Raw genomic sequence first — 72,089 nt, forward strand, 5'->3', positions numbered from 1 at the left:
TGGACTTTTAAGATCTACTCTCTTAGCAACTTTCAAGTATACAGTACAGTTTTGTTGACTATAGTCACGGTGCCGTATTAGATCCGTACAAACTTCCACTTATAAGCTCTTTTTCTTTAAAGATAGTACCATGTTGAATGCCTTCAATTCTATAAACTTCAAGCCACTTCTTTAGAAATGATCGTCTTTCTGGCAGATGCCTCTTGCAGGACCCTTAAGCTCTGAACACATAAATCAGTTCAATCTCTGACCTGCCTACTTCTAATCAAGACGTCATTTTTCTCTTCTCCCTCCTCCTCTTCTCCTTCTCCAACTTTTCCTCCTCCTCCTCTTCTGCTTCCTCCTCCTTCTTCTTGCAAATTGCATTTCTCTTTTCTAATGAAGCGTCCCTCCTGATACTAGCTGGTTTGAGCCCAAGAACACAACATTTGGAATGAAGTTCCATGAATACATGCTGGGACATTTGGGCCCAATATCAAGAATGATCGCCTCCAGCAGTCTAGACTGTTGACTGGAGCTCCAAGGGGAAGTAGTGGTAGCAGTGCTGCCTGAGTCATTAAACATTCGGGCCAGGACCCAGGCATGGGGCGAGCAGCCTGTGTCTTCTCAGGAGAGCTCTCTGGCTGGCAGGGCCAGGCACTGCTGGATGATTTTAAGGGAGGCAGGCTCTGTCTCACATTTCTTTGAATCTTCCGCCTGTGTGACACTGCAGCTAGCTGTGGGATTTTCTGTGTAGTTCCCCCAGAAGATTAGACAAAAGGGAGAAGCCATTCTTTGATAGGTTCTTTATGTCTCCTGCTCAGTCTTTAAGTTCTAAGTTTACGTAGAAACTGAGGAAAGGGGATCACACAGCTCCACCCTCCTGTGAGAAGTCTGATATCTGGCATAGTTCACAGAACCATCTTAGCTCTATTGTGTGTCTTGGGGGAGAAAGCCTGTATAATTTCCTTTCAATGTGGTAGCAAAAGGTCAGGAAGACAGGTTTAATTGCAGTGTCTGCCACCTTAGGCTGGAGACCAGACTTCCCTGAGCCTGTTTTCTCAGCTGCAGAAAATACATAATAATGTTGCATTTAATTGAAACCAAGCTGCCATCATTTTATGCATTTTTAAGAAAGAAAGAAAAAAAAAAACTGCTGCCAATTATACTGACACACTATTGACAATAAAATACATCCTGAAATCAGAGATGTTAGAGTGCTAAAAAGGAAAAAAAAAAAAGCATGTTAGAACAAATTAAATGTGGCACCTATCTCAGAGGGGCTCCTATGAAGATTAATCAAGATCATGCATCTGAAAGTGTTTTGAAAACTGTCAAGTACTACAGATATGCCGTTACGTGTAATACAGATAGCAACACTGCCATAGAAAAGCATGGGTTTTGCGATTGGCCAACCTGGGTTCACATTCCAGCAATGTCACATCCTAGCTGGGTGATCTTGGGCAATGTCTTTTACCCTGGTAGACCTCAGTTTTCTGCTCTGTAGAATGGAACTAGTGATCTCTGCTCTGCTTCTGTCATAAGTGTGAAATCACAAGTAGATGTAGGACATCCTTTTCCCAAAAATTTACTATCTGAAATTCAAATTTAACTGAGGATCCTATATTTTTATTTCTAAACCTGACAGCCCTGTATTAACCACAGGGATCAAAAAAAAAAAAAAGTGTGAGGTATCAGAGTGTTCTGGGTCAGAGGAGGGACACTTGGGAATTTTTAAAGGGCAGAATTGAAGATGAATTGATGATAATGGAGGTGAGGAATTCTTATAAGCCTTCTGGGGAGGGTGAGAGAGGGGGTAAGGGGGCAGTTCTGAAAGTCAGCGTGGGGTGGTGGGGAGCCTGAGAGACAAGTAGGCAAGTAGACACCACCTCTGAAGGCTGAAAGCTTGGGTGGTAGGAGAATGCAGGCGGTGCTCAGCTGGTGTCGTAGGAAAAGCCAGGAGCAACGGACTCCAAATAAATGTCTTTAACAAAAAAAAAAAAAAAAGAAAAGAAAAGAAGAAGAAGAAGAAGAAGAAGACGATGACTAAGTGAGTACTAGCTGCAAGAGGAGAACTCAAGAATTGCATTAAGAACATGTTCCAATGTTTTTCAATAAATGAAGGAAAAGCTGTAAATTATTCATTTGTTATTTTTGTAAGATTTTCAAATCTATGATTTCTTTTTCCTATTTCATCTCCAGTTTTTATATCCACAAAAAGGTTTCTCCTCCTCCCTGGTAAGTAACTTCTTTTTTGCAAATGAGGTCTCAAACCACAGCAAAATTGCAAATGTAAAGCTCATTTCTCCTTTTCAGTTCCCACTGGATAGAATCCTAGGTCAGCTGCGGGCTTAATACTACTACCTTGTTCCCCGGAGAAGGTAGAGTTTGTGTGGCGCTGGGTTTGTTTTGACTTTAGGAGTTGCTAAATTCGGGTCTTTGATATTTGACCATGTTGCTGAGCTATTGAAATAGACTTGGATTTCAGTCAATTAGAAATGAATGGCATTTATATTTTCTCAGAACACCCTCATACCTGTGAATTGGGTAACCTGGGGTCACAGTTCCTGACATGCCAGTGGGACACTGAGTCCCAGGGCCATAAAGTGTTAGCCCACGCTCCCAAAGTGGGTTGGTGAGAGCTGGATCCCGGCCCTGGGTCCCCTCCTTCCCCACTAGCTGTCTTGGCACTTCAGTTAAACCATCTGGGCCTCATTGCTTCATCTAGGAAACACAATGAATACTGCCGATGTGCAGGGTTATTTGTGCAGATCCTGTGAGATAATATGTATGGGATGGTATTATAAACTGCAAAATGGCATATCAATATTAGCAATTCTTATATACTTAGTTTATGGGCAGAGTTGGGAGAAGAATCTCCATAGTTTAGATGAAGCCTTTATTCCCTACTTTCAACACGCACACATCCTCCTGTAGGTAGAAGAACCAACTTTCCAAGATTAAGGCTTATTGCTATGTTGAGATTTCTATCCTTTTCTTTGGAGGCAAGGAAAGTTAACCATGACTTCTAGATGCCTTCAGACAAGTGGGGTGGTATGGGATAAGCCTCTTTGGTGACTGACAGATCCATGTACATATCATAAGGAGAAGCTTATAGAGAAAAAAAGATCTTTAAGGGCACTTTGAATCTTTCATTATATTTGTATATTGAGGAAGAAAGCTATCCGTAAAGAGGAAACTATTGAGAGCGATAGACATTCAAAATCTTTTTCAGCACAATGTAAGTTTTGTTAAGAAAAACAGAAAAAAAAAGAATATGTTGGAAATATGAGAGCTTACTGCCAATGAACAAGACCAACTTCCAAAAACCACATGTGGAAAACAATATTTTCACTTAACCAAACAGGCATCGTTCTTCTAGAATTTGTATTACAAAAAATATGATCTAGATATGAACGTTTAAAACCAAAATAAGTCTTACTAATCATGCAAACCAAGGCTTGTATTTTTCAGATTTTGAAAATACAGTCCAACCATAAAGAGGTTTTGACAGTCCCTCATAGCAAAGAAGGGCAGAGCCAGAAATCTAGATTGCTTGGCTCTCAGGATCATTATTTTTCACATATATCAAGCCCTTTCTGCCTTTATGTGGAATTTGTGTGCATTCTCCTATGTGGAAAATTGAGAAGTTGCTTCTTCTTTGCATTCCTCATCCAAGGAATGACAATGCAGTAATAATGCACCAGCATTATACCGTGGGTATCAAAATTATCTGAAGGTGACTCCTGTGTAGCAACTTTCTCAATGAAACTGTTCTCATTAACAATGAGTTCTTATGGTCCCCATAGTCCTACTGAGACAGCAGGAAAACAGTTCCCTCTGAGGAGAGCATGGTTGTGGTCAGCCGTTCCTGTGGAGCTGGAAACTTCTAGAGTGATCAGTTGGCCCTCAGCATCATTACCTTCTTCAACATTCTCCAGCTCTCAGTAGCCTGGCAGGCTCATTTGATACATGTTTTTAATAGTTTTTTTAAAGAATTGTATATTTATTTTAGAGAGAGAGAGTGTGCACGCATGAGTCGGGGTGGGGAGGGACAGAGGGAGAGACAGAGGGAGAATCTCCATGGGGCTCGATCTCATGACCCATGAGATCATGATGTGAGACAAAACCAAGAGTTGGAGGCTTAACTGAGTGAGCCACCCAGGCACCCCTGAATCATGTCTTTAAAAGATCCTGGCTCTGTGTACTTTTCACAAAGTTTAAGTAAAGAACCATCCACGGTTGTAGAGATTGGCAAGAAAGATTATCTTCTGGTAAAACAAACAAACCTACACAAATTACACAAATGTCTCCTAGACAAAAGTGTCTGGGACAAACTAAACTCAGATCTCAGTGTAAGAAAAAAGTTGGTTACATCTTGGCAACTAGATTCTAGTATTAGACTAGAGTGAAACTCATGCACCCAATCTTTTCCTCCTCTTCCCCCTTTTTTTCCTTCTTTTCCTTCTCCTCTTTCTCCTTCTTGGGTCTTCTTCTAGCTACATGATCTAGGAATAGTGTAATGGTCATTCCATTTTGCCTTTATCTTGAAATCAAGGATTTGGGTCCTAGCTTTGCTATGCTCTAGTTTGAACTGCCTGGAATCATCTGTAGAGTTAGTTAATATTAAAAAAAAAATAAGTAGAATAAGGTGATAGGTTATCAAGTAATACTATATCAACTTAGAAAAAAAGTCATGTAATAGACTGTGATACCACAGCTTTGGTCTTCCCACTTGCACATTCTCAACTTTCTTTTTTTCTATAAAATTATTCTTCCATTTTTTTTTTGTAATGTTGGTGAGACTGTCCATCATGGTGCCCAGTCCCCTCCACTGGGGTTGCCACTTCAGCAATGGTTGGCTACTAAGAGTGTCCCTCTGTCTTTGGCTCTACTGATTCATTTAGAGATAAGCAAGGGACCCAAGAAGAAAGAATAATATTCTTCCCTGGCATGGCTATATGCATATAGGGAGAGAAGATATTTCTTTCTTCTGGAAGTTATAAATTTTGGGCTGTTAACAGTCATATCATCACTATTGGAGGCCAATTAGGACTAATTAAGCCAAGCAGAGATAAGCAGAATGGAGAAATAAAGAGGGAAAAAAGAAGGGAAAGCAAATCCTGATATTCTTGGTTAAATTCTCAGACCTAGACTTATTTGAAGCCAAACAGGAGGTGACAGCCCTGCCAGTTTGAGCTCATTGACCTGCCTGAGCCTAAACCTTGATGCATCCAAAAATTTCCAATAAATCATATTGTTCCTGTTATCAAAGTAATTTGAGTAGAGTTTTTGCACTTGCGGATGAAGATTTTCTGAATAATAGAAGCAGCTTGGATCAACTTAGTGGGTTAATCAAAGGAATCTTGTCTTCAAGTGAAATTTTACATGAAGTCCTACTATCAAGAGACAAAATAGCACCTCCAAAGGTGACATGGTAATGAGTGGAGGGAGAGATGTGGAGCCCAGCTTGATCTCCTTTGCAGCCTCATAGTAGACCTTGAGGCATTTCTGTGGAACCCAAGTGCTTGAAGTAGCCAAGTTTAAAACCATATATGTGGTGTAGACTCTAGAGCTCACTAGATTATAAATTTAGTGAGGGCATTGACCATATCTGTCTTGTTCTCTCCCATATCCCAGTGCTTAGCACTGTGGCTGGGAGTAAACACACAAATAATTTTTATGTAGAATGAATGATTGAGTCACTTCCTATTTTTATCTCCTTCACTAAGTGCCATATTTCCTTTCTTAAATATGAATTTCTTCCATAGCTGCTGAGAGGTTTTGCTGAAACATCATGTGCATAGAATCTAGCATGGTTCCCTTTTCACCTAGTCCTTCCAGAACTCTGTGGATGTTTGTTGCATTTAATCGATTACACATGGGACTTGCAATCAGGAAACCTGCTTCTCAGGCCCAGGTCCAGGATGGTGTGATTTTATGCACCTTCCTCTCTTCTTTGGGCCTTCATTTCCCCATCAGCAAAATGAAGGAGCTGAGTTGGATGAGCCCTGAGATTCCTTCCAAATCTACCATTCCATGGCTTAGTATAGAGCAGGATATTGATGACTCACTTAGCAGGATAAACAAGTTCTCCTAATGTGCAGTCTGCTAAAGTAATGAGCAATGAGCGGAACTCTTTCTAAACAGAAAAAAATTTTCACACCAGACAGAGTCCAAAACCTCTGAGGGTTAAATGAGGGGAACTATAATACTAAGCAGATGAATTCTCTAAAATAACATTGCAACACCTCCTGGCATTCCCATTCTTGTTTCCATAGGATCTCTCCTGAGCAGTTGAACTGCTATGCATGGGGACACCTGAGGTCACCTCCAGTCCTGGCCCTGCCCCTGGTCAGCCCAGAACCCTTTGCACTGTGCAATGTGCCCTATTGGGCACACGGAGCATCTAGAGACTTCCTAGGGAAACCATGGATTCATCTACTGCCAATTGGTAGTCATGCTTCCTTTCTCTCTCCTCTTAGCACATGTTTGTTTCCAGAGATTCCAAGGGTTCATAAGAAGCAAATTAAGATAGAGAGACTGAAACTGCCTATCTAAAAATCACAGGAAGCCATAATTGCATGCCTTGAATGATTTATCCTATGTAAATATCACAATAGACAAATGAGGTAGGTAATATCATCACTAAATTACAAATGAAGGAACTGAAAACACAGAGAAGTAAAGCAACTTAGCATCTTTCTGCTTCAAAGAAGAAGAGCCAAAATTCAGACCAATGGCATCTTACTCCCTTCTTATGTTCTCAACTCCATTATGTCTATAGGCATGGGAAGCTATGTTCTTTTCTAGTAAATGTGAGAAAATAAGCTCTCTGAAAAACAGAATGAATCTATTTTTTTTTCCAACTGATATAAGACTGGCACTATAAACTATGAGTTTTGGTGTAAGCAGATCAGTGTGTTAGACTTGGGATCCAGAAGGAAAAATGGCCCAAAAGGATAAGATCTTGCCTTGAGCAATGCTATGTGAGAGGGTGATGTAGGATGGAATTTGCTCTAAACATTCCTGCACTGATCTTTCCCAATCTGGCCTGTCCCTTGTGATGTTCTACAATGTGAGCATCCTGAAACTACAGGGTGAGGCCCAGCTCTCAGCAAACCCAGTAACAAGAATTACATAATATCTTCTGGCAGAAATTTTAATCCTAGCAAATCAAGAGAGGCTCAGACTTAGAGACATCTTTCCAGAGTGTCTTTCTAGACAACCTCAGTCCCCAGGGAATTGTCTCTCTTCATTACGCTCCTATATTCTCTGGCAGGTTGTGCCACCATGTCAATGCCAAGCACACACTCGTTGGGACTTTGAAGGGACTGTGAGATGTAATCAGATAAAATCTGTGTCTATGCCTGTGACAAAATTGATCCTGAAAACATTGCTTATTGTATTACTGTATGCTCTTTATAACACCTGAGGAAAAAAAATTGTCAGAGTTTGATGACAGGAAAAGTGTGTTTTTCATGATTAATTCATGAATTTTATTTACTCAGACACAGTGCATTTCATAACCAATTGTTTCAGCTTTGGGCAGCAGTAGTGGAGAGCATACCGGTCTTCAACGGATAGGCCTTCTGTCACTCTATCTAAAAATACTTATCAACTTTCTTGCCTTAAAAATTGTTACTCATCCTTCAGGACATGTGGTCTGGCCATTTTTTTTTTCCAGTGAGTCCTTCTTTACCTCCCCCTAGGCTAGATCAAGAGGCCCCAATAATGTCTCCAGCTTATCTATGTTACAGTAATTCTCAAGAAGCATTGTGACCATCTAGTTTCTTGTCAGCTTCCCCAGCATACCTTGAGTTCCTTCTGTGCAGGAATGATGTGTTCTTCATGTATGCATTTTCTGAACAATGCATGATGCAGAAGAAGTCATCAGGGATATTTGCAGATTTAATCTCCAACTGAATGAATATACAAAGGAAGGTAGAAAGGGAGGAAATGAAGAGAGTGGGAGGTCAGAATTAAATTTATGTTCAATTCTAAAAACGATTACCCTAGAGTTTTAAGCTATTTACTTTTTCTTCCGCTATCCCTTTATTCTTTGGTTTCTTTTTCTTAATGTTGTATAAAATATTTTATTAAGAAAGGGTAGAGGCATGCCTGAGTGGCTCAGTTGGTTAAGCATCTGACTCTTGATTTCAGCTCAGGTTGTAATCTCACGGTCCTCAGATCCAGCTCCACGTTGGGCTCTGTACTTAGTGGAGAGTATGCTTGAGATTCTCTCTGTCTCCCTCTCCATCTGCCCCTCCCACCCTGAGGGCTCTCTTTTTCTAAAAGAGAGAAAAAAGTAGAGTGATAAAAGTAAATTTATAAGTATGTGTAAAATCTATCTTTGTAAGTATAGTGATTTAGCTATAATAATACCGATATAATTGACAATTCTACTAAACTCAGGACTCACTATAGCCTAGAATCACAGAGATACAAATTGTCGGGACATCTGTGTCCTGGAAGGTGAATGGACCACAGGGAAAATGAGTCAATAATGTTTATGGATCAGAACTGCAAAACTGTACATTGTATCAAAGAGGCAACTACAACTTCCAAGCAAGCCCATCTCCCTGCTTCCCTGCTGGTAGGGCGAGGGGGAGGAGGGTAGTAGTTGATGCCATGGAGACTGTCCCTCAGGACATCTACAACTAAGCAGTTCTACAACCAAGAGGGGAGGCAAGCGCACTTGTCAGCCTGGCCCTCTCCCTAGTCTTGTCTGCAATCCCCACCCCACCCCCATCCCTTCCAGTCTAACTCAATTCATAGAGTGTTTTAGGAATCAGCAAAACAGTTGTCAATACTCCAATTTTATAAATTACACTTGGGCCTGGAGAGTCTAAGTGATTTAGCCAAATTCACATATTGAAAGAGTTGCAGCACTGGAATTTGAGCCATGACTTTCTCATCTCTCATTCATTGTACTGCTTCTGAACTGCCAAGGGCCGCTGAAATTTCTGTGGGACTCTGTGATACGGGTTATTGAGTCCATGGTTCTACTCTTGTGATTGGATGGTTTAAGACTTAGAGAGGCATTTCCCACGGGGGAAGGTCAGAATGTCATTTGAGGAGGATGATACATGTGTGGCTTAAAAAAGTGTGTTTAATAACATAGCAAACTTATATTTAGAGAGACATGCATTCTAGAAATACATTAGTTTAATGCAGTTGAACACAAGTGTCCTTCTTAAAATAAAGTTAACAAAAGTCTCCTTACCATGAAAATAGCTGAAAACAAACTCGTGGGGAAAATACCAGAAAATCCAGCTTGATGGATGGGGTGCAAAGATTGCCAGGCTTTATCCAAAGAAGTACTGTCCTTCGAGAAGTTTATCTACCAGAAACGGCCTCATATTTATACTGCACTGAACATCCCCAGGCCATTACTCTACGTACCTCAATAGATTTCAACTGACACTGGTGAACATCCTGAAAATCATTTAAGAGTCTTAGTCACATTGAGTCGACTTCAAGATTACATCTTGGCAAAAGGTATCCAGCTGCTTCAGCTTTGTGATGATCAATAGTATGTTAAACCCAGCATTCGTTCTCTTTGCAAATGTTGGTTGATGACCACTTACCAGATTCCGTGAAAGTTTAAGGATGTGACATGATGCCTGCTTAAGATGCTCATAATGCCTAGATTTCAGTCCCTTAAATGGTATGAAGAATTCAGACATTCAATGAGATCGTGGCTGCGCTTTAGTATTTACAACTGTGTACACCACCCCAACTGCCAGCTGGATTCAATATGGTAAAACTACAAAGCTGCCTATGTCATAAAGAAAACTGTTGGTAATTTTTAGAAAGGATACTTTCTTCTACTCACTCGTTCCTTGCTGTCCTTCCTCCAACTGCCCTCCCCACAACTGTCCTTCCTCCCTACCTTGGCATTATCATCTCAGCTGTGAGATTTGGATGGGGCTCCTGTGCTCCAAATAACTGTGTTAGACATATTTCTCTGCCTTGACTCTGAGGTTGTTTCTGATCAACCTTCAGTCACTCAGCACTCATTTGATGGATACTGACTCTGTGCTAAGACCCATGGGGCCACTGGGGACAGACACAGTTTAGGCTTAACCTTGCTCTCCAGGAGACCACTGTCCAGAGGTAGAGCAGAGCCCTTAGGTGGGTGGTAGCTTTTTCCTTCCTTGACTTTCAGCTCCTCAGCCATGCAAAAAGGGGGCCAAACTACATGATTCTTAGGTTTCTTTGCCATTCAAGTAGCAAATATTTAAAGATAGTAATTATACAGCATAAGACATATGGGTGATTTCAGATATATGCTCATTTTTTATCACTAATAAAAATCTTATAAGGGACTCTTAATAATAAGAAACAAACTGAGGGCCACTGGAGGGGAAGAGGGATGGGGTAACTGGGTGACAGGTATTAAGGAGGGCACATGATGTGATGAGCACTGGGTGTTATAGATGGATGAATCACTGAACTCTACTTCTGAAACCAATAATACAGTATATGATAATTGAATTTAAGTAAAACTAAAATAATAAAATAATAAAATTCCTTTTCATGCCCTAAGTGTGGTTCAGTTAGATACTCATTATACTAGAAGTCAAAAGACCTGGCCACCAGCCCTGGCGCGGTGTCTTCCTGGGAAAGGATCTAATCAGTGTGGAGAGCTTGTCTCACAGGACAAATCTCTTCATCTCCTACTCCACTTTCCAGGCTCCTGTGGGAACAGCAGTGCTGGCAGCAAAAGGTGATGATCAGCAGTACTCATGTGGTGGTGGGGGGAAGGGGTGTCTCATCCTCAGAACATTAGTTTAATGCAGTTGAACAAAAGTGTCCTTGTTCCAGGCGCATGACCAGGAAGTCTACCCAGACCACCTCTCCAGATTCCTCTGGGGCCCCAAGCCTCTGCCGCCACAGCTAGGGGGAGGGAAAATCTGGAGCTTCAGACTCCTGCCAGGCCTCAGAGATGTCACTTCCTTCCCAGAAGAGGAAAAGCTGGCCCAAGGATGTGACCCATTGTTTCTCCTTGCTATGGGCAGGGTTGTTCCAGGGAGGATGTGTACTTCCCTTTGAAGTTGGAATTTATTACTTTTTAATGAGGAACAATCAAAGAACTGGGAATCCATAGGCTCTGAAAGTGTAATGCCTTAAACTTGTGCCTGTCCAGCAAGCTTATGAGCTCTCACAGTAAGAGCCATGTCTCATGCCAGTCTTACAAAAGTTGTGATCGGGGCATATTTAAATGGAGAAGCCAAATCTTCAGAGTAGAAATCACATTTCCCTAAGAGTTACCCATTTCATCTACCGTACAAATGGTGGACAGAGGTGAGGGACCCAGGAAGGCTCCCGCTTGGATCCCCTTTTCAGAGTAAGATTCTTTGGGTGTGACTGGTGTGGGGGGGACCTACAGCTTTTAACAATCCTGGTTCCTTCTTAGGGTGGCCAAACTGAGGACTAAGCAGGACGGTGGCACAAGGGCCTAGCATCCAACAGTAATAATCGCTGTGGGTGGGCTGCCCAACTTTGCTACCTTCAGGTTCCTTCCACAGGAATTTCACCCCAGGAGATGTCCTGCATGTGTGATTCTGACTTTGCTTCTGCTTTGAGCAGTCCCAGTTGGCACAGTGATACCAGGGGTAAGGGGTCCGAGAAAGCAGATGTTAAGATGGAGTTTAGAGATTGGATCACTCATCACCCCGCTGCATTGAAGACTCCATACCAGGTGGTACATGGAACACAGAGAGTGCCTAGTACAGAGTAGTGGCCAACTACTAAAATTTCCATGAGTGGTAACTCTCAAAGAATGTGGGGTGAAGAGGCATGCCCTGGCCAGAGTGCTGATTCAGGCATTTGGAAAGTAGGGGAAAACAGGGGAGAGTGGGATTGCATGGCAGCACAGAGGATGGTGACAAGTCAAGGGACAACTGGCAACAGTGTGAAGATCAGAGAACAGTGTGGAAGCTCATATCTGAGTTAGTGAGAGCACACAAAATGCTGAAGTTTGGACTCAGGATGTCATACTTAGCAGACAATTGAATATGCAGTTAAGGTAGGCCCATGTTACTGAAGTCAGAGCCCTGGCTGGGAAACTCTGGGTCACTGAACATCTTGGTGGGTTTCCCCAAAGATTTCGGTTCTCCCGAATCCTGACATCTCACAGTCTCAAGAAGCGGCCCTTCTCTCCCATTAGGAAGTAGCCTTCCTCCTGCATAGGGAGACACCTCAAGACAACCCAGCTTCCTTCAAACTGTCTTCTTTTGGAATTACCATGTCAATAAATTATTGACCCAGCTAAGGATGTACTGTCATGATCTCCTAGACATTTCAAGGACCTTTGGTCACATAGTAGGATTGATAAAGTTAGCCAGAAACCCAAAGTGTCATTGTGGCTCCATATGGCACCTGATAAGGGGAGACTGGGACTATACCCCAAAATAGTTATACCTACTGGCTAGCATGTATTGGGGAACCAGTGGGTATTTATGGTCCCAGAGTTAATGATTCTCAATCAGAGGGACTAGAACACAAAACTAGATAAGGGAGAGTCTATTAACTTGGGGGTATTCTCCTTGGGTATAAAGCTGACTACCTGCAGGAGGCAGAAGAGTGATCCATCCAAGTCCTAATCCCTGGAACCTCTGAATATGTCAGTTTACCTGCAAGTAGGGTTGCAGATGGAATTAACGCTTAATTAGGTAGATTCTTAAGAGAAGAGGAGGAAGGCAAATGAAGATCAGAGAAAGAGACGTGATAATGAAAGCAGGGTCAGAAGGATGATGTGTTGCTGGAGGAGGAGGGGAGCTACAGGCTAAGAAATGTGAGAGGCCTCTGGAAGCTGGAAAAGGCAAGAATGGATTGTCTCCCAGAGCCTCCATAAAAGAAGGCATCCCTGACCAAGTGAGTCCTATGTGTTTGATGAACCTATAGAGCTGTAATATAATGGGGTGACTGGTTGGCTCAGTCAGAAGAGCATGCAGCTTTTCATCTCAGGGTCACAAGGTCAAGCCCCACATGACATGTAGAGATTACTAAAAATAATAAATGAACCTTAAAAAAAAGAACTATAGCATAATAGATTTGTGTTTGTGTTATTTTAGGTCATTGAGTTTGTGACACTTTGTTGCAGCAGAAATAGAAAGATCCCACACCATCCCAGAGAGGGTCCTGGGGACGATGCAAACATGCAATTAGGGCAAGTATTCCTAGAATGCTGGAGAAAGCAAAGGCCAACAATGAGTCAAGATGCCCAGATTACTAAAGCAAACAGTAGAGACAGGGATTAAAACTACAGGGAAGAGAACATTCCAGAATGCAGGTGTTATGTGAGGCCAAGAGATCCACCAGAAGACTTTATTTCATGGTGGCTTATAAATAAAAACAGCAGTTTGCGCTGACATGGAAGGGACAGCCATATATATTCACCAGTTTGCTCAGGGCTGTGTTAATGCTGTTTTTTTTTTTTTTTCCACAGCATTGTCTGGAGAGACCTGGGCCCTTTGGGCAACCGCAGAGTATCGCCTTCAGACTTTACATTGGTAACACTTTGTAATCAGGAAGGAGGAGGAAGTGCTGGTTAGCCTTAGTAGGATCCCTATAACTAAAGGATGGGAGATAAATCTCATGAAGATTCTATGGCCTGTCCCTTCACCAACATTTTTAAACATCCAATGGTCTGGGATAACATCTTCAAAGTATATAAATGGCCTGATCTTTCATCTGCTACTTAGAAGAAAGTACAGGTCTCTCAAGAATGCAGGTATAGGGCACCTGGGTGACTCAATGGTTGAGTGTCTGCCTTCAGCTCAGGTCATGATCCTGGAATCCTGGGATCAAGTTCTGCATCAGGCTCCACGTGGAGAGCCTGCATCTCCCTCTTCCTGTGTCTCTGCCTCTCTCTCTGTGTCTCTCATGAATGAACGAACAAATGAATGAATGAATGAATGAATAAATACATAAATAAATAAATAAATAAATAAATAAATAAATAAATAGTCTAAAACAACAACAACAACAACAAGAATCCCGGTAGAGAGGGGCACCTGGGTGGCTCAGTTGGTTAAGCATCTGCTTTCAACTCAAATTATGATCTCAGAGCCCTGGGATCGAGCCCCACATCAGGCTACCAGCTCCACGGGGAGGCTGCTTCTCCCTGCCTCTGGCTCCTCTCTCTCTCTCTCTCTGTCTTTCATGAATACATAAAATATTTCAAAAAAAAAAAAAAAGAATCCACGTAGAGGTAAGGGGTTGAGAACTGGGATAAATGAAGAAGGGTTGGGAGGTTCTTCTAAGCATGTTCTGGGCTAAGGATCTGTGAGGTTAAGGTCAGAAACAATATAGTTGGGGAGGCTCAGCCTGATGACCCAAGCTCCTTTCTTTGGAAAGAAGAAATGGGCAATAGGCCCATTTCTGCTTAATCACAGCAGAAATTTGGGGGCCCTCCCTGAATCTCTATCTATGTTTCAGCCTCAGTGCAGTCTCAGAGCCTGGGCTCCTAGACGAGGAGCTCGGGAGATGTTGGAGGAGCAGCCTCATGGGAGTGGCCTCTGTACCTTGGGAAGGGGAGCCTGGGACTGTCCCCCACAGCTGCTTCCTCACCTGGCCGAGTCCTATTTGGCCTTCCCTCTTGCATCCGGCTTAGAATTTTAATTTTAGTACCTCAAAGATGTAACATGGCTCAGGCCATCTGTCCCTGTAAAAGCACGTGTAGACTACTTTACAGTTTACATAGCATGTAAAATTACAAGAAATTAGTTACCCTCATAATAACGCTTTGTTCCCATTTCACACACGAAACAGCCGAGACTCAACAATGGAGGCGACTTGCCACAGATGGCGCGGGAAGCGGGCATGAGAGCCAAGACCATCTCATTCCAAACCCTGCTGTCATTTCATTACAACTACATGCCCATGCTTTAAAAGCTTCAGCAGTCTGGAGGAAGAGAAGCTTCTCTCTGGGGAAGGAAAAGAAATTCAGGTGTGCAAATGCTGCTGTCCAAATCCGGTTGAATTGTGATTCGGTTCAGGGGAAGGCGAAACCTTCCTTTAGCCTCAGTATGATACCCTCAGCTCATCTCCAGTCCTGAGCCTCTGGGAGCTGCAGAAAACACTCTCTGCAGGGCTTCGGAATGCGGGGAGGGCTGGTCTCAGCTTCTCCAGTTTCAGTATTTAGGTCTCTGTGTTGAGATGCAGCAGTGGTTCCTTCTGGAAGCATGGCATGGCTTTACAGACTGTAAAACCAGGGTTCAAGCACAAGACTCAACATTAACTACCTGGCTGGCATCCTTCAATTAATTTAATCTCCTGGAGGCTCACTACTCATTTGTAAGACTTGCCCCCACCTTGAAAGGCTTATCAATGGATTTGTCGAGTTCTATTTCCAACTTCCCTTCTTTTTTTCTTTTTTTTTTCAGTCAGGTCTTTGTTTCAAAGTTGGGTTTCTTGCAGTGGCAGCAAATATATATATATATATATATATATATATATATATATATATATATATATATATATATATATATTACCCAGGGCTGGCGGGGGGCACCTATGGGTTTGACAAGGGACTCCATCTCCAAAATTGAACTATCTGGCTCTTGTGTGTTGTTGCAACAATGAGCAACTGCCAGACTTGTATAAATGGGAACATCTAAAAGGCACAGATGATGAGTAAGAACACTTTGGGTTTAGACATTGGATATATCAGCATGTAACACACAATTACTGCAGATTGTCATCTGACACCCATTAAAGACCTAAAGGTCAGTCATGAGCTAGTCACTGAAGACAATGGGATGGGTCAAGGACAAGGGCCACTATAGAAAAAGACCTACGATGACAGTGAGAGAAGTCAGGTGAGTAGCAACCCCCCCCCCCCCCCCGACCTTTATTTGGGTCAGCCACCTGCAAAGCTCTTTCTCACCTTGGTCCTCCAGTTCAAAGTCATACTTTCTGGATGCCTCTAGTGACATCTTTGATTTTTCTGGACGTTGGATGCTTTATCAAAGCTCCTTTGTCCACTTTTTATCAATAGTTGGGCTTGTTCAATTGCTTTCAAACCCATCTAGCCGCAGAAACCTTATCTCCCTGCCTAGAAGTTCACATCGGAACTACCCATGGGAGTGTAGCTGCTTTGCCTGTCGCATGGGAGGAGTCTCAGTGGGTCCCTGTCACCTCTTCTTGATAGCCTTGGGAAAGGTTGGTAAATCCTCAACTCCAGGAGCATTCCCCAGTCAAAAGAACTCCACCTCTTCATGCCGCTGGCTGGGAATAGTAACAGCCTCACTTCCAGCCAAGCACAAGACACTCCCTGGATACGCCCTAAATCAGATTCATCTTCACAACACCCTTGGTCCTTGTAAAAGTTAAGTGATGTTCTCAGTCACAGCTAATAGAGGGTAAAGCTTCAGAGCCCTGGCCTAACTACTCCCCCAACCCCTGCCCTCACTCCCAGGGGTGGCCCAGGCCCCCTTGCCCTGCCCCAGGTCCAGATTAAGTGGCAAGGTGATGAAGTACCAATGCCCAAAGGGATTAAAAAAATAAATAAAAGATTTCTGCTGGCAAAGCCTTGAGACCTGGAGGGGGAGGGCGCTTGCTGATTCTGGGTGCCCAAGATGGAAGCTCAATATATAAAGGCTGGGAGTGTGTGTGCCAACATCCTCCTTCTCCCAGCAGCCACACATGCGAAGGTTTGACAGAAAACAATTCAGACAGGCACCCATTAGGCAACAGGCCCATTTCTGCTTAATCACAGGCAGTGAAAGAGCAAAGAAATTGGATCAGATTATCTGTGCCCCAGCAAAAGCCATCAGTGGGCTTCAATACTTGCAAAGGCTGTTGTCTAAGGATGTGCCTCTTAGAAACCTGAGGCTTGGGGTTGGGAGGAAATTCAGCAGCATATTTAGAGTCCGCACACAAATTATCCCCCACTTCAAGGCTGTCTACTGTATACCTCCCGTGTGCCAGGCACTGGGTCAGGAGCTGCTAGGGAAAGGCACAGGAGTGACATTGCAGGACGAGAAACACTTCACAAATTTCAAAGATGGGTCCAACTGGCTGGAAAGCCTCCCCTCATCCATGTCCTCCCAATGCCACCAACCCCAGGCTCCACAAGACTTTGATGAGATTTAGCCACAGCTTGGCACTAGGAGTGACACTGGTGAGCACTAGTGAGCTTGGCACTAGTGAGCTTGGTGCTCACTTGGGCTGGTCTCTAGAAAATTCTCCACATACAGTTTCTTCTGCTCAGTGCTACTGCTTCCATCAGTGCCCAAAGCCACTTCTTGCTGGACTCTGACTCAGCTGCCACTGCTTCCAGGCCACTTCCTGACAGGCTTAGACTTACGGGCTTCCATGAATGTGTGTTGACCCGCCACTCCATTCTGCCCGCCGCCTTTGTCCGCTGCTCTCATGTCTGTCCCCCAGTCTGCACTCCAATGACAGAGGAGGCATGCACTAGATGTTCCAGGATGGAATTGACCCTCTGGGCTGTAGTTACTCCTAGTAAATGAGGTGCAAGAGAGATGGGATCGCCCATGGAGCCCACTACTTTGACCATCTGTGGATCTGACCGGAAGAAGGGCTGCTCGGTAGACATTAGTGCCTGGGAGGTCGGTGGTGTCCTCCTTGGAGGTTTCCAATGGGATCTGCGGCAGATGCTGCTCTTCCTAGGGAATCGTGTGGGAGCCTGGATGATTGGAGTCCAGGAGAGCCTGGCTATTCCAGAGCTACTAGTACACCTGCCCTGAAAGCCCCTGGGCTCTAACATCATAGAAAGCATAACAAGAGCTTCAGGATTTAACGGAGGACGGGTTCCATGACTGACTCCATCACTTACAGGTGGTTTAACCCCAGGCGAGTTATGCATCTTTCTGGGTTTATTTTCTGATCTGTGATAGGGACATAATTCACACCTCCGAAGGTGGTCGTGAAGATTGATTCAGTGATATTACTTCGAAATTGGCCAGCATATGCCCAACATGACGGAAGCTAGTTTTTGCTTTGTATCAACGGCTGCAGTGGCCTCACCCTAGAAGAGTGAACCCCCCAAAGGACATATGAGGTCCTGGCTGGTGCACGGTGGCCACAGATCACAGATGGCAGAGAATCAGCAACTGGCGGGACCTCAGAATTTTAGTTAAATACGCACAATTTTATTGATTGAAGAGATTAGGACAAAAACATTAAACCAAATACAGGACAAAGCACCAGAGGCCATAGATTCCCACCATGCACATCATCGATCTTTCCTCCTACGGGGTTCTGAAAAAGTAGGGGATGGGGGAGAGAAACAGGTCCTTCTCGACACAGCACCATCTTCAGAATGTAAAACAAAACGAAAACGAAAACAAAAAAACAAACCACTCCCCCCCCCCCCCCAAACCAAAAACCTCTCTCCTTCGTATCTTCTATTATCAAAATAGAATCAAGGGCAAATCCATGGCCGCCTTGTCTCCCGACTATGAACGGTTAGCCGCCCTCCTGGGAATGTGAAGGCCGGGCTCCTGCTAAGCAGGCATAAAGCATCCAAGATCTGCACACACATGCCACATACTATAATGAAGCACAGATTCAAGTAACATTTACATACTAGAGTCCACGTGTTACCTACCCAAAAACATGACCATTTCACAAAACGTATACAGGCAGTAAAATCCAATCAACTGAGGTACTGGAAACACAAATATTTATGCCAAAAGAGTTCTGTATCATACAGCAAATAGAAAAGCCGTAATAAAAAAACATTTGCCACTCGAAATCAAATAAAGCTATCTAGAAAAGCCAAACGAAAGGTTATTTCAGGGACAGAAATACTCAAACAAGGAAAAAAAAATATATAGATAAATGTTAACTACAGCATGTAACATGTCATCCCAAGTCAACCCGTAATTGAAGTACTGGCTTAATACATCACAATGTGACATTTTCCTTAATAAATAGAAGAATTCTTGAAAATACAAAGGTGCGTATTGGGATAGAGAGCTGTTTTTATTTATATCATCCTAGCTTCCGGCTGATTTTTTTTCTTCCCACTTGTCTCTAACCGAGGGCTTTTGTCCAAACCAGAGGGCCTTCCAAGCCAAAAGGATCATTCTTCCTAAAGAAAAGGAAATAGCTGCCCTGTATTTCATACATGTGGGACAACCTGCTTGGTTTCACTAGTTTCCAATAAAACAAGGACAAAATGTGTAGCTGAGACCAGAGTGTCGCAAAACCTTCAGATTCCAAGCACTTCCCGTGATCTCGCCCCTGTTGCCCCCAGCCCAGCAGAAAGGACCACCTACGAGGCAGCCCTCATCGTTCGAAGGAAAAAAAAAAATTCAGGAGTGAATTTCTCTTTTCCTTTCCCTTCCTTTTCTTTTTTTCTTTCTTTAAACTCTGATAGCAGTAATGCATCTGGACGTTTGACTTCTAATAGCTTCCTGCCACAAACCCATGGACACAGAACAGAATAGCTTGTTAAAGGACAGATTTTTTTTTTTTTTTCCCCTTCAGGGAGCAAAGCATCAACATGTCATTTCCTGACCAGGATATTAAATAGTTTATTTAAAAGAAATGACTTGAAAAGAGCAATTAAGAGACACAAAACTGGACTTCTATTCTCTTTTAGCTTAGCACCCAGGTTTCTGGTCAGTCTGTGTGCACCGAATTTTTTTTTTAAATGAACCCCATTAATTATCAGATAGGTGGTTATCTTGTTTAAAAAGAAAAAAAAATCCTTGGCCAATTGTACCTTCCCTGAATCGTGACAAGAAGTTAAAAGCTAACAGTGCGATGCCAAGATGTGTGTCTGAGGCAGAGAGTTTTGATTCTGTCGGGATCTGCAACTATTTTGGAACAAATGAAAAGTGGGGTAGGCGGAAGCAGCCCAACTGACAGGGGTGGTCTCCGGGGGGCTACGTCAGGGAAGAGGAGCTCCAGGGGCACTGACCCGACCCCAGACCCCCACCCCACATCTCTCGCCCCCCCTGCTACATGTTCAGCTAGCTCCTTGAAGGTTCTCTTTCTTTGAACCGAGAAACTTGAGTGTCAGTGTCTTTCTTGCTACCAAGCCAGGCGATGCATGTCCCCTGGAAGGACTTTCCACTGCCCTCTCTCGCTCCTGGTACCTGCTAAGTCTCTGTGGGGCATGAGCTCAGTTAAAGAAAGGGTCCAAGTTCTCTTCCATGTTGACATCCGGCACCAGCTGATCAGACACTTCCTTAGCACCATATCCTGAATTCGAGACGCTAAAATCTGTAGAAAACCAAGGATGGTCCAGAATTTCCTGCGAGGTCAGCCTCTCTGAGGGCTCCCGCCGCAGGATGCTTCGGATGAGGCACTTGGCCTTGGGTGACAGAGTCTCTGGAATGTTGAACTGGCCACGCCGGATCTTGCTGAAGAGGGAACTGGGCTCAATGTCATGGAAAGGGTACCGCCCCACCAACATGGTGTAGAGCATCACGCCCAGGCTCCACACGTCGGCTGCTTTGCCCGAGTAGCTGCCACTGGTGTTCAAGATCTCCGGGCTTACGTAAGCGGGGCAGCCGTGCTTGTCGGAGAGGGAGTCGTCATCCCCCCGCAGGATGTAGGCATCTTCCAGGCTTTCCAGCTTGACCCGAGTCCTGCAAGAGAGAGGACAGCGTGAGCTCCTACGGGTACACCGACGCACATGGATCTCATCACAGCATCATTGCTTCTGCTCTAATGTTTCTGAGATCATCCATTCATTCATTCAACCTGGTTGGCCAAACACAACTTACTGAGGGAACTTCTAGGTGCCAGACCCTGTTTCATGGTGGGGGGGTGGGCAGGAGTGAATAAGTGACAGGGAATTTGCATGAAGCTTAAGAGCTATTGGGGGACCCACACCTCCAGCAAGTATACAGACCATAGGTGACATGATTATGGCCCCATCTCAGTGATGAGGAACTAGGAGGTTCCTACTATTCTCAGATACATCTAGGGGGTGATGGGGATTCACAGGATTTGAGCTCAGATCCAACCAACTGGGAAGCTCCCAGTAGCTCTTTCCATAGACCTGGCCAGCTTCTGGGTGACATGGTACATTCTAAAATGACCTTTCACTCAATGGCATTTTGTCTTTATAACAGTCCTTTTGTTAGATATCTGAGATTTTAGGATTCCAGTTTACAGGTAAGAACATCAAGGCTCATGGAGTTTAAGTAATTTGTCCAATGCCTTTTGACTGGGAAATAGAGAAGACTTGGCCCCACACCTTCCTTAGTCAACCTGTTGCTCCTTCGCCACTACCAAGCTGCCTCTCTGTAGGACACAGGCAAAGCTGGGGAAAGTTCGTACAGGAATGCATTACTATTAACTAAGCCCTGCCAAGGCTGACATCTTCATCGCAAGCCCCTCTTCTTCTTCTTTTTTTTTTTTTTTAAAGATTTTATTTATGAGAGGCACAGAGAGAGAGAAGAAGAGACATAGGCAGAGGGAGAAGCAGGCTCCACGCAGGAAGCCCGACATAGGACTTGATCCCGGCACTTCGAGATCACGCCATGAGCCGAAGGCTCAACCGAGGACCCGCCCAGGGCATCCTCAAGCCCCTCTTCTTTCCAAGATTTTCTGTTGAACCTGCCTCCTGTCTGGCCCATCACACTCCCAGGGGTTGGTCCTTGTCCTGATAACGATCTGCCTTAGATTTACCTGTAACCTCGACCTCTAGGTGTCAAGACGTAGGTGACTGGTTTCTCTTATGTGTGTGCAGGGGTATGTGTGTCAATCTTCCCAGTGCCACTGAAGGACGACTGGGCTGACAGGCTCCAGGGCTCTCCCGGAGGCACGCATGAACAGAGGCAGAGAAACTCCACACCGACTTCTGAGACTCTGGGGTCCAGCACTCATCCTCACCCAGCAGGGCTTGATATGACCATTGGGCACAAAAATAAGTGCTCAGTAAATACGTAGGGACATAAGTTAAACTCTTAAAATGAACTATACTAACTTACAAATGAACGAAGCTGAGGACTAGGACACAACGTGACTTGCTCAAGACTGAAGACTATCCCCCACCCGGCGCCAGAAGCTCCGAGACCAGCATTTCTCCTAGGCTCAGGGGCCTCCCAAAAATTCCCGTTTCCCTGGTCTGCCGTCCCCTGCATGGAAAGCTAAGTATTGCGACCCTCCAGTGCTTAAAATGGAAATTGTCCTGTTCTCCTGGCCGGAAGCCTCCAACAGCAGCGTCTAGGAGACGTTAAACCCCAGAGGCTCAGTCCCATTCCTTCACATCATGAAGGCTTGCCACGAAGATGACATGGGGCAGGGATGAGGGGGCTGGAGTCAGGGTAGTAGCCCAGAGAGTAGCAGGCCCTATAAGGGCCTACGAGGTCACCGTCATTCAGACCAGTTGATTCCATCATCTCAAAAGCGCACATCATAGCCTCTACCCTACTGTCCCAAGGTGTCACAGGGCTCCAATGGGCAGAGAATAGGAAAAGTGCTCGGAGAAACCACAATGGGGCTAAATCAGAGCTTGAGGCTCAGGTCCACCAGGTGGTCTCCCTCCTCCTCCCTCAGGCTGCAGGTCTGAGCCTTGCAGGGCCGTCACCACGGCTACTAAGTGGGCCACAGAAGGAAGGCGAGGCTCCAGTTCATCAGGTTAGCTGCCTAAAGGAAACAAAGGGATGAAATCCCGAGTTGACTCTAAGTTGAGATCTTAGAGGACCTTTGGATTTCACAAGTTTCAAAGACTAAGGAGTGAAGACTTCCCTGTACTCATCTCTGCCAATGAGCAATAAATGGCTGTGGTCTCTGGAGAAGGTGCTGGGCTGGGAGCGAGGGGAGAGATTCCAGGCCAGACTACATCTCTCATCTGTTGTGTGGCTGTGGGTCGGAGGTGACTCAACCTCTCTAGTTTCTCAAACTTAAAGGGGAGTGTTGGACAGTCTTCTTTTTAATTTTATTTTTTTTAATTGTGGTACAATGTATATAAAATTTACCAATTTAGCCATTTTTAACTGTACAGTTCGGGAGCATTAAGTACATGCACAGTGTTGTGCGTCCATCTGGACAAGAGAGTCTGAAAGCCTCTGCCAGTTTTCACATTCTGGGATTGTGTAATATATAGCAACACGTCTTCTTTACGTGCTCACCCATGTCCTACTATAACTTGCAGCACACACGTTCTTCCCCCTGAAGCTACCGACCTACAGATGCAGGAAAGGTCTAGACGTGCTAACCTGGAACTGGATGGACTGAAAGCCAGTCTCATTCTTCCGGTTGCTCTTTCTAATCCAAGACGGTGGGTGAGGTGGACCCACACCTGCCTCACTGGATGGTCCAAGATTGGAGGGGAGTTGGGGAAACCCAGGGGGCAGAGGGGAGAGGACACAAACAGGGCCCAGGTGGGCTCTCCCAATAGCTTCCTTTGCCCGACCCTCACTGGCCACTGCTCCCCGCCCCCCAGTTCAGAAGCTGGCCAGACTCCTGGCCTCCAAGGTCACAGTCATTGCAGCAGAAACATTACGGGAATAACTAGAGCTCTGGTAATGACAGCTGTGGGACAAGGGACGGTCCAGTGGGAGGAGCACCAGATGCAGATCCAGGTCTGGAGCTGGGTTAACTCACCTCCAGCCCTCCAGCTCAGGCAGGTGCATCTGACCTCTTCCCCGAGCTGTGGGGTGAGCCTAGGGCCTCTCGACTGCATCCCCTGCCTCGCTTCCTCTTTGTTCCTGCCTCTTCACTGCTCCTCAAACACACCGATCACCCACCACAGTCTTCCCTGGGGTCTCTGCACCTGTTCTCCCCCAGTCCCTGCCTGGAATGTGCTTCCCCCAGACACGTGGATGTCTCACACTCCCACTCACTTCTTTCGGGTCTCTGCGCAAATGAGCTTCACTACAGAGCCCTTGCTGGCCGTCCCATGGACAGCAGCACCCGGGCCCCAGTACTCTCCTGCCCCTCGCTGCCACCAGGAATGCCACCCATTTACACTTGTCTGGGCACACATTTATACTCTATTCCATTCTCCTGGTCACTGCAGGGTGATCACCTCGGTCCCACCTCCACAAGCTCAGGAGCAGGTGGCTGAGGTCGTTTTGTATGTAGGGAACATCACCTCTCTTTGCTGCTCTTTCTCCGCACCAAGAGCATAGCAGACACTCAATCTGGGAGTGAAAGGGACAGTCACACCATCAACCCCTCGGAGCTCCCGTGCGCTCGTCTTTATGGGAGCAGCCCCCCTCTGCCCACCTAGCCAGGATTAAGTGGATGTCAGGTGAAACACCCCTGGGGCACAGGCTGTAAATTCCAATACCTCAGTCCCTGGAGGGGTGAGGGCGGGTGCAGATGTGCCTCCAGAGACCTGAGCTGCTGCTAGCTCGGCCTTTGCAGGAGACAGACGTCACCACCCCAAGCTCCTTATGCTAAACCACATCTGAAGCCCTTTTCCATTCTTATCCTCTTCCAAGCCATAACCCAAGACTGTGATTCTCAGCTTCACCCTGTGACCCATCCCCTCCACCAGGCGGCAGGGACCCTACCTCCATCCTGATCCTTCTTCTAGAATCCTTCTCCAGATTAAAGAAAAACACCTTCAGAAATGGCTAAGGGTTCAATCTTGTCCATGAATGCCCTTCCCCGGCTTTCGTCTCTCTCCTCTCCCACCTCCAGGAGGTGTGCAAATACCCAGTCAACCCGAGAGTGCAGTAGAAAGTGCGTCCCAAGTGCTGCTGATGCTCAGCTGCCCCTGGGCTGATGCACCTGCCACTTTGGCCTCCTCCCTTTCAGGAGCCAGGCTTTAGGTGGGGAGAGTCCGGATCTGTTGTCACGTTCGGCTCAGTGTCCACTGCGCCACAACAGCCCCCTATATACCAGGTCAGCTCTCAGTCTTGAAGTCAGAGAGACCTGGGTCCAAATTCAGGCTTTGAAAATTATTAGGTGCCAGATACCAAACACCATCTATGTACCTAGACAGGTGTTGGGTAGCTACATATATTTCCTCTCCAAAGTTGATAAAATCAATTCCAAGGCCAGAATTATTACCACTTTCAGTGCAGGAGCCTAATGCTCAGAAAGGGTGAGGAAGCCCATCTGGTGAGGGCAGCTTTTTAGGGGCTTGGGTGCTCCTCCCTCCCTGGGCTCCGAGCAGCCAGCCCCAAGTCTGGCCCACCCACCTGAGCAGCTGGCGCAGGAAACCAGAACTGGGCTGTCCCAGTCAATCAGGCCTCCTCAAAGTTGGCAGCACACATGCAACCGGGGTCAGGGAGAGCCGGCCTGGGGGGCACAGACATCCCAAGACAATTCCAAGGAGGTGAGAAGAAAAAGAGAAGCCCAGAGAAAGATGGGGAGGACGTACTCGCAAGCGTACTTCTGACCTCGCCTCCTGCTCGGAACACTGTGACCTTGTTTACATCACTCCCAGGCAGGGGTCAAGGCAAGTGGTCTGGATTATGTCTTTAGACAAGGGCCTTGCGGGGTGTGCACAGGTCAGGAACCCGAGGCCGCGCTGCAGTTCCAGCATCAGTCCCCAGGGACTCGCTGTCCTATTGCAGGGACCCTCAGAAGGTCTCTGGGGCTTGGGTGTGCCTCCCTGGGGAGCAGGGCTGCCGCTGTCTCCTCCGGAGAGCACGTGTGGGGTGAGGGCCAGGAGGGGCACCTGCAGCACGTGTCAGCCTGGGACGGTATGAATGCACAGTCTTACAGCTTCTCCTGTCTCCTGTGGGAATTATGTACTCCCGGGCAAAGGGCATCGGTGGTCCTAGAAATTCAAACGTCCCACTAATCATGAGGGCACTGACGCTAGGCACTGGGGACAGGACAGGACTCGTAACCCCCCTCCTCTCTCTCTGCTTTTTTGAGACAATGCGACAGTGTGAAGACAGCATCTGCTGAGAAGCCCAGCACGGGGAACGTGCAGAAACCAGAGGCAACGCTAACTGAATTTGGTGGTAAGATAAAGCCCCACCTTGAAGCCCAGGGCCTAGAGGAGAAGACAGACGAACAAGCCCCTGGCAGATCCCAGTGGATGTGACTTCCGTGCCCAAGTTCCTTCCTGGGCCTTTCGGACTTGTTTCTCCCCCTGCCTGGAATGTTCTTTCCCCACCCCCCAAAATGTGTCCAGCTCATTCTGCTCACTTCATTCAGTCCCGACGAGGGCGGTCGGCCTGGGCTTTGTGGAGGCGGTGGGAATGAGGATGGTACATGGAGAATTTTTGTGACCAAAGAGCTGTGAATGACGGTGCTTATCTCCTGCAGCTTCTTGGAGGAAAGAGCCATCAGCCTGGGGGCAGGACTGACTTGGCCAAGAAGCTGCATCCCCGCATGCATTTTGCAACCTGTCCCTGGCATGGGCAGGAACCAGCCTGCTTTGCTTTAACTTCTGAATGAAAAAGGCTTCCACGGGGCAGCCTGTGGACTTGGCACCAGGCCCGGTGCCATTGGATCCCCAGCCAGGTGAGGAAGCCAGAACCAGCAGGACGTGCTTCTACTCCCGCCTCCGTGGAGCAGCAGGCACAGGCCTTGAAAGTCCCGATGCCCCGGCCACTCCCAGCAGAGGCCTGGGTGCTTCCCTCTGGGCCTCTATGTCGCAGGAACAGGACACCTGTCGCGAGGACCACGGGTTCCTTCGGCCTCAGTTTCTCTTCTGCAAAATGAGAACACAGCCTCATGGCCTGGGAAGGGCTCCCCTAGCTTCAAAATTCCTGATTTTTCAGTTTCCTTTTATTTTAAACTACAGGAACCGTGCAGCACTTCCTAGATGACACCCCGGTCCTAACGATCATAGCAGCCATGAGTTCGACCCCTACTGCGTGCTGGGACACGCTCAGTCAACATCTCTGTTTCTCATAACAAAACTGAAGACAAATGTTACCATGCACGCAAGCGTCTTAGCAAATAAGGAAACCGAGGCACAGAGAATTGAAGGCCCCAGGCCACCTGTGGGGTACCTGAGAACACCGAGCTCTGAGTCCACATCAGGGGGACCATCACGCTGGGTGGCCTCTCCGAAACACATCCTGGCACCAGCCTCACAGGATTTACTTAGCGTCAAAGACAGAACCCGTGAAAGAAGATTCTGGGTTTCTGGAGACAAACACGGCCCCGGGTTTATTCAGCTCTAGGCCCCATACAGAACTCTTGCACCCATGACCTAACTCCTGGAGCTCCTGAGCTGGGTAGAGGTGGCCGGACCTGCCCATTTACTAGAAGAAGAAACCGAGCTACGGAAAGCAGATGCGACTCGTCCAAGGCCACCTCGCAAGCGAGTGGCAGAGGCGGGATTCCAAATTAGCATGCCGTCCCAAACGGCAAAAACGGCCTACCCCAGCCGCCCCGCTCTGCTTTTAGACCTTTAAACACCGCCCTGGGCTCCCGCAGCAGGAAGGCAGCAGGACAGGGTGGGCCAGGGTGGGGCCGGGCTGGAAGGGCAGCGAGATCAAGTGGGCCTGCCCGGGCCGGGAAGTCCGGTGGCCTGAGGTCAGTGGAACTCAGAGAAGTCACTGAAGGCCACTCCACGGGGTGGGGCCGAGCAGGCCAAGGGTCAAGCCAGCAAGGTCAGCTGCAGCCAGACCTCGCCTTGCTCTGCCCGTGGCTGCAAAGCCACCCTTGGCTGTCGATTCGGTTGCAGGAGCAAGGGGCCCACTGGGGGGCTACGCCGCGATGCTATTTCTGCTGCCAGAGAAATCGTCACCGTAATTCTGTTTCCTATGTGCACAGAATTTTTTTTTTTTCCCAGTAGTGGCCTCTGAGGACCACCGAGGCGCCAGGTGGTGTAGACTCAGTGAACAGGCCGGACAGTCAGGTCAAGCAGCTTCCACATCAGCAGGTAACCCCGGGGAAACCCTCTAGCTCAGGATGAGCGAAGTCTACAGGCCGGGGCCGGCTGGTTCTATCCCGTGGTACATATGCTCACGACCTGACGTAGTTGGGGGTTCCAGAAAATCGCAGCTTAGCGAGATGATGCGACTTGCTGGGGAGGAGCACAGTTGGGATGAGAAGCCAGATCCAACTCAAGCACCCAGATGTTTCCGCAGCACGGCGGCCCCGTCACAATAGAGAGGCCTGTGTCGTCTGCGCCCTGACTCATCCCGGCCACGGGACAGCGGGGAGGCCACCCCACCTCCCACCCCCGAGGCCTTCCCAGTGCAGGAAGGCAGCGCTCCTGGAGCACGGCCTGCACCTCCCCGGGACCGGGGGGCGGGGGGAAGGAAGGCAGTGCAGCTCCCACTCCCTCATCACTGCTCTGTTGGCCTCTTGCTCCTCTGCATGGAGACTGGATCCCCAAGGACCCCCTGACCCCAAGTGGATGGATCCAGCTTCTCAGCAAAGCTGCAGGCAGGCGAGAGCTCAGTGCTCGGCAGGCCCCCCCCAGCCTGGGGTCTTCCAGGAAGAGCGAGCCACGCACACTTCGAGGTCCTGCTCCGGCCTTGGGCCTAGGCAGATCCGGGGTCCAGATCGTTCCTATCCGTGCACCACTGGCAAGGCAGGAGCAGGCTCAGCCAGGCCCTGTGACCCCACCGACCCAGGGAGCCCCGCAAGCCGCAGTCCAGCGCTGGCGTCACACAGGGATTTCCACTTGGCAGAGTGCTACCCCGGGGCTCACCCAGATGGCCCAGGCACAGAAAATGATTTTCCGGGAGCCAGAAAATCTGGGCTCTGCTTTGGGTCACACCACTAACACGTTCTAGAACTGTGGAGGGACATTCCCTCCCCATTTCCCTATCCGTGAGGATCAAAGGGCCGGGTTCCATTCTGCCTCTTAACCATCCCTCCTTGATCCCACGGCTTGGGTCCTGGTTCAGGCTCAGACTCCTGAAGTCGATACCCATCCCCAGGCCATCCTGCACGTCTTCCAGAATCCCAATTGGACCCTGTGCCATCCTGTCTAGGAAAAAAAAATAATAACCCTATAATGGCTCCTTGTGGATTTCAGGTCAAGTTCAAGGTCATGAGCATGCACCCTGGGCCTACACCTTGCTTCCCTCTCTGACGCCCCACGGTGCTCTCCACCAGCACGCCCCTCCCAGGGCTCATTCGTGCCTCTTGGCCTTTACTCATCCTTTGTGGACACCCTTCTACTTCACTCCACCCAACCGGAGAAGGAGCCCATCTCCTCCTGACACCCTTTCTCTGCACCCCACTCTGCCATTAGGATACTTTCTTCTGGATCCTGGAGACCCCTCTAGTGCACACTCATTCTCTGTAACGTGGTATGAAAAGTAACTATTACACTATGTCTTCCTTTAGGCGAGGGCTCTCCGGACGGGATTCTCATTCGTACCCTCAATACCTAGCGCCGCATGTAGCACATAATAGATGCTTAATAAACGTTTGCAAAATAGTGTGACTCCCATGTCGAGGATGCTCCCATCTGCAACATGCTGTCTCGAGTTCAGGGTATGTAGGCATGATTCTACTTAAGAACCGCACTCTCTAAGGTCCAAAGAATTTCAAATAGGCTTGACTCTATTTCATGCTTTAGAGAGACTCCCGAGAGTGCTGGAAAAAGGACATTTAAAACGTGTTTCCATCCATTGCCTTCTGCCATCAATACGTCTAGGGGATTTTTCTTATAATATTTATGCCTCCAGGGCATAAGGGGCTATTCACACACCCATTTAGTCAATTGCCAGACGTTCAGGAAGCATTTACAAGGCTAGTCCCGGGCCAGGTAGGGAAGACAGAGAAGATAAACGGACCCCACTTTACAGTTCTGTAGAGAAAATAAAACCCACTCCATAAAATGGAACGCAGGACATCACAGGGCTGCCTGTGGGGTTGGTTAACGGGTGGCCTGTGACCGCTCAGAGAAAAGCAAGTACTGAACTTCGAGACTCAGGGCTGGTCAGGTCCTCCTGGTGTTCACCTGGGGCCTAACTGTGTGAGACAATTCTTTCTATGGATAGGACAACAAGGGGTGCTATTTTACCTGGTGTCTATTTCCCAGAGCCAGGGTGGTATTTGAGGACCTACGCATGGGACCCCAGGGTCCTGGGTGCAGACCCCAGGTCTGCCAACGATTAGCTGTGAGATCCTGAGCCTCAATTTTCTCATCCGTAAAATGGTGATAATACCACCAGTTTGTTTTAAACTGGTTAATGAAAATCCAGTAGTTGAACAGGATTAAATTAGTTCTTTTAAGTGTCGTAGTTAGAACAGGGCCTGGTCCACGGTGGATGCTAGATAATATTTTGCTGAAATGGAAGTCCCATGAGGGAAGGGTCCAGTCTCGTTGGGCACTGTAGGAGCAGTGCCTGGTACATGACAGACGCTCAACACTATTTGCTGAATAAATAAACGAATCTCCAGGTTGTTCGGTGGTGAGGGCCAAGGCCATCAGCTGATGACCAAGAGCAGTCATGAGAGCTGCCTTTTTTAAGGCTCTGCGGTGCATCAGGCACCATGCTGGATACTCTAGGTTCATGATGTCCAAGCCACATCAGAGAAGGGAGGCCAAGGTCAAATGGCTCAGTGAAGGACTAAGAAATCCTACTGCTGGGCCCTTGGCTCTGCTTGCCCAGGGTCTCAGTCTAGTCCATCAACTAATTTATTAAGCCAAAACAGTAAATAATTCAGCCAGGAATGCTACTGAATGATACCTACTAGTTAGCCCATTTCTAGGCAAAGAACCCTGAAGATCCCCTCCCTTCTAACTACGGTCAGGGACGCCCTTCATAAATGAAAACCCCCCACCACAGACATGGAACAGTGTCTTCAATAAACGTCTCTTCTGCATAAATCAGGAAATCGAAATGGGAATGATGGGTTAATTTCTCACTTGATGCAGAACAATGAAAGTAGCTCTTTTTTGAAAAGGTGTCTCCAGAGATGTATATACGCTTTAGTTTTCTAGGGCTCCCAGGCTGGGCAAGGCCCTAGAGGCCAAAGATCTGTACTTATCCCCCACCTCTCTCATTCTGTCACGAGAATCCAATCTGAGATGCCGACCCTCAATGAAGGAGATCTTCATTCATTCGATGCCACTGTGTTCCAGCAGCAGTGGACACGAGACAGCCTCTGTCCCCCAGGAGCTCTCAGGCCAGCAGGAGCTGAGGACAGCGTAGGGATGCACATGGACAATCCAAGGGGAGACTGTCCAGGTGCTGCAGGAGGGGGGATCACCAACCCATCCAGGGAGACGTGGGGGGAGTGAGCCTTCCCCAAGGGTTGGCAGTGCCCCAAGTACATAGAAGTGGTCAACAGAAAGAAGGGGATTCCAGGAGCTTGGCCTCTTCTAAAAGATCAGGACTTTTGCTAAAATACAACGAGCCTACCATTTCACGTAAATCGTTGTTGATGGAAGAAGGCAGGGTCTGGTCTCCAGTCTGGTCTCTCTATGTATTTTGTTAGATATTGAAGCCTCAATGGAGGCTGAGGATCTACAAGAAGAGCCAGTATAGAAATAACCTGAGAGAGAGAGACAGAGAGAGCGTGCATGCAGACGTCAGTCGGTGGGGGGAGGAAAACACACCCACCACACGGGAGACGTAGGTCCTATGCCTGTGCAGATGGTGGCAGGTGACACCTAGAGCCCCAGGGCTGCTGGGTTTCTACAAAAGGTCCAGCCTCCCTCCTGCAGAAGCAGGCACCGATCAGCTTCCACAAAGCAGAGGAAATGCAACCTGTGACGTCAAGAGATAAAAATCTAACCAAAGAAGAAACATGTACAGAGGCATATTTCTCCATTCACGGGGGGGGGGGGGGGGGGGCGTATTTCTGTGCAGGGAAATGTCAACACTGAATCGCGACTGGGGGGCGGGGAGTGGGGAGGTGGCCAGGGGCCTGGTCCCAAGGGAGAAGAGAAAGCAAGCTGGCAAAACAGGAGCCGTTGTAGGAACCCCGGGCTCACTCCTGGGGCAGCCTGAGGTTGCACCTCCTTCCAGGGCTCTTCACATCCTGACTCAGCGAGCCGCCCTATGTCACCCAGGGGGCCAGATACTATGTGCACGGGGCGGGGAGGTGAAGACAGTGGGAGCTGCCGCTTGTCCGTGGCTGATTATGTGCCAAGGCCTGGGTTCAGCTGCATGAAGTCATTTAATTTCATGAGGAAAGTCTTCTGGTTATTTCCACTCTGCGGATGAAGCAATCTGGACAAGAGGGGTTATGTAACTTGTCAAGATTAAGTTTACTAATTAGCGTAGGAACAGGGGCTGGAATCCAGAGAGTGACTCGGCCTTCACACAGGAGTAATGGGTCTTCTCCCAAAGCTCAGGCCTTCCCTCAGAGGCTCAGAGCGAAACAGGGGGCCTCCTGGAAGAGGCGGCCCAGGTAGGTCAGCCTAACAGCCCAGCAAGGAGAGGGAGCCTGGGGACACAGGCACACCCTCCTGGGACCTGGGCACTGTCCTCTTTCGGGTTTGCCCCCCACACACACACACGCTGCCCCTCCCACTCGACAGCCCATCTCTGATTCTACTACAGGAACTGAGGATGCAAAAGGGGTGTCCACAGCGAGCACAATCGGGGTAGGGGCTTAACTTCCTCAAAAAGAAAACAAAAGCACCTTAGTTCTGCCCTGCAGAAACATCCCAGGGACGGAGGAGAAGTAGCAGCACAAGGCCGGGGACAGACTGGCCGGTCCAGGCCAGGGGAGCGGGCTCCTTCACTCCCTGCACGTGCCTCGTGTCCACCTTCCCGTGCGTACATCTTGTCGACCTTCTGGCCCTTCTGAGCTGCACACTCTACCCCTTTGCACTCACCCTGTTGGTCGCCCTCCCAGTACTGATGATCCAATGATTGTAATTCAGCAGGAACAGAGGGTATGGCTTAAATCCGACCCTTCACATCACAAGGGTTCCACTGCTTGTGAAACGGATCCCCTAAGAGCTGGAGCACGTTCTCCACAGGACTCGGGCGTCCTGGGAATGGCTCGTTCACAACGGCACCATTTTATCAATGACTTCAGGACCAGCTGGCCATTGGCTATTTTCAGCACTTGCCCACCCTGTGTGCTTTTGGGTCATTTCACTCTCACAGCCCCCGACAGAGATGCAGTCCTAATTTTTGCCCTGAGGAATCTGCAGCTCAGGGGCATTCAATGGCTCATCCAAGACCAGGCAGCTAAGGAGTGGTAGAGACAATGCGAATCTAGAACCCAAATCAAAATAAAAGAGAAGCCAAAGGCCCTGCAGCGCTGCTAATTCGACACAGAAGCAGAAGGCACCCTGGCATCAGGCCCTCACGTAACATGGGGTGGCGCGTGTGCATAATGTCGTCAGAGCTGCTTTCGAGAAACTGGACTAATGGCCCTGACAGTTCTACCAAGAACCCTTTCGTGGATGGTCCCGGATTCAGCTACAGATAGGTCCAGAATCGGAAATCCACTCATAAGGAGTCAGCTCACAGGCCGGTCTCGTTCTGCACCCAGTGGGGCCCAGCCAACTTCACTATGTAATGCTTTCACCTTCAATCCCTTACAAGAGCATCAGACAATAAGACGCACATCCTTGAGAGAGAGAAGATCATGCCCAAAAGAGGGGTCTGGTGATTTGAAACTTCAATAAAATAGGGTTTCGAAAGGCCTCTTCTGAGATTTTCCCCCACAGGACCAATGCATAAAGGGTCAGGAAACAGACAGACTCCATCCTTCACCGTTTCAAAAGCCTTTCAAATTCAACCCATTGTTTTCTCACACGCTGGATGCTGGATGTTGTCAGGAGAGGCATAGGCTTCAGTCCTATTCAAATACCTATTGATGAAGTCCTGCTGATTGGGATGGATGGTGAGGGCTGCCAGGAGCCTGGTCCCCAGCGAGGTCCCTGGCTGCTGTCCCCCTCAAAAAAACAGATGGGTCGCTCCATGCAGGCCACTGTGCAGACCAACAAAGAGGAACTCTGCCGTGAAACTCAATGACTGCTGGGACGTACAGAGGGAGAAATGCATCGAGTGACAAACCCAGACTGTCCCACTCTGAAATCGAGACGTTAAAAAACAAAACAATAAGGAGGAAGCCTACAAGGCATTATTCCTCTTTCATAAAAGTTGACAGCTGGCTGGAGAAAAAGTTCCTGTCGGCTACTGATGAGGACATTTAGAATGTCCTTGAAAATGAGAGTGACCTTCTCAGAGCTGCCCAGACAGAGACATTTGTCAGGCTAGGAACAGCAAGTCCACCGGGACTTCAGCACGGTGTGGGGTAGAGAAAGAGCTCTGGAGTGAAACGATAGGATTTCCAGGCTGGCTCCATCATCAGCATGCTGGCTGTATGACCTTGAGCAAGGTCACTTAACTCCTGGGCAACCCAGTCACCTCGTCCATCAGACGAGGAGTTATTGTTCTCTCTGACGGTCCCCACGGAGGCAGGGCTGCACGGGCTCAAGTCCTGTCAGATATGCTGGGGACGCGTGATGACCAGCTTCCTCCCTGTCACTGATGCTTCCTTTTTCAGAAGGAAAATGCTCTCTGAAGGTAAAAAGGCTTTAGCTTTGACATGCTTACTCCAGTGAAGTGTTCTAGTTTCACATTCATACGGGGTACTTTTTTCTAGATCTTTCTAGACAGGGTCCTGCTCTTCGGCATAAGTCAAACACCGCTCTAAACTCAGAGCCAGAGACTCACAGTCCTAGCATTGGAAGCTTTTGACATCTTCATGTTTCTTCTCTAGGCCCTGGGACATCAAGGAGTTCAGCTTTGCCACCATGCGCTCCTGGGCACTCTTAACTTCCCATAAAGGACAAGCCAGGCCTGCAGCAGCAAATGTGAGGTGTGACTCAGCCCCTTATTTGCTTCCAGCCATCTGTGGGCACTGGGGCCAGCACCCTCACCTCTGGGGCTCTGATTCCAGGCAGGAACAGGAGAGGACTGAGGGATGAGCCCTCTGGAGACCCTAGAGTCCACACCTGCTCCCATGTTCTGTGACCTGGGGAAGTCCACCTACTGTGACTCGCTTCATAAATATGTATTCACCATGTGTGTGCTATCACTGGATGCACCACCCTGTATACTTGCTGGTGTCTGAAATTCCTTTCTAAAGAGACACAATCAGGGCACCTGGGTGGCTTAGTGGTTGAGCATCTGCCTTTGTGATCCTGGAGACCCGGGATCGAGTCCTGCATCAGGCTCCCCACATGGAGCCTGCTTCTCCGTCTGCCTGTGTCTCTGCCTCTCTCTCTGTGTCTCTCATGAATAAAAGTAAAATCTTGAAAAAAAAAAAAGAGAGAGAGATATACACACAGTCAAAGGTGATGTTTAAAAACTTGGATCCCCAGGAGAGAGGGCATTCATTTGCTCTTACTCCTCGTGGCAAGCAAATGAATTTCTTGAGAGCTGATTTAATAGAGAATATGTCCTTACTTCAGCTCTTTCTTGTCTATTAAGTTTGAGACTTCACAGATTTTGGAGTCCTCCTCTATAAAATGAACATGATGATGCCCATCCCCCCATTTGCAGAGAGAATGAGGTAAGGCCAACAATAACCTGATAGCAGGACCTTAATAGTGGTCTCCAACTACCACCTCTTATTTTTGTAATTACAGTTATTACATTTCCAAGAAAGGTGGAACACAGAAGGACAAAGGAACTACCTTTGTCAGCAGTCTGTTGGGGTCAGATGTGTATGTAACTTCCAGTGAGAATACTCAATGAAGCACATACCCGATGTTATAACTCAGAAAGACCTCAGAACCAGTAAAACAGAGCCAGGACAATAAAAGGATAAGAAAACTTGGGGCCAGGAGGAAAGGATCAAACTAAAAGGTCACAGAGGGTATTAAAGGCAAACCCGGGACAAGAACCTGAGTCTCCAGACTGCAAGAGCAGAGGCAGCTGAGCTGAAGAAGAGAAAATGTAAATGTCGCCCCACACTCGAGGTCTTAGGCGAGCTCCCTATTCCTCTGTTTGTTAGTAAGAGTCAAAACCGTGCACTATCAAAGACCAGGCTATTAGCTGCCATGAATGCCTAAGACACCTGTTTATGGGTAAAATACATGGAACAATAACCACTCAGCTGCATGATAAACTGTCACAAGATTATTGCATTCGGTTTAAGTAACCACAGGCCCTTTATCTTTGCTCATCCCCAAATGCTTCCCATTTACTTCCCAATGAGCTCAGATCATAAAGATGAACAAAACCGAAGGAGACATCACTAGATCTCATTCTAGATTTGTCACGTAGGACATCAACAGACACCTATAAGCAGTAACCTAAAATATCATACGCCTCTGGGTACACGGCAGGCTAACTGGCAGGAAGAATGGGTGAAAAGCCAGATCTGCACCAGACACATAAAAGATATTCCAGATTAAAAAAATAATAATAATCCTCCAGATATGTTTGTTGAGGGAGTGAATGGATGGTATGCGCGAGCTCTGCACTCAGAAGGTCCTCAGTGGCCTTGTGACAATGGGATCTCCGCTTTACCAACCACTTTTCTAGTAGGAGCTGAGGAAGCCCAAGGTCATCGTGGTAGAAATTCTGGAGCAATTTCTGGAATAGTCAGCAATGATTATAAATCACTTGCCTCCATCCCTCTAAAACAGTATACTCTTCAAAAGAAAGAGAAAAAAAAAAAGTGGCTCAGAAGAGTTGTACAATCGAAGAGAAAGCAGGCCCCAAGTGGCTTTGCCCAACAGAATGTCATGAGCCAATGGAAGAACAATGAATGGAACCCAGATGCCCAGCGTCCTGCCCAGCTGTCCCCCACAATAACCCAGACCTTCACTTCGCTTTGCATGTGTATTGGCAACTTCCTTACCTGGCATGCCGGTCCTTCGCACACTGGAACACACTCATCTTTCAGGTGAGCTCCCAAATCACCTCTCTGATAAGAACTCTTTCGACTTCCAAGTCCTAGTGAGAACTGACATCCCAGCCCCCAGTTCCCATCTGACCCATATATAATCTTCATTTAGGGCTTGGAACATCCCTTTGTAGGTGAGTTGACCAGCTAACGCACGCTGATATTCACATTACTGAGAATTGTGATGAATAACACACGCGCTGTATCAATGCACACGTATACACTTAGGAAACATCTACTGAGTGGGGGAATCAATGAATGGATTCTAAATGACTGATGCCAGGCACTGAGCCCATCGGAAGGCAGGATTATTTCAAAAGCAAAACTCGTGCCTTATGCACACTGAAAAGGCCACAGAGGCTTCCAGCCACCTTCAGAGTTGACGACACCGAAACAAAATTAATTAGCAGGTCGCAGACCGTCCTGGCGCCCGACCTCTGAGCATTCAGTAACACCGCTGGAGCAGCAGCAGCCCGTCTTCCCAGGGCACTTAAGTCACTGCAATATTCATTCACCTCCTTTGCCCTCCCACCCTGCCTTCTCGCCGGGACAGTGGCCAGCACGATAATGTCCACTGCAACCTCTCAAGCGAGCCGCTCCTGAGCAGCCCGTGAGAGTTCCAGGTCCGGACAGGAATGACACTCACCTTTCTTCGTCCTTAAAGATGAACTTCCGCAGCTTCAGGTCCCGTAGCACCAGCCCCCCGTCGTGGCAGTGGGCCACGGCCGATGCAATCTGATAGAACAGTCTGGCCGCCTCCTCCTCCCTCAGCTTCTTGCAGGTGCGGACAAACGAATGCATGTCCCCATAGCTTCGCTCAAAGAACACATAGGCTTTGGTCTCCCCCAGGATAATTTCGGTGATTTGGTTGATGTTGCTGTGGGCAGACAGGCAAAAGCACGGGGCCAGGGATTCCTGGTAGCAGCTGATATCGAACACCTAGGACGGGATTCACAACAAGATCAAGAGTCAGAGGTGCCCCTTCTAGAGCCAACTGCCAGCATGCAGACCCCTCCCAAGGCATTGGCTGTTGAGGGGAATGAAAGGCAGACTGAACCTGGATGCACACCACACTGGCCCTGACTGCTCCCTCCCAGCTGTCCTTTATCTTTGCTCATCCCCAAATGCTCCCTGACCAAATGCTCTGAGCTTCCGAATCTCCATGTCGAAAATGGGCAAACAACACTTGACTCTCACTGTTGGGAAGATTATATGATAAGTAAATAAATATATATATATATATACACACACACACACATATATATATTATATGATAACGGAGGTAAAAAGGCCTTGCAAGACGTAAAATAGTGCATAAATGAGACATCTTAGCATTGTTTCCTCTCTACCCCCATCACTGGTTTACAGAAATGAGGCAAAATCTGCAAGCGACCCCCTGCTAAGTTGCGCAGACAGCGTCTTATTTTCCTCCCAAAAATGAAACGGAAGAAAAAAAAAACGTACATCACTATCCAACCGTGGCAATTGTGAGCAACACAGTTTGTGCTGTGCCAGTTGCGTTGTATAGGACCCTACAACATACTAGCAATCAGCAGAGTAAATACGTAGACCTTGCCTCAGGGTCCTCTAATTCCATACCTTCATTTTACAGACAGACGTGGCTATGGAGGCTCAGAAAGCAAGGCGAATAGAGCCCCAGCGGCAGAGCTCGGAATAGGACACACAGTCCTTAATAGGAAAGCAGACACGCTCCTCGACTCCCTCCACAGCTATCTAGCTCAATGAATCAGTTATGCAATGATTTTCTATGAATCAAAATTAGCCTGTGAAATGCCACCTCATTGTGGGGTTATTTAAAAAGAAAATCCATCCTCAATACCTTTTTGAAACCACCCTAAGAGGAATTAAGACTACAGAGAATCGTTGAGGTTATAAGAAAAAGCTTTCATTCATTTCAAGACCTCCAGTAAATCAGGAATACAAATCCCTGGGTTTGGAATGTGGTTTTACTATCTGCCTGGGAATGTGGGCACATGACTCCATTCTGCGCCTGCAGGAGTGAGGGGCAGGCGCGAGGTGCTCTGCTGGAGAGCACTGCAGGCCTAGAATGCTCCAGCAACAACCATTTAGCTTCTTAAATCTTTTTCATTAGTTAGAACACCCTCTCCTTGATCCTCGTTTTGCAGCGTGGCCTAGAAATCACCCGTCTGAGGCTCTAATCCTGGCTTGGCCACCAGTAATCTGGATAAGATGGATAAAGCACTCAGGGTCACCGGGCCTCCCTCCTCTTCCTAAACTGAAGACGTTGATTTAGAACCCCGCTGACCTTTTTGGGGTCCGGATCCCACGTGAGAACCCGATCAAAGCCCTGTCCCCTCCTGGCTGACAATGCCCATTCTCCCATGCGTGCAGAATAATACTGGATTCATTTTAAGGGGATTCGCAGGCCTTCGGCAACCCATCCAGGGACCCAGGCTGCCACTTAAGAATCCATGATTTAAGTTAAATCGCCCTTAGCTTCAAAAAATCGGAAGAAATCTGTGAGTCAAACAAGGATAGAAAGAACCTCAGGAGGGCTGGTGCTAACCCAGGGCGAGGAAGCAAAGTAACGTTGTGAATGAACCATAATGAGGCATCTCAGGAAGGCGGCACAGCTGCCGCCACTATAACCTAGAATTTAAGAATGAATACTTGAACATCTCCAGAGACCACAAATCACACCCTGATACTGTCAAATGATGACCTACGAGCAGTGACCTCAGAGGTCCGTTCAATTAGGAATCTGAAATGCCTGAGTCAACTTTAACACCCAGACTGCGGGCAGCAGAAACCTAGGAAACCCTCAAAAATTTCACAGAGAGTAATAAACGTCTTGCAGTGGCTAATGTAAACACTCCGTGTTATATAACGGGGGCGATGTGTCCTGGAGCACCAGGCTGCAGGCTCTGTCGCCAGTGCCCATGGAGTCACAAGGATTTGTAATACCCTCCTCCCTCAAGTTGCATTTCTAGAAAAAAAAAAAAAAATACATGGTGATTTCTGCTCCACACCTTCAGTCGGGTTTAATCCTGTCCCACTGATGATGGACACAGAAATTTAAACAAACAAACAAGACAACATATTCATGGCAGCTTCAAGGACTAGCCAATACCCTCTGGAGGAGATCAAATTCCAAGATGGTGGACAGAGGATGAAAAATGGAACAAACACCTCTGTTCTCCCAAATGGGTAAGAACCAAACTTTTAGTAGCAGCTATAATAGGCATTTATGGGGTGGGACTGGTATTTAAACCATCACCTTCAAATGCAAAATCCAGCCATAAGCCTGGCTGCCAGCTTCTTTTAAATGTTTAATTTGGAGCCTTACTTATATAATGTGACAGTTGAGATAAGGCAGTGAGATCAGGCCATCATTAGTAGCATTTGCAAAAAAAAAAAAAAAAAAAAAAAAAAAGTGCCCATTATTCCAAGATAGTAATTATGTCAATCTGCACAGTAGCTACCAGCATTTCCATGAAAATGATAAGGTAAAGACCCCCTAAAGCTGCCTTCCTTCATTTGGCTAGCTTAAAGTAGGCTCAGGGAGACAATAAACAGGCTTGATTATTTTGGTCAAATGATCCCAAAGAGGGTCCTGTAGAATTCTCTCTGCAGTCCTCTCTAGTCATGGCATCTTTACATTTGGTCTGGTTTTGCAAAGACTTTTTCCTTGGGTCAACAAGGGAGCTGGAAGACATGAACTCTTTACTCTGAGACACGAAACGGAACTTGATTCAATGTGCAGATTTCACAGTGCCCTGCGGTAAACTGAGTTCACACCGTGTATCTGGGGGTAGCTCGTGGAAGCAGCCTTACAAAAACCACTTGGGGCTTCCTAGGACACACACAACTCTGCTTGCATAAAAAGTCTTGCAGCCTTTGCAGGAAACCGGGCTGCCGTGTCTTAAAGGGATGACCTGTGTCAAGCAGAACAATGATACTGCACTTAAATCCACTTGCAGCCACACAGTAATTGCTGAGGGGCTTGATTCAATCTTTGCAAGAACTAAACCAGCCGATTCAGTACAGTTGCAAGCCAAAGAGCAAGTCTATGAATGACACCGAAAGGTCAGCCCAAAGGGAAATAACGTCTTGAAGAATCTGGAGGGAGAAAGAAAGAACAGGGGCAAGTCCCCTCTGCCTTTAAACAAAGAAATAACAGCAAGATGCTCCTGCAGACTTTGAAGGCAGAGTCCCTTCACTTACAAGCGTCTCCGGCCTTTGAAAAATATTAAAATGTTGTACCGAAGTTGAGCAAAGGGAGTGAACACTCTCACTGCTGGGCGATTGTGCATATCTCACAGGAGAGTGGCAGCTCTGTGGAATTCATTCATTTCAAAGGATGACTCCCCTATTGTGCAACCTTGCAGGTCTTCTGAGAATTCAATCCAGCCCTGAATAGCCGACCGAATTTTGGTTAACCGGGCACAGTTGCTCTGGGTCTCAATAACTTGGGAGGAGATGCAAAATACCAAATGCTCCCTAGAAGCAGAGAGCTCTATTTAAAGAGTCTCTGATTTTCCCCCTGAGATCTGAACTGAGCAATTGCAGAACTGACTGAAGACCTCCACAAAACCCATATTTACAATGAAAAGGCTCCAGTCCGCTACGAAATAAGGCAATCTGTGGTTAAGGGTAGAGAAGCGCGATGTTTTATTCGGAGCCCGGCTCTGCAGAGTGCCCATCTCAAAGACAGCAGAGGTCCCCACTCCCACTCCTCACCACCCCCTTACCCGCCGCCGCCCCCCTCCCAAGAAAAACCAAGAGTGACCGAATATAAAATTAAGTGACAATGAATTCCTGATCTATGTGTCCCAATGCCCGGGGTAGCAGTATGCTCTACTCTATTTTTTTTTTTTTTTTTGCAACTGTTCCCCTTCTCATCCCCTCCTCTGGAGCACACACAAAGACACACAGACACCCCAGTCACTGTTGGGGGTCAAAGACAAAAAGGAAACTGAAGTGCCCATCTCTGTATTAGCAGTGAGAATCCCAGGGGCTCCAGAAGCGGGCCTGTAAACCCTACAGGCAAAGGTGTGTTGGTGGGGGGGGGGGGGGGTGTCGGAGGGGGGGTGTCTGGGGGGGGGCTGTTCAGGCGCGGAAGTCCGGAGGATGAGCAGAAAGGAGACCACAGAGAAGGAGCCAAGGACTCACTATTTCCTACACCCAAAGGTGCGCCTGCGGCTTTGATTTCAACCCCCAGCCCTCCTTTCCAGGCTGCAGGCAGCAGGGAGCTCTTTGTAAACTCCTTCCCCGCGCGCTGGGCCCCTGGCTCCGCCGGAGGGGACACCTTTGTGTGTCTCCTTTAAAGGGCACCTTCGGAACAAAGGTTCAACACCTGCACGCTTCTAAGAACAATGGCTGCGAAAGGAACCCGGTCATCAGTGCCCTAAAATGAGCGGGGGATTCCCTGCTCCTCGGCGGGAGGGGAGGGGGGGGAGGGCGACAGTCGGGGAGAAGCCCTGGGGCGGCCGCGGGCCCCGACCCCGCGCAGGGGCGCCCCACGGGCCCCGGGGAGCGCGCGTGTTCGCGGCGCCCGCGACCCCGGGGCTCTCCCCGGGACGCCCCCGCCGCGGCCCGCCCCATTGTCTGCAACGCTCTAAAAACTTCGCAACTAGTCGAACGTGAACAAATAAATAAAGCCCCTTTTTAGCGAGGCCACGGAGAATTACCCCGCGCGTCTCCCTCCTCCGGGGGCTCCGGAGCTTGGAGACCTCCCGTCCCCCCCCGCCCCATCCTTCCCCCCCTGCAAACGGGCCCGGGGAACCTTTTGAAAAGACAATAAGCAAAACAAAAAAGCACCCCCCAAAAAACCAAAAACACAAAAAAAAACCCCAAACCAGCAAACCCCGGGCTCTTTACCTTGCACACCAGCTCCTCCCCACTGTGCAGATGCACGGCACGAAAAACGTGGTCTCCCTCCAGAGGTTCCAACAATAAGTATTTCCCGATGCAAGAAACGCAATGCGACAAGTTCGGAGTCTCGGGCGGGCTCGGGGAGCCGAGGTTCGGGCTGAAACTCTGGCTGGGCTCGGCGGACCTTATAGACGACAACTCTTCGAAATCCTGGGTTTTGTTCCGCGATCTCCCATATCTCGCTATTGTGATGGGGGTAGACCTGTGTATGTTCATGAGTGTGGGGATCGCACTCGGCAGACAGACAGACAGACAGACAGACAAAAAAAAAAAAAAAAAAAAAAGGCAGCACCCCCGCTGGAGAGATGATGATGAGTCGCTGGCGAGCGCGGCTGCAGGCGCCTCCGTGCCACGGATTTTTAAAAGGAGACGCGAGGGGAGGGGACGGGAAGGGAAGGGGGCTGCGTGGAGAGAGAGGGAGAAGCCCCCAGATGGGCGCCGCCGGGCACCTGGTCGGCTCCGAGCCCCGGCTCCCGGGGGCGCTCAGTCCGCAGCAACTCCGAGTCCTTTTGTTACCCCCAAGCAGCCGGCGATTTTGCAGAGTCTCCGCACTTTTAGTTTCTTTCTCTCTGTCTCCTTCCAACGTGGGTCTAGACGAGCCACCCGATTGCTCCGGCGGGGAGCCGCAGCGCCAGGTCTCCCGGAGCGATCCCCACGCAGGCTCCCGAAGCGCGGACGGGGCGGAGGAGCCCTGCTGTCTAGTTTGTGCAATCTTGGAGGAGCGCGCACGGCGGCCGCTGGGGCTCGACGCGTTAGAAACCAAACAAAAAGGGAAAAAGGAAAAAAAAAAAAAAAAAAAAAAAAGGAAATAAGCACGGGTCTACCGGCTCGCGCTGCACGGCAGACACAATCCGCGCTGCACCCCCCCCTTCTTTTTTTTTTTTTTTTTTTTTGGTGGAAAGGGTGGGGGGCGTGGAAGGGGGGGGGGGGGAGGCCGGCGGAGCGAGGAGCTACCTACGTTTAAACTGTAGATGGCGTGTGAGGCTTTTCCAAGATCGCAAGAGCTCTCCAAAATTTAAACAAACAGACAAAAAAAAAAGAAAAAGGAAAGAAAAGAAAGAAAGAAAGGAAAAAAGAATGGCAAAGGAGCATTTAACTTGGAGCGGTCAGCGCTGCCAGCAAAAGGCTGCAGAGGCTGCGGGGCACAGAGTGGCGGCGCGGGGCGCGCGCAGGGGCCGCGACAAAGCCCGGGTCGGGCCGCCGGGCGGAGGTCAGCGCCGGCTCATGCTGTCGCCGCCCGCTCGCTCCCTCCCTCGCTCGCGCTGCAGCCCGTCCTCCGAACAGAGCGAGAAGCGCAGGCAGGGACGAGGGTAGATGAACGGTCTCCGGTTCCCCCGGCACGAGCTTCCGGGGGGAGGGCGAGCTGGAGAGGGGCGAGGTGGGGGGGTCCTCCGGGCGCTGGAAGGGGATGCGCCCCCGGCCAACCTGCGGCGCGCTCCTTTCCCGCTGGATACCTGGATCTCGCCTTGGAGCAATTTGCAACCACTGCGCCTCCCCCGGACCCTACACCCAAATTGCCCGGTGGGGTTTGTTTTGGAGGAAATTGATGGCTTTTCGTCTTCGTCTTTTATTATTATTATTATTATTTCTTTCTTTCTTTCTTTCTTTCTTTCTTCTTTCTTCCCCGGAGGTAAGAGGAATGTGTATTTAGAATTGAAGGGGGGGATGGGCGCGCGGGGTGGGGGGGGGGTGGCCGACGGTGCCCGAGGCCGGTCCCCGAGCTCAGCTCGCCCGCAACTCCCGGCGACGCGGTATTAATAGTTACTTACGTGGCCGGGGATCTCGGAGCGAGCGGGGCCCCGTGCGCGCGCGTGTGCGCGAGTGTGCGCGCGCGCGCCGGGCTCGCGCTCGGTCTCCCCATTCAATGTCACCGACACTTTTCCTACGGAGCCCCCGCCCCCGCGGCCCCCGCGGCCCCCGCGACTGGCTCAGCCCCGGGCCGGCCCCGCCCCGCCCCCGCCCGGGCCCCCCCTCATTGCGCCGGGCGCCCATCAATCAGCCGCGCCGCTGCCAGTCCTCGGGCGGCTCCCCGCGCCCGCCGGCCGCGGCCACTGCCATTGCCGAGCTGCCGAGCTGCAGAGCTGCAGAGCTGCCGAGCTCCCGGCGCCCTCGGGCTCGGCCCCCAGCGCGATATCCCTCCGCGGCCCGGGCGGGAGCGCACCCGCGCGGGGGACCCAGGAGGCGCGCGGCGCCCCGCGGCGGTGCGGGAGGCGCGGGGCCCCCGGGGTACCCACGCGTCTCCCCGGAGCAGCTCGGTGGCGCGCGGTGTGGACTCGCGCGTCCCGAGCGCATCCTCCCCGCGCTCCCCACCCCCACCCCAACCCCAGGTCCTGTGAGCCTCGGGCCACCGCGCTCCAGATGCTGCTCGGCGCCAGGAGCTCTTCCTCCCTGTCTCGGCGATCGCTTGCACAAGTGGTGCCGCGTGTAGTTTCGAAAATTTAGTTTCGTTATCTTCCCCCCCCCCCCCCCCACGCAGCACCCTAGTCCTCGTTTAAAGAGAAAACAATTGCGTGCTTTGCGCTGGTGTCCACCTGCCCTCCAGTCACCGCCTCCCCGCCCCTCCACGCCCCACCACCCCATCACTTGGGCTTTGAGGGTTTTCAGCTGAAGACAACCTTTTGGCTTGGACCAAACTCGATCACTAGTTCTTCCCCTCTGGGGGCGGTGCCCAGAGGGCCTCGGTGCTGGTGAGCAGGTGAAACAGACACCTGCTTGCACTTATTCAAGTGCTCTGGACTCCCCCACCCCGGAGTGCTGGCCCCATAGGCGCTCCTTGACATTGAGAATCAGGTGCAGTTTCGCAGCCGGCCCCTCCCCGCCAATTCTCAACTTGCTGGGGAGCCTCCAGTCCTCTGGCTTGGGCAGGAGCACACCGGGCAAGAGGGCTTGAACTCCTAAAAAGACCTGGAACTCCGGGCACTCATCTAGTGTATCTTGGTAAAGCAGAAGCAATCTGGTTGAGGAATGACATCTTAAAAAAAAAAGAAAAAAAAGTTTTTTTTTTTTTTATTTAAAAAAGCAAGGCACTGGGAAAGGTGAATTTAAAGTCTCTTGGAGCTTTCTGAGCTTTCCATGGGATGGATGCATATTTCCTAGTAGGGAGGGAAAGAGGACCAGACGATTTATTGTCCACAGTAGGACACTTCTGAGTAGACAGGGGACCTATTTATAATTATGCACAACCCAGTTAATCTGGTGATAAGAAGTTCCTGGGAAGCTGGCCAGAGAGGACACTGACTGACCGTACAGCAGGCCACCACAGGGCCACAGCTTGAAAAGAAGGTCAAGAAGTGGCCCCATGGGTCCTGGCACGTCTCACCATCTTGCTGCTTGAAAGCCTGCCTAGGACTCGGTCCCTGACCCCAGGGGAATTCACGAGTTCCCCGGGACTATCACCAGGACTGCTAAGCAGAGTCCTTGAATCCAGTTCTGTCCCCGGAAGACATGCAAGTGTTTGTGCCCATCACAGGAGCAGACCTGAGTAGCCTCTGCAGATGGGTCAGAAAGACACTGGCCTCCTCTGTTCAGTGGCCACCAACAGTGCTTTATACCTAGGGGTTGGGAGGACTTGTCCCCAGGCCTGTGTGGGCCTCTGATTTCAAATGAAAATTGAGTCAAGACTTTTTTTCCTCCCTGGGTCCCTGTTTCTTCAACTGTAAAATGAGAAGCATAACACCCGCCCTGCTCAGCTCACGTGATTGCTTTAGAATTACATTTTCAATTCCAGGAAATCTATGAAGGCTTACTATAAGCCAGGCCCTGTGCTGGTTGTTAAGGGCCCACGTATGAGTAAGATTTGGTCTCTGCCACCCAGGAGCTCAGAGTCTAGCCCCAGAGAAAGGCATGGGAATATGTCATTTCATTGCATAACAATGTGGCAATCAGAATATCAAGGCATCAATGGAACATACTGGAAGAAGCAACTCTTCCTGGACTTCAGGGAGTTTTCCCAGAAAATGTGATTTTATTTATTTTATTTATTTATTTTTTTTTACCTCGAGTTAATCCAGAGCAAAAAATTTTTTTTTTTCAGAGCAAATATTTGCTGAAACCTACTATGTGCCAGAGACTGGGTATGGAGATACAATGATTTTTAAAAAATACATTTCCAGTCTTTGTGGAGCCATGAAATAACACGAACAAGAGATCTTCGTTGGCATTTCAGGGACAAAGAAAGAATGTGCAAAAACAAAGGAGTGGGATTCTCTGAAATTTCTAGTAATTCGCCATGGTTCCAGTATTGACAGTTTGAGAGCAGTGGCCAGGCCTGTGGCTGGGCCAGATGAGTCGGAATTCGAATGGGAAGGGATTCAAAGACCAGCGAGAGATCGTGGTCTTCTTGGTACAGGAGATGTAGCATCTAGGCTGGTGTTAAACCAGGAAGTGGCAGGGTCAGATTGGGGTTTTAGAAAAATCAGGCTGGAGGTCATGTGCATGCTTTCCAGAACATTCCAGTGACTTTACAAGGAGGGAGAGAGAGCCCTATATCCGGAGAGATCAAGAAAATTATAAGCTGATAGTGGTGTGTAACCGATGCTTACGTGATTGATGGTGTATTTATTACTTCTGATGTAAAATATGCAGTGGCTACTTCTTCCTCATTCTCAAAGGCCAGATTCACGTCCTTTGGAAGCCACTGCAGCACAGGATAAATTAGATAATTATACCAAGTGCCTTCAACATTTTTATGCTTATTAACAGTCATCGTGCTTGGATTGAAAAAAAGCCAGTAGTAGGAAGATCTGGGTGGGACTCTCCATTCATTCACTGTGTAGCCATATGACCTTGGATGAATTTAGAATATCTTAATTATAAAGTGAAATTATAATCTGAGTTTTACTTGACACATGAAAATTATGAACGATGTGTATAAAGCAACCAGCACAATGTCTTGCACGTAATAGAAATAGTTACTATTACTATTACTACTATTATTATTGGGGTACACACCCATGGAGCAATCCAGCATAGTAATGATGGATAGGGGCGCCTGGGTGGCTCAGTCGGGTAAGTGTCTGACTTTGGCTCAGGTCATGGTCCCCGGGTCCTGAGATCAAGTCCTGCTTAGGGTTCCCTGCTCAGGGGGCAGTCTGCTCCTCCTTTCCCCCTGCTTGAGGTCTCTCTCACTCTCTCTTTCAAATAAATCAATAAAATCTTTCAAAAATAATGATAATAGATAAAATAGATAAAATGCTTACGGTATCAGTAAGATGCGTGGGAGTAGTTAACCATACAGTGGTGGGAATGGCTACATACGTATGCAGCTATGATAAAGTATGTGGCACATTTTAACCCAGCCGCTTTATTCCAGACTGGATCAAATCCAGTCGCCTTAGTTAACCAGTCTGCTCTGCGGGATTTCCAGAACATTCTCTGTTTTGAAATGGATTTAACTGCTCTCTCCTTTACGTCGGTGCTCTTTCTTCCATTCATTTAGCAAGCATGTAGTAGTAAGTAGCTGCTAAGCGTGAAGTCCTAAGCGAAGGGCTGTGTTTATTGGTCAGATAAATGGGTTTTGAAAAGAATTCCTAAGATGACTGTATCGCTTTAAGGCTAACGTCTACCGAAGGTGATGACTTTCATCTTTCTTAAGCAGCTCTTACAGCAAACCCTACCTAGGCTCAAAACTCTGTGACTAACTCGCAGGACAAACTGTAGAGAATGCCACCTTATGTGGATGTGCAGACCGTGGACCCAACTCCAGAACAATCCATTCCCACTGAGATCTCTGTGAATGGCATCTCTGGCGGCCTACGGAACGGTTTTCTCGGACACACGTGGAGTGTCGAGTTTAGGCTCATGGGGCTGGAATTCAAGGGGTGAACAACTTCATCTCCCACTCTTACAAGTGACAACCTCCCTCCTTCCGCACCTGCTTACTGGAGCTCTGTGCACTGCAGGTTCCCACCGCTGTGCTGATGTCTGGGGCTATACCTTCTTCCATGTTTGGTGCCTCCATGGTTCCCAGGAATTACTTCCTGCCAGGGTGTTCCCTCCACCTCACTCAACTCCTCCCATCCGTGTTCCCAGCTCCAGCTGGCTCTGTGGATTCCTCAGCCTTCGCATGATGTGTTTGGCATCAAGGGGGCAGGGCTGTGCTTGGCCAATAATGGGGAGATTTGTGGTCTTCATGTATGAGTCGCAATCGAGATACTCCCGATAGGGTCTCCAGATGGCTTAGCCTTGAAGGTCAGTAAAAGTAACCAAGATCAATGCCCCTAACTACTCCTCCACGCAAGATTTAACTAGCCGGTGTTGGCAAGACCGTATCAGGATGCCATATCCACACCCTGCTCTGCAGTGGTTCCAGGAGGTCTCCTGTCTTACACTGACTTCTTCACTGTCTCCCCAGGTTCCATTAGCACCATTTCATTACTCCATATTCAACTTCATATCCCTTGTTGCCATCCTGTCAACTCTAGAAAGGGTTTCTGTCCTCCCTTTGTGTAAGGAGGAAGGAAAAGATCCACGGAAGAAGCTGCACACCTACACTGTGGCAGCCACTGGAGATGCACTTGGTCAGGTTCCCGGTGATCCTGGGGTTTAAGGATAGTCAGGACCCGGAGATACATTTCCAGTGGCGATGAGGCCTGGGGTTTGCTTCTAGGTTTCATGCCATAAATGGCCCCATTACTTTGGAATCTTCTCTATTACTAACTTTTATATTAGTTATGTTTAATTATGCCTTTGAGTACCACTTTCTTTCTCTCTGATTCTTACACAACACTCAAAATAAGTATCATTACTCTCACTTTATAAATGAAGGAACCAGGACCCAGATATATTAATTAACTTTTTCCATGGTGGCCTATTATTGCTCAATGGCTGTGCAAGGGTGTGTGTGTATACACGTGCGTGCATGTGTGTAGGGAAAGAAGAGGGGCAGGGGAATGAGTTTCTTCTGGAACTCTGTGATGTTTTACTACATCACATTGCCTGTCATCAGGCTTTCTAGAGAGTTCCAACCCTTTGGGTACAATCACCAACTCAAAACCTTCCCTTAACAGTGAATTCTTTTCTCATTTTTTTTTTAACCACCCATGCTTGGAAATCAGTTGTTTATTTACAAGTTGACTCCCAGTAGTAGCTATTAAAAGGAGACTTCTTGGGGTGCCAGGGTGGCTCAGTAGGTTAAGGTCCAACTCGATCTCAGCTCAGGTCTTGATCTCAGGGTCATGAGTTCAAAAGCCACATTGGGATCCATGCCCAATTATTAAAATAAACAAACAAACAAACGAAAGGCGACCTCTTGTTTGTTTGTTTTATCATGGCTAGGTAGGGGACATGTTTTTATTTTTTGCATAAATGGTCCACTGGGGAAAGTCCAGGGTATGAATACAAAAGAAATTGCCATGTAGGAACCATTTTCACCCCACAGCCCTGGTTTTGTAGCTGGGCTGTAGTTTGTGTTTGTTTTTGTGTAGTTGTGTAGTTTGTGTTTGTTTTTGTGTGTTGTTTTGTATGTTTTCCCGTGGTTTTGTCTTTGTTTCTTACACAGGAAAACAGTTTTGAGTACTCACCAGTGAAATGAGTAGAAGAGAATTTCTGTTGTTACTCAAATTAAGAGGAGGGCAGGAACTCCAGCATCTGGGAATCTTCTGGGTCTTGCAGACGGTCTATGCTCTTATTACCTGTCGCTGAGCAGCTAGCAGAAAAGTAAAAGTGGGTAAAATGAACCAGCTAGTCTGGGAGGTGGTCCTGATTTACAGGTCATTAGAGTGCTAGGTTTCTGTCCAAACTCTGCCTGAAGCTACTCTGGTAAATCCAGTGTGTTTCCATACCTGGCACGCAGACCCAGTCTGCAGGAGAAGCCCCCACCGGCTCTTGGGCCCTGAACGGTACTTTCCTGTCCTTCCCTTCCTGGTGTGGAGATAGTAGCACTTTGCTGAGAGAGGGAAGAGGAAAAATCAAATGATCGCCTCAGCCCCCTTTCAGCTTTTAAGATCCAAACTTCAGGATGGAGAAAAAGGGCTCATCACCAGTAGATCAATGTCTGAACCATGGTGCATTGAGTTTTCAGCCCATTTGGGCCCCCGGGCAGCCAATTAGTAGCAACAAGGCCTTGGGAAGCCCTGATTGCTCGGATTAAGGTTTCTAAGAATTAATATGTGCAACAGGCTTGCCAACATACAGAGCGCTGGTGCATATTTGTCCCCTATAATCCTCACAGTAGCTCTACAAGGAGGCTTCATTATCAGCTTCAGAAAAAGAAACTGAGTCTCCAGGAAGTGAAATTGCCAGCTAATGAGCACAGAACCAGTCCATCTGATAGCACAGCCCGTGTGCACTTTGTAATACAGTTCTGCTTCCTACCCCCGCTCCTTCGTGTCCTCGGTCCTCTTGTCCCTCTTCTTTCTCTGTGTCTCCCCTCTCTCTTCTTCTATCTGTATCGACCCATCATCTTAAATTTCAAACCATTTTTGGATCATATGTTGGGGGGCCTTGCATAGGATTTCATTTGAGTACAACTCTAAAGTTGCAACCGAGGGAAGTAGGTCTGAACAGAAAGGTAATATCTATAGAATAGCAGTTTCCACCTCGGGAGCCCTGGATGCCCAGGTGGGCTTGGAGCAGAGCACGCACAGCAAAGGTGGCTCAGCTCCACATAGGGCAGCCCACTCGGCAGACACCTGCAGGGGGCTGGGGGAGCACATGGAGTGTCTCACCCTTGCCTGTGAGATTCGCTTTCAAATATGCCTACATGCTTTTGTGGTTAATAAAATACAATATGTAAACTCACCCATTTCATAATACATTTTCCCCATTTAGGCAATTAAAAATATATCTAAGTATAATTGCAAACCCTGGAGACAACATAAAATTTCATTTCATTCTCATTGGGCCCCAGGACTCAAAGGTTGAGGCTTGTTTGGTACTGGATGGATGGTTCCTAGTGATTCACCCAACACTTTAGAAAATGTGTCCTTCTGTAGGTGTGGGCCTGGGGGATGGTGCAGGGTCCTGAGTGTGTAAATTGGAGGAGAGGTTGCTGGAATAAAATCCCTTGTCATGCGGCTCCTGGGTGGCTCCCGTGGTTGAGCTACTGGGATCCAATCCTGTACTGGGCTCCCTATAGGGAGCCTGCTTCTCCTGATGCCTGTGTCTCTGCCTCTCTCTCTGTGTCTCATGAATAAATAAATACAATCTAGATAAATAAAATAAAATAAAATAAAATAAAATAAAATAAAATAAAATAAAAATATAAAATAATTCCTTGTTGCAAGTGAGGGATGCCACAGGGCCCAGGGATCATTCTTCTCATTTGCATAATAAAAGAATCTACTAACAAATATGACTTTTAGGGGTTTTTGCCACAGGGAAGTAAGTCCCTTTCTCTATGGCCTGCGGCACAGTTGCTCAGTGACCACAGGGCTTGATCGCAGACAGACTTAAGGAAATGGCATCTGGGAAAGAGCTCGGTGCAAAAGTCAAATAGCCATCACTCAACAAGTCAAAGGGACATTTAGTGAGCCCTTATCCTCAACAGTGGCTCTGTGACCTTAGGTGAGTTCCCTTAGTTTCTGCTTCTTTAAAATGGCACAAAAAATAATAAAAAAATATATATTAAATGGCACAATAACACTGCAGACCTGGAAGGTGTCATGAGGGTTTGATGATGTAGGTGAAGCACTCAGGTTGGCCATAACTTACTGCAGGGCCGCCACTGCCACCACTACCCAGCAAGGCCAGGACTCATTTCTCCTCCTCCCTCCTCCCCCGCCTCCTGGTCCACCTCCTTCACTACCTGCCTCCTCCTTTTTGATCTCCTTGCTGATCCTGCACCGGACAATAAAGTTGTAGGTACACTAAGGTCCCCTGCCTCCCCTTGAGCCCGGGGAGGAGAAACAGCAGCCTAGAGGTAGGTATAAAGACCTAAGAAACTGCTGGGAATCCCAGCCAGAAATTCAGTTCAGGTTCCATCAGGAGTTTGGACCCCTTCCTTTTCTCAAAGTTCACTAAAATTCCCAGGTTAAAATCTGCAGAAGATCACATTTTGAAAACCCTTTACTTAGCTCATCATCTACCCTCCTTGCAGGGCCTTGTCCTATGTCGTCTCATGGGAAAAAAAAAAAATGCCCTGACACAAGTAAGGAGGCCTCATCCCCAGCTGCTGGGACAGTCAGCCTTTACTACAGCCCCTGGTGCTGTTCACACAGCCTGCCAGAGTCCGGTGCAGGGCTATCTCACAGGTAGGGACGATCCAAAAAGAATCTTAATCAACCTTCTACTCAGGCTAAAGGAGGCTTTCTTTATGAGTTATGTAGCCAGGGTCCAAACTAAGCAGAGTAAAACACTCGTCTCAGGTACAAAATTTTAAGGAACACCAAAAACCTCAGGACTCAAGAGGATGATATTTTAATGCAATTATTTAAAAAAAAAAATGAAAAGGCAAAAAAAATACATGGTGAAAATTGTATCCAGATTTTAAATAAAGAGTAGATCAGGGATGCCTGGATGGCTCAGTGGTTGAGGGTCTCCCTTCGGTTTAGGGTGTGAGCCTGGGGTCCTGGAATCGAGTCCCACATCGGGCTCCCTGCAAGGAGCCTGCTTCTCCCTCTGCCTGTGTCTCTGCACCTCCCTGTGTGTCTCTCGTGAATGAATGAATAAATAAGATCAGAATTTGTGATGTTTCCTTTTTTTTTTTTTAAAGATTTTATTTATTTATTTATGAGAAACAGAGACAGAGAGAGAGGCAGAGACACAGGCAGAGGGAGAAGCAGGCTCCATGCAGGGATCCCGACGTGGGACTCGATCCCGGGTCTCCAGGATCATGCCCTGGGCCAAAGGCAGGCGCTAAACTGCTGAGCCACCCAGGGATCCCCGTTTCCTTTTGTCTTAGGCTCCAAAAGGCCCCTGTGTATGTACACTCCTGGTGTCTCTTTCTCTTCTTTCTATTTCTTTCTTTTTCTTAACTTTTTAAAAGATTTATTTATTTATTTTAGAGAGAGATAGAGTGAGTAGGGGTAGTGGCAGAGAGAGAGAGAGAGAGAGAGAGGGAGAGTGTATCCTCAGCAGACTCCCCGCTGAGCATGGAGCCAGATGCAGAATTCGATCTCGTGACCCTGAGACCATGACTGGAGCCAAAACCAAGAGCCGGTCACTTAACCAAATGAGCCACCCAGGAACCCTCCTTCTCTTCTTATTAGGGCACCAGTCATATTGGACTAGTGCCTCACTCTTAGGACCCCATTCAACCTTTATTTCCCCTTTACTAGTCCTTTCTGCAAATATGCTTGTACTAGGGTTCTGAACTTCAACATATGGATTGGGTGGGGGGTAGGGACACAGTTTTAGTCCATAGTAGGCAGTTTTGGTGCTCTGGGATTTGGTTACTATAAACATCACAGAGATTACTAGATCATATCTCTGCCTTCCAAATTAATAATTGAGTCGAGGCATGCAAGATTTGTATAAATTATACCATAAAATCAGTCATAAAGCTATAATTGTAAAATATAGACTAGAGAAAAACAGGGGATTTTGTGCGCCCACTGCATCCCCTGGAGGATTCCTCGGCAAAAAGTAGGGGATACATACGTATATAAAATTCTGGAGAAGAAGAAGAATTTCTCCAACCGGGAAACAAAGTAAGGAAAGCATTTGAGCTGGCCTTGACGTCTGAGCAGAACGTCAGCAGGTCAAGATGGAATAGTGTGTCTAGGAAAAGGCACCATGATGAGTCCTAGGGGTAGGAAGGCATAGGCAGCCAGGTCTGCTTGAGGCCGAAGCAGAGGCTACTACAGGGAGGGAGACAAGGCTGCTGTCAGACCATGGAGGAATAAGAGTGTTGAGCTAAAAGGGTTGGAATTTGTTTCACTGGCCAGATGTTTCACTGGCCTCTGGATGAAAGATCCTTATTAGTCAGAAATTGCTTGGTGCAGTAGGAAGTACACTAGATTCGGAGCTGACCTAGTTGAATTTTCTTCTTCTTTTATACACTTGTATTATCTATTGCTGCTTTAGAAATAGCGACACAAAGCTTCTGCCTCCAAGGTCACTCATGGAATCAGACCCTTGTATATTGTTGGCCTGAGGGTCTTGTGTCTTCCATGGATGCTGACTGGAAACCACTCTCAGCTCTGGGCCACTGGCTTCTCCGTAGGGTAGCTCAGAGTAGGCAGCTTGCTTCGTTAGAGTAAACACTTGAGAAGGGCTGGAGAGAGGGGATGAGCTGGATACAAGTCACAGCCTTTTTTAACTTAATCTTGTAAGTGACATCACATATCATTTTGCTATATTCTGCTCATTAGAAGTAAGCCACCAGGGCCACCTCAAAGTGACAGGAGAGGATCACACAAGAATATGAATACCAGGGAGCAGGGATGATTGGGAGCCATTTTAGAAGTTCTCTTTATATCAGAATCTTGGGATGGAGATTATTATATTTAACTGGAAAGGGTGAAAGCTAAAAGTTGTCTGTCCACATTGACAGAATTGATATCCCTCTGACACCCTTCAAGGATTTTTCCCTCTAACATGGCAGCCTCGTGGCTAGACATTGGGATATCTCAGCTTCCCTGCCCCTCTACTATTTTGGTCTACCTCATGACACCCAAACATTTCCTTGGATTCTAAGAATGGACAGAGAATGCCCTAATCTGGAGATAGAGGTATCCTTGAGACTTAGGGCCATATTTTATTTCCCTCCATGCTTACAGTGCTAGGACAGTGATGGACACATGTTGGTTGTTATCACTGTATCCTGGATAAGTCAATCCACAAGTGATGTTCTTTTAAAAGCCTGGTGTTATGAAAAGAGCCTGCACCACAGAGTGGGCCAGAAGGGTCTGGGATAGACCCAAATCTGTCTGTGCCTCTGTACTTTTGTGCCCACTCAGTACTCCCTGTTTGTGCTCCAGTGAAAGGGGCTGCATGGTGTCATCCAGTTTTCAAATACTTTTTGGATGTTTCTAAATGATTACTTTTTAATTCTACATTTCACAACTAAAATGATTCCATTGTGCTCTGAAAATCTCCTTAATTGAATGTTCTCTTTGTCAACCCAATAAACTGCTAGTTTTGCAATAAGATTCCCCTGGCACCTTTCCTGGGAGGTTTAGTGTGAGAAATTCACTCACAGAACAAGAAATAGTAACAAATGCCTATTAGCTCAGTTCTGTTGATGGATCACCTTCTTGTCAAGCACCGTCCTAGGTGCTGGGCTGAACGTAGCGGTTCGTATAAGAACTCACAATGTAGTGACAGGAGCTTCTCATACACCTTCCCTGTTTTTCCATCTGAGATTTTTCATTTTTTTTTCCTATCACATTTTTACTTGAGCCATAAATCACCAAGATTTCCTTACACACATGAAGTAACACAGTAGAAAGATAAATGTATCAGTTAAAGATGGCCACACATTTTTGACACTCCTCCCATTGAGAGGTAGAGTTCATTCCCCTCCCCTTGAATATGGACTGGTATGAGACTGTTTAGATCACTCAAGAATGATGGATATTATGCATGACCAGATCCAGATTTTGCCTTTGAGAAGACTGGAGTCTTCCTCCTTGGGCTCTTGGAGCCCTGAGCAACCATGTATGAAGTCCAGTCGACTATCCTGCTGAAGAAACAGTCCAGAAAGACCCTAAAGACTACTTGGGGAGGAAGGGGGCCCAACAGAATCAAACCTTCCAATCAAACCATGACAAGGCTCCAGACACAAGAATCAAACCAACTTGACTCCTCCACACCAGAGCAGTACCCAAGAGAGTGCCACAGAAATGGCCCAGTTACGCCATCTTTCCAAATCCCTGCCCCATAAAATCATGATCTAATAAAATTGTGGTTGTTTTACAGCACTGAGTATCAGGTTAGTTTTTTACTCAGTAATAGAAAGCTAGAACAACGCAGTCTATTCGTCTTACTCAGTCAGCTAAGCAATTCCTCTGGAAGACTCATCCAGAAGAGTAAAAAGAAAAAAATACCTATAATGAGAGAATATTTCATAAGCACAGGCTGAATGAATCTCAAGCCCTCTTTCTTCTGACAAATTTGCTAAGGAAATTTCTTCTTTCCTGATGTGCACAGCGTCATTAGACAATGATTTTGCAATGAATTCTGATTAATCTGTCATGACTGTGTGAAGTGAACATGATTTTCTCAGGGGATCAGGAGATCTCTGAGGGCAAGGACCAATCTTCTCTCCTCTCCTCTGTTCTGCACTTGCCAGAGTGTTGGGTACCTACACATGCCAAGAGAATGCAAATCCATCAAGAGCACCACAATTGCTTTGGTCTAGAGGTTTTAGAATTCCTCTAGTCCTTGGAAGAGCCTTGACGTCATTCAGGGGACTTCATATCTGCTCTTGCTCTGCCACGAATCTGCCAGGTGCTTATGATCCAGATGATTTTTCTCACTAGAGCTGGGTCATCTCATCTGTAACATAAAGACATTAGATTAAATGATACTCAAGTCCCTTCTATCTCTAACAGTCTGTATTCCAACAAGGAGTTTTTTAAATCACCCATGTTTCAAACATTGGTACCCCAGTTGCCATAGAAAACTTGACTACATCATGGAAAGCAACACATGTTTCTCTGAGAATGAAGATAGTGGGTTCCTTTCTCTAGGGATTTGCACACTAGTGATAATCTAGATAAAGTAGAATGATTCCTTTCCCCTAATTCTAGTAAGTTTAACATTTTACAGCAAACAATTTCCCATGGAGATGGGCACAATAGTTGCCATGGGGGTTGGGGGAGGTGAGCTGTGACTGCCATAGTATGAAGACTCTCTCCAAAATCCCCTTCTGGATTTTCAGAAAATACTGATGTTTGTAGTAATAACTAATATTTTTCCAATAGCAATAAACATGGCTGTTAGAAATCATTCTATGCAATGAAATATACTTCCTAGCAACTGATGCTCATGGTCTTGACTTAATGGAATTCTCTTCTCATGTCCATGAGTCTTGCCAGGATTCATCTTGAGCACCATCTCAGGAATTCTCAGGTAGAGCTCCAAGTCTCTCCACTGTGCACAGCTCTATCTTAGCCAAGCCAGATTTTGTTGAGATGACTTCTGCATATATTCCTATTTTCGCGTCAGTTCCTTGAAAGCATGGATTGCATCTTACTCATGGTTGCATTTATAAGGCTTAGACAGCGCCTGCACATTACAATTGACGGACCCAGCACTTGCATATTGTCACGGTGCATGGAAGGTGTTCTTTATTATCTCTGTTAAACAATTGAACTGTGGCTCAAAGAGGAAAGTGACTTTCTTAAGATCACCTCGCCACACACGGTGGTGCCCCCACACAGAGGCTTGCTAATATTCTTCCCCACATCCTGAGAATTTGGGACTTCTCCCTGGTGGGAGGGAGAGACCTCGAGCCCTGTCCTCCCCATGGATACATAGCCTTTGTTTTCAGCGTCTGGGAAATGCCCCAGGATTCCCTGCTGCGTTACCCCGGGAGACTATTGCTCAATCCCAGCAGCTGTTCTGGAGGAAAAGAAAAAAGCAGACATTCTGAATGTATCATACATACAATGCAATATTGAACTGAAGATCGCTAATGAGCAAGAACTCTTTTATTGTGCAGTCTACTTTCAGTGAGGTCTAGCTCTTAATTTTCAGTGGGTGTAGCAGGAAGTACTAGTGTAAAAAAAAATAAAACATATATATTACTAATACTGTTGCTATATAAAACAATATTTGGCCAAGATGGTTAAGATATGATTCAGTCCTTGTTCATCAAGTTGCTAAATATTATTCAGTGAGTGGAGTCACCATATGGCATAACTGAGTTTCCTCGGGAGGCTGGGTAAAATATTGTGTTGGCTATAGAATTCGGACTTGGGCAGGTCTCTGGTGGATCGGGTCTGGATCAAGCTGCAGACTGCTAATTCCATTAAGACTAAAGACACGCAGAGACTAAAATGCACATGCAAATGGAAAAAACATAGCCCAGCACGGATCCCTCCAAGAGGCCGTTTCTCTCAGACACTGATCAAGAGTGGGCAGAGCCACACATCTAGACACAGATGCAATCTTGAAAGAAAAATGTGTGTGGGCAAGCACAGTACCAGCTGGGAAAGTCTAAATGACTGAAATCTATGACTCAGAAGTCTTAAATTGCCTTAAAATTAATGAAGCTCGGTGGGGATGACTCAGTTCATTCATGTCCTTAGCTTGCAAGCTTAAAAGCTTGCAGAAGGGGCCATTGTCTAAAGTTGGGAAGGTCAGACCCCAGAGAGGAAAACAGCCTCACACCGGGAGGTGGCCTGGGATGCAGGTCCAGGAAGGCAGGCTGGAGGGGCCCGTGAGCCGGTGCTCATTCTTCCCGTGGGCTGAGTGACCTCAGGCAAGTGGAGCCCTCTCGGGATCTTGATCTCTGTCCCTGTAAAATGAGAAGGAGAGATCAGATGATTTCCAAATATTCATCAGCTTTGATATTCTGATCAGCCACGGTCCCAGTAAGGAATGGATTTTGCTCCAGATGGTTCACACGGAGAGATTTTCTTTAAGTACAGGGACCCCCCCTGTAGATGTGCATGCCAGGTTAAGAGATCAAATAAGGAAGAGTTAGTTAGGCGCCCAGAGACCAGTGAGAGACCACTAGAGAGTAGGCGGAGGCGGTTACCCCTCCCATGGCCAAAGGACAAAAGGAAAACAGGGTTACTGGAACCCCATGAGAATTGGAACTCTGGGGGAGACCCACCCAGAGCTCGAGCGGAGGCTACTACTCGGTGGGAGCCCCCGTCCAGAGGGCCACGCAGCCCTTCCCACACATGCAATAGTGAGGCAAGGAGGGAACAGAGAAGAAATAACCCTAACTGCTTCTTAACCCCCTCCTCCTTCCCCTCCAGCTTGTCACCCTTGCCTCTCCTGGGTCAGACCTGATGACATCAGGCAAGGGAGCTCAGATTAAGCAGGCCACAGGAATCGCCCCCCCCGTGGCACAGAGAAATGAAAAGAAGGGTAGAGAATACCTCCGGAGGGGGCGAAAACAAAAATACCAGCACATTTTCTGTGACTTTATACATGTTATTATGCTTCTACAATAGAGAAAAGGGCAGAACAAATTTCTTCCTCCTGGAGCGATTGAAGAATGATTCTCAAGTGACAGGGTTCTGGAGGGCAGGGACCAGGATTTGCTTCATTTTTTTTTTTTTTTTTTTTAACCCAGTGGAGTCTACCACATTGTTTGACACGTAGTGGACCGTCAGGAAATGTTTGTTGAATTAAAGACAGGTCACAAGTCAGCATCTAGAAACAGCTACGAATGCACAGGGCACCATACGCGGCGGATGCTCCGGCCTGTTAATATCTGTTGAATGAATAATGAATGTGTAGGTTCAAAACAAATTACGTAATCTTTCAGATGAAAGGCTCTGCAAACCTCAGGCAAACCCTTGGTATTTGTGTTCTCAGAGTTGTTTCGACTATGATTTATGGTTGTCATTGCACAATCCGTGTAAATTTCCTGGGCTGTGAAAATGGGCGCCACCGTGTGAGGCCCAGTGATGTAATCAATTAAGAAGCAAGAGTGGGCCTAAAGGAGACATCTTCTGCTCCCCACCAGTGTTGAGGTTTTCCAGCAGGAGTGCTTGGGAGAGAAGGGTGTTTGGCACATTCAGACACGCGTGACATCACCTCTAGACACGGGGAGAGTCGAACGGAGGGATGCTCTTCAGAGTCGCACAAGCCAGAGATGAACACCAGGCTACCCCATCTGTCGCCTCTCTGACCTGAGACAAGTACTTGACCCAGGGAGCCATCAAATCTTCATCAAATGAGGTCAGTGTAACAACAGAGTGACAAGACGTGTGACAGGCATCTAGCAAAGAGCCTGCGTGGAATAGATGTTCCCCTCTTCTCACTTCCAGCTTTCTGGTGGAGTCCGTGATTTCCTTGGAGTGGATGCAAGGTATCGACCAAGGAAGAGAAAAGGTGTCTCCTGCATTGCTATGAATAGGATGTTTAAAAGAAAGGCCCTTCTTTTATCATGGGGACAGCTCTGTGCATAAAAGAAGCGAGAAGAAATCGTAGAAGTTATAGACCTGTTATTGCTTCTTCTTCATATTTAGGAGCTGATGTTCCCATGTGTGAGCATCATCACAGCGACGGGCAATACGTGTTAGTATTTACTCAGCTCAGGTGCAGACTCCATTGTCTGCCCGGCCAACAGCCATTGTCCCACTCTCTTCTTCTAGAGTTTGTTCTCTGGAGGCTGGGATGCCAGATGCTTTTTCCCCAGCCTTCCTTGCAACAAGCAAGACCCTATGAAATAATCCTGACCTGGGGAACCGAGGGAAATATACTTGAGAAAACTTCCAGAAAGGTTTCCCTCTCCCCTTGGCAAGAAAGAGTGCTTCACAAGGAGAAGCCCTTCTCTTATCTGGAAATAGCTGTGTGAGGACGTGATGCTTGAGGCTTTAACAGCATCTTGGGACCAGAGAGGAAAAGCCAGGATGGGATAATGTGACTTATAATAAGAAATGGACATTTGGTCTTCCTCCGCTCTTCCTGGCACGCAGCTCCTAAAACCCTTGTAAGCTCCTATGTAAGAGCCAAAGGGGCATCTTCTGTCAGAAGATTTTGTTTTGTCCTCCATTCCTGAAATAGCTCCAAGAACAATAAAGGTGAAACGGGTGATTTTTGTCATTTGCAACAAGCCCCTTTCAATTACACCTGGGTTTTTATTACCGAGGTGACTTTTGGAAGGCCCCTGAGATTGGGGGGCTGGTTGCCAGGGGAACTAACCGGCCTGGGTGAGAGGCTTGGAACTTGCAGCCCCACCCCCAACCTCTTGGGCATCACCAATAACCTATGTAATAAAGCCTCTATAGAAACCCAGAAAGGTGGATTCAGGGAGTTCCAGGTTGGTGAACCATTTGCGTACTAGAGGGTGATGCATGACCCCAAATTTCATGAGGACCGAAACTCCTGTGCCCAGGACCCTTGTAGTCCCTGCCCTATGTATCTTTTCATCTAGCTGGTCATCAGTATCCTTTAATACCCTTTGTCATACACAGGTAATCTAGTAACTAAACTCTTTCCCCAAGTTCTGTGAGTTGTCCAGCAAATTAAATTGAACCCTAGCATGGATTCAATGGATTCAATGGAGCAAGCGGGGTTGTAGGAACCTCTGATTTACAGTCTATCTGTCAGAAACACTGGTGACAACTGGACTTGTGACTGGCATCTGAAGCATGGTGTGTGTGTGTGTGTGTGTTGGGCAGTCAGGGGGCAATCTTGGGGGACAGCCCAGAACTGTGGAATCTGACACTCTCTCCAGGTCAGAACTGAGTTAAATAGTAGGACGTCCAGTTAGAGTCACAGAATTAATTGCCCAGTGGATGGAAAATCTACACCTCTAGTGTCAGAAGTGGAGCGGCGTAGGGGTAGAGTCCTGTGAGCAAAAGAAACAAGCCCCATGGGTGTTGTTTTTTCCTGTCCAGAAGAACTGAAGAGAATTTGCCCAGAGGCCTGGTCTAATTGAGCTGTGAAATAACCAAACTCCTATCTCGCGCATTCATGTGCCTAGAGGTTCATTTACAAACACTTACAGTTTATGCCCTGCTTCGGTCATGTGTTCTGTCCCACGCTGCCAAAAGCACTCTGACAGAGAAGCTCTCTTTGGGTTTGTCCTGGAGGAATAATTGAGTTCCTGTGCTTCTGTTTCTTTTCTCCAGTGGGGAATTAAAAGCCTAGAGGTCAGACATCACATGTTAGGTGTTGTTGATTCCTCCATTCATTTACTATTGATCTATTCAATGGACCATTCATTGTTTATTCAATCAATTCAGTGTGTTCTTATTCAATATGTACCGAGTCTTTATTCCCGTGGTTGACTTCTGCCGGCCTTCTTTGCTCCAGCATCATCACCTTGAGGAAGTCTTCTTGGGATGCCCACACTCAGTTAATGCCCTTCCTCGATGCATCCTTGGCAGTCAGCCATGCCATCCTTTTCAGCATTTGTCATATTATATTGAAATAATTTGTAAACCTTTCCAACTGAAATACGCTTTTCCAAAATGCAGGAACTAATCTTCACCCCCTCCCTCCCATTCTTCCTTCCTCCCTCCCTGGTTTCTTTCCTTTTCTCCTCCTTCTGCTCTTCATTTTTTCTTCTACTCTATGCTCAGAGTATTGCAAAGTTCTTGGCCATATCAATGAGTATTCAAACCTCTTTGTAGATCAGAATTGAACTGGATACTATGCAAAACACAGTTGGCAATTAAGGGCAGAGACTGTGCTTTTCAACTTTGTAATCCAATTGCATGACCCAGAAGTGCTTAGTACATGTTGGATGAATGAAAAAAAAAAATGGGACTCAAGGGGAATTGCCATAGCAAAACTGATATAGGAACCATTTTGGGTATGAGTTAACACTGCCTTGTGTAGCATTAGGTAATAGTGATGTTTCATAAATATGTATGACGTAAATAATGTACGTCTTTAATGGAGCCAGAATTTAAAATAAAAAATTTTATGTGTTGTGAAGTATCATTCTATCCTGATAGCTAATATCTTTGTCTTATTTTGTGGATAGTTTATTCTTTCTCTGATGATTTGAATTATTAGCTTCACCATATACCAAGTACTCCTGTGTAATGCGGATCATTTTCTGAAATCCTTATTTTACCTCCTTGCACCTTACCACACTGTTTTCAACTGTGTGGGTCTGTGAACATGTGTATCCCACAGTCGTCTTCCTTTAATTTCTGGCGTTTTTCAGGAATTCTTAGACATTCAAAGATCCAGATAAACTTTGGGCTCTAAGATTAAGCTCCATCAACATTTCAAAATGATTTCCTAAAGTTGAGATAGCACTAAATTTAGAGATTATGAAATGCAATATGGCACAGTGAGTAAAAGCACAGCTTTGAATTCAAGTGCCTGAAATTAAAAGAATGGCTTTGCAACTTTCTAACCTGTGGGATTTGACAAGTTAGTGAATGTGTTTCTTCATCTGTAAAACAATAATAATACTACCTACACTTATAGTTGTTAGATAGATAGAAGAAGAAAATGCATAAAAAAAATTTATCCCAGTGTTTGGCACATAGAAATTGTTAACAGATAATAATTAGATACTTAACTTTCCAACATTTTTCAAAAACTTCCCACATCCCCATCCATGGCTGATTGGGTAGGGGTGACACTCTAACCCAAGGGAGCCGGGTCACAGGAAGGATTGAGTCATTCAGATTTTCTATGTTTTTAGGAGACCCTGAAAATTCTTAGATGATGGTGGTGGATTGAGGACAATGCAGTTGGATAGGGAGCTAGGAGCTGCCAGCCATGGTGGATCCCGAGGAAATCAAATAAGCCAAATAAAAGCCGAAGCAAAGCAGAAATAAAAAAAAAAAAAAATCAAGGTGACCTGTGGTGGGGAGAGACGACAGTCTTCCTCTGGCTGGTGGGATGCTGTTACTTGTCATGTGAGTTGGAAAGGTGATCCTTACAATAAATTTCCCTTTCAACTGATCAAATTTGCAAGATGTTACCTTCACCTCCAACAGCCTTGGGCAGAGAGGGGATCTAATTTTTATGCTGACTTTCTCATCAGATTGATTTCAGGATCAAATGAAGCAATGTAAACAACTTTAAAAAAAGGGGAATAAAAAAATTAAAAAAAAAGGGAAATCAGGCTTTTAAATTTTTCCATAGAAATATAAGAGAATTGTAGCATTAGTCTATCCTCATAGTTGATTTCATAAATCCAATGAAATTACGTATTAAGAAATATCATCTAAAGTGAAAAGGAGGGCACCCCGGGTGGCTCAGTGGTTTAGTGCCACCTTCAGCCCAGGGTGTGGTCCTGGAGACCCGGGATCGAGTCCCACATCAGGCTCACTGCATGGAATGGAGCCTGCTTCTCCTTCTGCCTGTGTCTCTGCCTCTCTCTCTCTCTCTCTCTCTCTCTCTCTCTGCATCTCTCATGAATAAATAAAATCTTAAAAAAAAATAAAGTGAAAAGGATCACAGCCATGTGAGAACGGTGATTATACCACTCACATGTGCCAAAGCTGTATCTAGAATGTTCTGAGGATTACACGAATGATTGCTATTGGATTGTTTCAGGTTGCCTTCATTTTAGGTGCAAAGTTCTTCCAAGTTTCTATGACCTTTGGGACGTGTGTGTTTTATAACTAGGAAATACATTCTGGGATCCAAAGACACATGCATTATGACTTACACATTGTCACATTAAAATGGCCTCAACATTCTTGTCTGAGCTATTTTTAAGTGGTATTAACCCTAAGGCATTACTGGTTAAGCCTCCAATAAAGATAGAAATGACTAATAGAAATATGCTGTAGGGCAGTACACTCTTGTACCATACATGATTCATGGTGTATAGGAAACACTTTGTAATGCATTTGTTTGCTCTGAAAACTCAGGTTCACTTTGAACAATAAGGAAACAGTGAAGTCTCTTGGTCTGTGCCAAAAGCTAATAATAATATTCTCTAAAACTCTTTGTGACCATTTTATTCTGACATTCTGTGGCCACATGCTGTAGCAAAGACCCCGGAACATGTCCTTCTTCCGCTAATCCAATGCCACAGACATGACACAGAGTTGTCCCTTGAGATATAATTTTATAGATAGCACATTGGTAATGATTTGGCCTTAACATAAGGATTTTAAAACTTTTTTGGTTTGTGACAACAAAAGAGCATTTTGTTTTTAACCATATCTTTGACATTTCTCACTATTTAAAAGAGGGGTTCTCCTAAGTAAACATGAGTAAGTAGTGATTTTTAAGGACACTTAAAGGAATGCAAGTAGTACCTTAAAAGAACATCAGGATCTTGCATTATCACAATTGTCTTTAAATATATTTACCCAGAATTTTCTTGGCCCCAAATCCTGGATTTTTCATCCAGAGATGAAAATCCAGATTTTTCATTTGGGATGACTGGGCCCAGTGTGTCAGGATACTGAAATACTGTTCTGTGATCTTTACTTCTGCACAATTTAAATGGGACTTTTGAGGAGCTCATTGATTGCTTTACTTAAAAAACAAACAAAAAAATAAAACAAACAAATAAACAAACAACAATATCACACTGAAAGGGACCTGGAAATACAGTGACTTTTCAATTTAATGTTGAAGCCAGGATATATTTTGAGACTGAAAGAATTGAAATTAAATATATATTTTTAAATGCATTTTTTGGGCATCTGAGTGGCTCTGTCAGTTAAGCATCTGCCTTAAGGTCATGATCTCAGAGTCCTGGGATTGAGCCTTGAGTCGGGCTCCCTGCTTAGCGGAGAGCCTGCTTCTCCCTCTCCCTCTGCCAGTCTCCCTCCTTGTGCTCTCTCTCTCTGTCAAATAGGTAAATAAAATCTTATAAAAATATTTTTTAAAGGTTTTATTTTTTTGAGAATAGAGAGTGCACATGAGGGTGAGAACAGGGCGGGGGCAGAGGGAGAGGGGAAAAAAATCACACTGAGGCAGAGCCCCATGCAATATTGATGATCTATAACCTATTCTACCCAAAATGATTTAAAAAAATAATTTTTAAATTAAAATGTGTAATTTAAATGAAATTAATTTTTATAATTATATTAATTATAATCTAATATAATCAATTATTTAAATAAAAATGTTTAAATAAAAAATCACAAAAACAATATTTATCCATATACATTAAACCAAACATCAAAACTTTTTTTATACTGATTATCTCAACAAAAATAATCTAAGTTGAACAAATAAACTTACAGTATATACATTTTAAAGTTTTAAAACCACTGATTTTGTATCTTGCCACATTGCCCAATTGCTGTATGAGTTCTAGCAATTTGGAGTGGAGTCTTGGGTTTTCTATTTACAGTATCATGTCATCTGTGAAGACGGAGAGTTTGACTTCTTCTTTGCCAATTTGAGTGCCTTTTACTTCTTTCTGTTGTCTGATTGCTGATGCTAGGACTTGTAGCACTATGTTGAATAGAAGTGGTGAGAGTGGACATCCCTGTCGTGTTCCTGATCTTAGGGGAAAGGCTCGCAGTGTTTCCCCATTGAGAATGATATTTGCTGTGGGCTTTTCATAGATGGCTTTTAAGATACTGAGGAATGTTCCCTCTATCCCTACACTCTGAAGAGTTTTGATGAAGAATGGATGCTGTATTTTGTACACTAACAATGAGACTGAAGAAAGAGAAGTTAAGGAGTCAATCCCATTTACAATTGCACCCAAAAGCATAAGATGCCTAGGAATAAACCTAAAAAAGAGGCAAAGGATCTATACCCTAAAAACTACAGAAAACTTCTGAAAGAAATTGAGGAAGACACAAAAAGATGGAAAAATATTCCATGCTCATGGATTGGAAGAATTAATATTGTGAAAATATCTATTCTACCCAGGGCAATTTACATATTTAATGCAATCCCTATCAACACACCATGGACTTTCTTCAGAGAGTTGGAACAAATAATCTTAACATTTGTGTGGAATCAGAAAAGACACTGAATAGCCAGGGAAATATTGAAAAAGAAAAAGCCGGGGCATCACAATGCTGGGTTTCAAGTTGTACTACAAAGCTGTGATCATCAAGATAGTACTGCATTGGCACAAAAACAGGCACATAGATCAATGGAACAGAATTCAGAACCCAGAAATGGGTCCTCAACTCTATGGTCAACTAATTTTTGACAAAGGAGGAAAGAATATCCACTGGGGAAAGGACAGTCTCTTCAACGAATGGTGCTGGGAAAATTGGACAGCCATGTGCAGAAGAATGAAACTAGACTATTCTCTTACATCATACACAAAGATAAACTCTAAAATGGATGACAGATCTAAATAGGAGACAATAATCCATCAAAATCCTAGAGGAGAACACAGGCAACACCCTTTTTGAACTTGGCCACAGCAACTTCTTGCAAGATGTATCTATGAAAGCAAGGGAAACCAAAGCAAAAATGAACTATTGGGACTTAATCAAGACAAAAAGCTTCTGCACAGCAAAAGAAACAATAAACAAAACTAAAAGGCTACAGAATGGGAGAGGATATTTGCAAATGACATATCAGATAAAGGGCTAGTATCCAAGATCTATAAAGAACTTATTAAACTCAACACCCAAGAAACAAACAATCCAATCATGAAATGGGCAAAAGACATGAACAGAAATCTCACAGAGGAAGACATAGACATGGCCAACAAGCACATGAGAAAATGCTCCACATCACTGGCCATCAGGTAAATACAAATCAAAACCACAATGAGATCCCACCTCACACCAGTGAGAATGGGGAAAATTAACAAGACAGGAAACAACAAACATTGGAGAGGATGTGGAGAAAGGGGAACCCTCTTGCACTGTTGGTGGGAATGTGAACTGGTGCAGCCACTCTGGAAAACTGTGTGAAGGTTCCTCAGAGTTAAAAATAGACCTGCCCTACGACCTAGCAATTGGACTACAGGGTATTTACCTCAAAGATACAGATGTAGTGAAAAGCTGGGACACCTACATTCCAAAGCAGCAATGTTCACAAGAGCCAAACTGTGGAAGGAGCCTTGGTGTCCATCAAAAGATGATGGATAAAGAAGATGTGGTCTATGTATACAGTGGAATATTCCTCAGCCATTAGAAACGACAAATACCCACCATTTGCTTCGACATGGATGGAATTGAGGGTATTATGCCGAGTGAAGTAAGTCAATTGGAGAAGGGCAAACATTATATGGTTTCACTCATATGGGGAATACAAAAAATAGTGAAAAGGATTATAGGGGCAAGGAGAGAAAATGAGTGAGAAAAATTAGAGAGGGTGACAAAACCTGAGAGACTCCTAACTCTGGGAAATGAACAAGGGGCAGTGGAAGGGGAGGCAGGTGGGGGATGGGGTGACTGAGTGATGGGCACTGAGGGGGGCACCTGATAAGATGAGCACTGGGTCTTGTACTATATGTTGGCAAATCAAACTTCAATAATAAAAATATGTATATTCAATAATATATATATTCAATAATAAAATATATATTCAATAATACATATATTAAATTATATATATATATATATATATATATATATATATATATATATATATATATATATATATATATATAAAGTTTTAAAACCATTTATGTCAGGCAGCCCCAATGGTGCAGGGGTTTAGCGCCGCCTGCAGCACGGGGTATGATCCTGGACATCCGGAATCGAGTCCCAGGTCGGGCTTCCTGCTTCTCCCTCTGCCTGTGTCTCTGCCTCTCTCTCACTCTCTCTGAAAATAAATAAATAAATAAATAAATAAATAAATAAATAAATAATAAAAAATAAATAATAAATAAATAAATAAATCTTAAAAAATATTTATGTCTTTAAAAATATGTAGGTATTTTCCTGAAAATTTTATTCAATAGTCTTATCTTTCATTTTAATAAAATTGTCTTTAATCTTCTTCAAGTTTTTATTTTAAAATTTAAAAATTTGACAATTGACACTTCCAACTGACTCATTTCCCTAGAACACACTTTAAAAAGTTCCCTTCATACTGAAAAGTAGAAGTATTTCACTCGGGATCCCTGGGTGGCGCAGCGGTTTGGCGCCTGCCTTTGGCCTGGGGCGTGATCCTGAAGACCTGGGATCGAATCCCACATCAGGCTCCTGGTGCATGGAGCCTGCTTCTCCCTCCGCCTGTGTCTCTGTGCCTCTCTCTCTCTCTGTGACTATCATAAACAAAAATTTAGAAGAAAAAAAAAAGAAGTATTTCACTCCAAAGTTTGTCCCTGGGCATAATTTTGTCTTATTCAGAGCACCATTCTCTTCCTCAGGTGCAGTAGTAGACAACACTCTTCAAATATGTTATTTCTGTTTGTAATATTTTGTTAAACATATTAAGAAATTGCAGAATGCAAACTTATAAATTACTCTTTCAGCATTATTAATTTTTACCCTCGCTTTTGGAGCAATATTTCAAAATCTTTAAAATCTTTGTTTTAAAAATTGCAACTTATTAAGAGTTTCATAAGCTGTAGGAGTTATTTTGTTGTTTATTTTGGACAATGGGTAACATGCATGCCACTTGTTAAATACTTTGATTAAAGATTTCCATCTAGTTTTGAACAGAATATAACCAAAGCATACAGATCTTTTTGCAAAATTTTAATGGCATGGTAGGACATTTGGGTTGAGTTACAGAGTAGCTCTGAAAAACTCAGACACTTCTAAAATCTGATTAAAGAAAGGCAACAAACAATGTAGACATACATTGATTTTTTAAAAAAATATTCAACATTAGTTCTGTCAACAATTTTGTGGCTTAGCTACTTGGGATGTTTGTTTGTTTGTGTACATATAATGTGTGTGTATTTATTTTTTACATTTTGACAACTACAGCTTTTATTTTGATTGGTAGATCACTACAGTTTATCTGAATGGCTTTATTATTATTATTATTATTGAGGCACAATTGACTTAAAACATTGTGTACCTCATAGCCAATTCCAAGTCAGGCTCTGTCATATAGGTTTTATAATCTTATAATTACATTACATTGTAAAGACAAATAATTTGATCCTTAATGCTGAACTTCTAAACTGAATTTGCAGTAACATTTAAACAGCTCTACCTTGATTTTATGAATTTAAAAAATGATTAATTATTGAAATAATCCAACTTTCCATTTGAAGTATTTTTTATATAATAAAACTGAATTAATGAATACTGTGAAGTTACTCTGCTAATACAGACAACACATAAACCATCATAGTTTCGTGTTTGGTATGTGCAAAGGACAACTCAGAATGCAACATGAGTCAGCTTAATTTGAATAGTGATTTGATCTAAATTCAAAGTCATGCTTCACAAGGGATTACAAACATACACACACCTTCTGCCCCTTTGTGTGTTAAATTATGATTGGCAGACATTGTCTTATTAAATAATTTTGAAATGGATACTGATGCTTCTTCAGTACAATTTGTCTCTTAGTTTCCCTGTGGTTGGTGACATCACGAGAGCCCTTCGTAGTGGAAAGTGTGTGTTTGGAAGCATTTTGTGACGTATCATAATTAGCTTTCTCAAAAACAGAAATTCATACTGTATGTTTCATTAATTATGCACTTGTTTTGGTTCTTTGTGCCAACATGATTAACAGCAAAAGAAAAAATACGTCCAATAAAATCACTAAAAATAGTTGTAGATTTATATTACCTAGTAGGTGACATCTTCCTCTCCTTAAACATTCTAAAGGAGGCTTCTCAAACTATTTCCTGCACATTCTTCATCTACATCTAACCTGTATTAGACTGGTTCCTATACACCCCTCTGACTGGTGACCTAGCAGCTCTGTGAAGCTTGCGAGCTTCCTTGTGGCCCTGCCACAGCTGGATGGTATACCAGCTGACCGGCAGCAACAGCTTCCACTTCTTCCCCATTGCCACTCAAGGATGGAAAGAGTCTGGTGTCCTTAGCGGCTAGTGCTTGATCACATTTTGTTTTATTTGCAAGTCCCTTGCATGTTGTCACTGAAAGAGAGGTGTTAGTTACATTCTGTCTGAGAAGGTTGAGAAAAGAGAGAAGTGTTATTTTAGCCACCTTTCAGGTTTAATCAGATGTTAACATGGGTCTCTCTTGAGTGCACTTATTTCAACTCCAGTAGATAGATCATGCTGAAGGGTCGAGTGCAAAGTCAAGGTCTACCAAACCCATCTAAGCTTATTTCAGTACAACAAAATAGGAATACTTCGTTTAAAGGAAAGAGGAGGGACACCTGGGTGTCTCAGAGCATGATCCTGGGGTCCCCGGATGGAGTCCCGCATTGGGGTCCCCGCAGGAACCTGCTTCTCCCTCTGCTTAAGTCTCTTCCTCTCTATCTGTGTCTCTCATGAATAAATAAACAGAATCTTTAAATTTTTTTAAAAAATAGAAGAAAGATGGAAGGAAAGAAAGACAGACAGATGGACTTAGGAAAATGTGAAAGAAAGACACTAAAACAGGTGCAAACCAAGGCTGTTTGTGTAAATGGAGATATTTGGTCATCCTATGCAGAGGGAGGATAAGTTGGTTCATGTCACCAAATGACTGCAAACAGACCCCTCTCAAACTCAGTGGCCTCAAATAACAATTGCTTATTCTCACAGTTCCATGGGTCAGCTGAGGGTCTTATTTCTGCTGGGCCTCCACATGCTCTTAACAGTCAAGTGAGATCAGCTCACTGTGGCTGGACTCTGATCCATGCTTCTTTGTCCTCTGCTCCTCCCACCCCCCACCCCTAGGCAGCTCCGCCTGCAGGAGTTTTGCTCAGGGCAAGAACACATCCAGGGAAAGACAAGAACAACCCTGCAACTCTTCTTCAAGCTTACGTCACACCAACTAACATCTCATTGTCCAAAGCAGGTCACGCGGTCAATTCCAGAGTCAAGAGGTGAAGAGGTAGTTTGCTCTTGGAACCAAAGAGAACATTTTTAATATTTTTGAATAGTGGCCCAGTATCCCAACCAGGGAATTGCTGGGGAGCCCCGGTTAAGAGTTTTCATCTTAAATTTCATGAATATTTGTGATGAATAGACACCATCTTCAGTGGTCTATTTTACCATATATGTAGCAAATGTATCGCTCGTCCAA

The 72,089-nt window shown here is 46.2% G+C and overlaps 1 protein-coding gene across 1 annotated transcript; it reads right to left on the reverse strand.

Annotated features, from left to right (window-relative positions):
* Window positions 1–18,085: 18,085 nt before the first annotated feature.
* Window positions 18,086–44,433, reverse strand: TRIB2 (tribbles pseudokinase 2). The gene is made up of 5 exons (XM_072767689.1): window positions 44,322–44,433; window positions 43,002–43,289; window positions 42,499–42,754; window positions 37,283–37,575; window positions 18,086–20,558 (listed from the first exon to the last, which is right to left on the reverse strand). The coding sequence occupies exons 1-5, from the start codon at window positions 44,411–44,413 to the stop codon at window positions 20,090–20,092; spliced, it is 1,398 nt and encodes a 465-aa protein (XP_072623790.1). The 5' UTR covers window positions 44,414–44,433; the 3' UTR covers window positions 18,086–20,089.
* Between the last annotated feature and the right edge of the window lie 27,656 nt (window positions 44,434–72,089).

This window comes from Vulpes vulpes, chromosome 8, assembly GCF_048418805.1.
Source record: "Vulpes vulpes isolate BD-2025 chromosome 8, VulVul3, whole genome shotgun sequence".
NCBI classification, from domain to species: domain Eukaryota; kingdom Metazoa; phylum Chordata; class Mammalia; order Carnivora; family Canidae; genus Vulpes; species Vulpes vulpes.

Excerpts from the sequence above, each read along its gene's own strand:
- TRIB2 (XM_072767689.1), bottom strand. The coding sequence starts at position 44,413 with ATGGGGAGACCGAGCGCGAGCCCGGCGCGCGCGCGCACACTCGCGCAC. Across the intron at positions 43,290-44,321 it reads GCTCCGAGATCCCCGGCCAC|CGGCCGCCGTGCGCGCTCCT; the intron begins GTAAGTAACTAT and ends GTCGAGCCCCAG. Across the intron at positions 42,755-43,001 it reads CGGGGCTCGGAGCCGACCAG|GTCTACCCCCATCACAATAG; the intron begins GTGCCCGGCGGC and ends GAACATACACAG.